The sequence below is a fragment of the Papaver somniferum genome, chromosome 7 (assembly GCF_003573695.1).
Source record: "Papaver somniferum cultivar HN1 chromosome 7, ASM357369v1, whole genome shotgun sequence".
Taxonomy (NCBI): Eukaryota; Viridiplantae; Streptophyta; class Magnoliopsida; order Ranunculales; family Papaveraceae; genus Papaver; species Papaver somniferum.
In genome coordinates, this window is record NC_039364.1 from 225788867 (window position 1) to 225859039 (window position 70173).

General features: G+C 37.5%; 1 protein-coding gene and 2 pseudogenes across 1 annotated transcript; 2 read left to right on the forward strand and 1 right to left on the reverse strand.

Moving 5' to 3' along the window:
* The first annotated feature begins 20406 nt into the window (after positions 1–20406).
* On the forward strand, positions 20407–27970 carry LOC113296047 (annotated as a pseudogene).
* Positions 27971–56908: 28938 nt separating this feature from the next.
* LOC113300802 lies at positions 56909–57007 on the forward strand (annotated as a pseudogene).
* A 5991-nt stretch (positions 57008–62998) lies between these two features.
* Positions 62999–67429, reverse strand: LOC113299698 (uncharacterized protein At2g39795, mitochondrial-like). The gene is made up of 7 exons (XM_026548772.1): positions 67008–67429; positions 64719–65050; positions 64375–64589; positions 64260–64293; positions 64101–64169; positions 63966–64022; positions 62999–63396 (listed from the first exon to the last, which is right to left on the reverse strand). Exons 1-7 carry the CDS (start codon positions 67275–67277, stop codon positions 63063–63065), a joined length of 1311 nt encoding a protein of 436 aa, XP_026404557.1. The 5' UTR covers positions 67278–67429; the 3' UTR covers positions 62999–63062.
* Between the last annotated feature and the right edge of the window lie 2744 nt (positions 67430–70173).

Consider the following 70173-nt stretch of genomic DNA (forward strand, 5'->3'; position numbering starts at 1 on the left):
AAATAATCATAAAAATTATTTGGATTTGAACTAGAAATAATATAATCACTATACAGCTCAATTGGATTACTAGACTCCTGATCACTATGCCTACATATTTCAGATTCTTCATTACTGCTATCCTCATCATCATAGTACGAAGATGATTGATCTAAATAAGTAGTGTCTTTTATTCTAACCTTGTCCTCTAAATTAGGCAAATATTCACTATTTACATCAAGGGTAAAATTGGAAACACTATTTTGGAGTGTAAGATTATTTCGAGCAAGTATTTCGTTCGTCTCAGCCATCAGCTTGAGGGATTCCTCTATAGAAATTTCACTCATTATTGTAGTTCTTTCGTCTAGAGTTACACTATTCATCTCAGCTAACTTCCGCGTCGACTCAGCTAACTCCCTGAGGGACTCTTCTAAAGGAGGAATAGAAACAGAGGGATCATAAAAAGGACTACTTTTCAATAGTTTGATTGTATCCTCTAGAGAATAAGAACTAGTACTACAATCTTCTTGCTCGTAAGACTGATACATGTGTGGATAGTAATTGGTCTCACCAGGGTATGACCCATATCCTTCCAAAGGATGGCGTTCCCAACCACTATTCCCAACATGGTCATAAAAAGGATGATGTCCATATTCAAATTCAGGTCGATAATCATTGTATTGGCTTCTATCATACCATTTCGACATTCTTAATTGCAAGGGAATTCTACACAATCACAAACAAGGATGACTCGACCAAATCAAACCTATAAAATCTAGCAAAAAACAAGCATGATGGCTCCACTTATATTTTTTCTAGACTTGCTTCTATCTCTCGAAGGGGAATTCGTTACAATTTAATCAAAACCCCTCTGGAATCAATCCGAGTCAAAGTAAGTTGAATTGAGGCGAGGGAAGCTCAGTGGAGCTTTGATACCCAAGGCCTCACCGTTATCACAAGGCGGCGCAATCACGCATTCAACTCACAGAAACCATTATGAACTTCAAGGTGTGCTTAAGAAAGTAACCAATATCCTTCGAAAATTTTTCCTAATAAGCGCGTTACCCTATCGGTCTCGTTCTAGTCAAGTTTTAAGCTTGGGTTCGCGTTATGTTTCGTTTTCCTAAGGCGGGCAAGAAGGGAGCGGTGATGAAATCAAAACCCTTATCTTGTATTGGCCAGGCCTTGCCCTTTACTAGGAATTTAAAAACAGTCTGGTTCGTCCTCAAACAATTATCACCTTAAGGCAGACAGTAACCCGCTTGCAGGAGATTCGCGGGTGTTTCGATTGGACTTACCTCCCGTACCAGACGGGCGATGAACCGTTGTCGTCGACTCGGGCCACGACTCCTATGTCGTGTACGAACCCGAGGGGCCGAGACGATATAGTAATCGTCGTCCTTCCCTGCACACAGTTTATATAATTTTTTTTTTTAATAATACCCTTCCGTAGGGTTAAAAAAAGAATAAAGTCCAATTGTCCAGAATAAAGTCCAAAAATTACAAAAATTATGAAAAATAAAGCCTATTTACAAATTCTAAAAAAAATAAATAAATAAAAGCTATATACAAAAAAAAATAATAATAAAAAAAATTAAATCCTAAAAAAAAATTATGTCTTTTTTTTTCTTCTCTTTTAGCTTTTAGCTTTAAGCTTTTTGTTCCCAAGTCCTTAGTATTCCACTTCGAACCTGTAAATCAAAGACACAAAAAAAAAACGTAAAAAGGAACAAATAATAGTAAAAAATAAATAAACCTAAAAATTCTACCTAAGCACAAATCCGCGTCGGCGGCGCCAAAATGATTAAAGATTTTTGATGGGGTTATAGTAAATATGATTCGTTTCAGACTTGTGAAGGAAATGAAATTTTTAGATTTAATAAAAATATATACAAAAATATTGACAAATTGGTAGAGAGGTACTGGGACTAGGATTCCGCCAAATTCATTTCTTAAGGTTCAAATAATAATTCTTTTATCAATAATAGCTCGAAAAATATATTAAATATATCGACTCTAATTTATTGCCAAGATAGATTCTCAAAATATTAGGTGTAAATGTTAAGCATGGGACATCAAATCATCTAAGCTAAGCATGACCCATCAAATCAAATCACAACTAATTAATTTAAATCATAATTTCAATTAAAATTAATGCAAAAGTCATGAAAAGAATTAATAAAATTACCCATGTATGAAGCTCGGCCTCCTCCGTCGTCCCAGTGTTGGGGTTTAACTCATCATAGTAAAAATGCTCTCAAAATAATTTATTATGGCTCAAAAATGGTTTACAAATGATGAGAATATGAGAAATACAATAAAACCAGAGACCTACGACCCTCAGTGACAAAATAAGACTGCCGCCGCTGTGTCGCAAACGTTGTGGAAAATAAGACTGCCTGATGTACGACCCACAGGTGTGAGTCGTTATTACTGTAGAGAAACGACTGTTGTTGCAGGTCCGTTCTTCGTGTTCTTGGTGTTCTTCATCAGCAGCAGCAACAGAGTTTCATCAACTCTTGATTTCTGCTTCTCTGGACCTCCTCACGACCCCAAACTCTCGACAACCTTCTATGCTAACCCAAGAGTTATATTTATACACCTTTGGACCAAGAATAACTTCTCATTAATCCAAAAATTCTTCCCATTACTCGGCAGTGAATGAAAATATTCCCAATATCTTTTTTCTTTAATTCTCTAATTTGTTACGGATTTTTCCCTGTTTTATCTCTTCTGACGCGTCATCCTTGAGCTGTAGGGATTGTTTCCAGCCAATAGAATCAACCCATGCACGTCTCTTCCATCCAAGAATTCCAAGAATAGAATATTTTTCTTATTTTAGAATATCTTCCCTGATTTGATTACCACCGGTTATCTAACCAATTTTGACCGAATCCAACACCCATACCAGCTCTATCTAGGCCCTAGGAACAAACCCATTTAATTTGGGCCATTGAATCTCACTGGAACACCTTCAAATCCTCAACCCTAGTCACGGCAGTTCAAGAACAATTTTTCCCGCCAATTTTTGGTTTTTGAATTTGGGAAGAAGATGTCATCCCCCTAACCAGAACTGGGGTGCGAATAGCAGCTGCCTTGGGGGTGACCTGGGGGTGCCCCTTAGTAATTAGGTTACCCCTTATCCAAAAGCGAGAATCCGAATAACACTTGTCCTCCGGGGGTGCCAAAATCAACTTTTCGAGCCGAATTTTCCAAAAATGTTTATTTCCTAAAAATACATAAAAACACAATACTAGTACAAAAATAGAGTTCCAACAATACGGACATTGAGGACAAATTAGACACAAAAATGTGTCTATCAGCCTCGTAAAGTGTTGAAGGCGTCTTCTAGACAGAGAGGTGATGATATTCTTGCGCTGCACCCTTGAAGAGTAGATGACCTTGTTGTGAGTACGGCTTTTTGGTCGACTGTGTCTTCTGAGCTTTGACAGTGAAGGGACTCCGTGTATATCCTCAGTCCTCAAGTATGGTTTACGTATTTCCATCTTTGTAGTAATTGTTTTTGTGGTGAAGCTCTGTCTGGTATCAAAGAATGAGCCAGTTCTTGGCAGGAGATATAATCAGAAGAGACTACATTGTCGTGGTAACAAAGTAGGTTGGCTGGAATTGTATGGGCTTCCGTGGAAGTAAAAGGATTGGTTGGCTGTGATCATGATCCTTGACATGGGAAGCGTGGTGGTACGACCCTTTGCAGGAAGAAGTGGCGTTGAAGCAGCTTCGGCTCTTGGATATGATGTTTAAACTTAGGAAGCCAAATGCTAAAGTTTCGGCTTCGGATCCTGGAGTAGATTATAGAGAGAACGCTGAAGCGGAGCGGTTGCTGGAGAGAGCGTTGGAGCGAAGCAGCTGTCGGGGTGAATGTTGAAACGGAGCGGCTGTGTCAATCAGTGTGATGTCAAACTGGACACCCTTAAAGTGAACAATGGTTAGGAATCCCCGGTTCCTTCTATCAATCGTGATTTGGTTTGGGAGCGGCTTCTCTGGTTGGAAACAGCTGCTTCCCTGATGTAGTGCAGTTGAGGGCTGCAGATATGTCTTGACGTTGTGCCTTGGGGAAACATAGAATCTCACATAAATGTTTCATCATGGACCGCACAGTTTTGTGGGCTAAATCCCCAGAAATCATGTGTCTCTTGACCGGAAGAGAGTCTTCGTGAACTAAGGGGGTTTGCTGATTTTCCTTGCTTCGATTTTGGAGAAGTCGTTCCTGATATTTACGTGTGATGAAATCGGATTGTTGATTCCCTACGAGGCGTTCAAGTGCAACGCTAGAAGAATGCAAGATGCCAGCGCTGGAAAGATGCAAACTGCTGTAAAGACGCAAGCTGACTGGAAGGACACAAGCTGTCAGCGCTGGAAGATGCAAGTGTGACGCTAGAAGGGCGCAAGTTTTTAGCGATGGATCTTGTTGGAATGAGCGATGGCTTGGCGTGGATGCTGTCTTGGCGAGGCACTGGCTTGGCGAGGGATCTGGTTCCGGCGTGGGCCTGGTTCCAGCGTGGGCCCTGTCTTGGCAAGGCACTGACTTGGCTTAGATGCTGGTTCTGGCGTGGGCGCTGTCTTGATGTGGCGCGGTAGCAATAAAGTGGGCCAGCATATTCCAGGTATGTACTCCAGCGTTTCTTATGTTGGTACAAACCCTAGCCATAGGTATGCCTCCCATAAATCTGTAGAAATATTATTCTTCTCTTCGAACATTACCGTGGTATCGTCATCTAAACCATGAATAGTGACTGGTAATCGTCATGATGCAAAGTAGGTACACATAGGCATGCAACTGATTCCATGAAGACTGGGCATTAGGGTTCTCTGAGATACAAGGTTGCAGGCCAAAGTAACCGAAGGTCCTTCTGCATACGTGGTCAAAAAACAAGAGGCGGAGGTTGGAAGGATGTATAAAGAGTTGGAGCTGAAACATGCAGTCCTCCAAATGACGAAGGACGCCTTCTTTCGAGAAGAGCAAACCACCGTTGAATGGCTTCTTTTGGATGCGCTTCTGCCTTCTGAAAAAAAAATTCTTTTTTTTTGGAAGGCAAATGAAACACCTGGTTTATGGTTTTGATTTTCTGGATTTCTGGGTTGATAGACAAGTGTTATCTATGAGAGTTTTGGGTTATTATTCGGGATGAACCGTTTTAGGATGATGCCGTTTTTTGGTTATGATTGTAAGTGATACGAACATCCCAAGGAAGATATGCAACCGCAAACATTGTGTGTTGGTAGATGACATGGGATGAAACATAACATGGCTATTGGTTTTATCATTCCCGTGAAAACTTAGAATTATAAACCATATATTCTGTCTAGGAAAGACTTACTCGGTTTCCCAGATCTCTTGATGAAAAGGGATCCTCCATGTGTAAGATCGAGTTTTATGGGAAGCACCGTCGCGATTGTGGAAAGTCCCTAGTCGTTTTAAGTCACTTGATGACTGGATCGTTTGCTTTCGGTTTCTGTGAAGTCCCTAGCCGTCCCTTGCGGTTTGCGACTCGTAACCAGGTTGTCTGGTAGTCGAGTTGTGGATCCCTGAAAATATCGCTCGCTTCTGTCGTCCTGATGTCTGGATCGAAGTACGAGATCGAGGATTAAAAACTGAAATCGTAACCGAAAGATCAATCTCCCACTATGGTCGTCAATTGTTTATGGGTGAAAATCATTTCTGCCGATTTCAGTAATTTCGATAGGTGAGTGAGAAACAAATCAAAACCCTAAAAAATGTACTGCATAGGAGTACTTTAGATTCGAGAGATCAATCTGTACAAATCTAGCCTAAAACAAGAAATGGCCGTTCCAGATTCGCTTCGGTCACAAAGTGGAGGAGAAGGGATGGTTTAGGGAGGGAAGTGAAGAGAGTGTTGAGACCAGAATAGTTCTGGAAGAGTAGTACTTGACTTGTATCAGAAGATGAAATATTGAGAAGCTAGCAAGAGTTGAAAGCTTTGGAAAAGATAATAAAGTTGCCTTTCTAAGTATTGTATTTCTCAGTGACCAAAAACTTGTTGTTTGGTGGAAATAGGTAAGACCTATTTATATAAGTCGAATTGAAACGTACTCCGGGCTCATTAAGGAAGGAAATAAAGGGTGAATAAATGGGAGGAGGTGGTAACTGTTAACGCATCGAATTGATGTTTCGTAAAAGAAAAGTGTTTCACCATTATTTCCCTATTTACTTAATCGCTTCATCCTTACTACACTTTCTTATTGAGGGCGTAGTGTACGCCGCACGCTGTAAATCGCCAAACCAAAACCCTAAAGAGCATCCCCCAATTTGTGACATGTGTTGATGTCTTGAGTGTTTTCATGGAAAACGTGTAGTATGTCGCTGGTTACACATCGGATGCAAGCGGCAATGCCAGGTTGCAAGTGTTGCGCGGCATGTGCGGCATGCCTTGGTCGCAGGTCGCACATCGGGTGCAAGTGGAAATGCCAGGCTGCAAGTGTTGTGTGGCATGTGCGGCATTTCCTGGTCACAGGTTGCACATCGGGTGAAAGTGGCAATGTCAGGATGCAAGTGTTGCGTGTCATGTGCCGAAGGCATGTACGGCATGCCTTGGTCGCAGGTTGCAAGCGGCACTTGGCATGTGCCAATGGAACGTGTGGCGGCTTGGCCCTAGGTTTGCATGGCATGGCATGCTAGGTTTTCAAGCGCCACTTTGGCATGTGCCAATGACATGTGTGGAGGCTTGGCCCTAGGTTTGCACGACATGGCATGGTAGGTTTGCAAGCGCCACTTTGGCATGTGTGGCGGCTTGGACCTAGGTTTGCATGGCATGGCATGCTAGGTTTGCAAGCGCCAATTTGGCATGTGCCAATGGCATGTGTGGTGGTTTGTACCTAGGTTTGCACGACATGGCATGCTAGGTTTGCAAGCGCCATTTTGGCATGTGCCAATGGCATGTGTGGCGGCTTGGCCCTAGGTTTGCACGGCATGTCATTCTAGGTTTGCAAGCGCCACTTTGGCATGTGCCAATGGCATGTGTGGCCGATTGGCCCTAGGTTTGCACGACATGTCATGCTAGGTTTGCAAGCGCCACTTTGACATGTGTGGCGACTTGGCCCTAGTTTTGCACGGCATGCCATGCTATATTTGCAAGCGCCACTTTGGCATGTGTGACGTCTTGGCCCTAGGTTTGCATGACATGGCATGCTAGGTTTGCAAGCGCCACTTTGGCATGTGCCAATGACATGTGTGGCGGCTTGGCCCTAGGTTTGCACGGCATGGCATGATAGGTTTGCAAGCGTCACTTTGGCATGTGTGGCGGCTTGGCCCTAGGTTTGCACGACATGGCATGCTAGGTTTGCAAGCGCCACTTTGGAATGTGTCAGTGGCTTGTGTGGCGGCTTGGCCCTAGGTTTGCACGGCATGGCATGCTATTTTCAAGCGCCACTTTGGCATGGTTGTCATGGTGCGCAACGGGTGTGCGTCATGGTTGCCATGGTGCGCATCGGTTGTGCGGCTTGGTTTTGGCATGATTGTCGTGGTGTGCAACGGTTGTGCGGCTCGGTTTTGGCATGGTTGCCGTGATGCGCAGCGGTCGTGCGGCTTGGTTTTGGCATAATTTCCGTGATGCGCAACGGTCGTGCGGCTTGGTTTTGGCATAGTTGTCGTGATGCGCAGCGGTCGTGCGACTTGGTTTTGGCATAGTTGTCGTGATGCGCAGCGGTCGTGCGGCTTGGATAGACTTAGGTTTTTGTGTGTAGAATCCCTAATTTAGCATCTGAAAAAAGATACCCTGGTAATTTTTACATAAGTGCATTGAATTCTCTAATAAATGTGTTCGGTGTTACCGGTGACGTCATGTTGTACGTAAGGTTTTATGATTTTATCCTTTGTCTAAAAACCACCATCAACACTCTGACCAAGAATATAAAAAGTAAGAAATGGTAGCGATAAAAATAATAGTACCTTTCGGAAGCAAAGAAACCCTTGCTAGGAACTTCAATCCGCAATAGCTTCTCACTGGTGATGGCACAAAAACAAATTAATTTAGATGACTCTATAAAAATGATAAGGATACCAACAAAAATAATTAATACCTATCTGTAGAAAATTTGATATCAAAGACTTAAGAAAGAACACAAGACCATATATCCAAATAATACTTCTCTCTATTCGACACACCTCAAACTCATGGCCCAGCAGCCTATATATATTATTTAACAGACTTGACGACTAAGAAAACACTTTCCTAATATAACTGAAACTCTAAACATAAAATTCTTCTAGAAACTCAAAACTCTAATGAAATTCCTAAACCAAACAAACTCCTCGATAACAAAGTTTCCTAATAGTGTCACCTTCCATATATTGTCCAGTTTCCTAGCACCTTCCATATATCACACACACTGTGTCAGCTGTAGCATACTCTCTTGGTTTAACCTTCAACATCCTCCCTTAAACTAAGATTACCTTTACTAATCATTCCAAGCTTTCCACGCAAGTAAATGAAAGTATCGGACTTCAAAGAATTGGTGAAAATATCTGCGACTTGTTCTTCACTTTCTCAAAACTCCACAACTATCTCCTTGTTAGTAAAAAGCTATTTAATGTAATGAAACTTGATATTAATATGCTTACTCCTTCCATGAAGCACTGGATTCTTAGTCAGTGAAATTGTAGACCTATTATCACAGACTATTGTTGTAAGTGTCTTCTGTTATTGAAACAATGATTTCAGCATCAATATTCTTAACCATACAACTTGTGTAGCACAATTTCTAGCAGTTGTATATTCAGCTTTTGTTGTAGATAGTGCAATAATTCGTTGCTTCTTTGATGACCAAAGAGAAAAAACCATCCTAACTGAAATCCATAACCGGATGTGCTCTTTCTTCCTTCTGTATTACCAGCCCAATCACTATCAGGAAACAAACAATAAACTGGTAGATAGTGCAGTACAAGACCCAAAACTGATTCCTGAAATGGGTACTTCAGAAATCTAATGAAAAGAAGCAAAAAAAAAAAACAGTCACGTAATATGTAATATGCGTAGAGTAGTAGTACTAAGAAGTGTAATAAGATGAGAAGTAAGTAATGGAAATAACCACATCAAGAGCATTGCTATCTAGCATGCTTTTAATTTTCTTGTAAGGACAGAAAAAACCTTCAAGTGATCTCGACTTTTTCTTCCCTCCACTGGGAAAATGATGAACCCTAGTATCTGTAGTAATAACACATGTAGGTACTGATGTTTGATCTACTGGTATCCTGGCCTAGCTAGGAACCTTGATGATTGAATTTCCATCTACCTGAACAGTATTAGCTAGGTAATCTGCCGCAAAATTTTCCTAAAGATTACTTCAATTCTCTCCAACATCGAAAGAACAATGAAAGCAAGCGAATGCGAATATTCATGGCACAACATCCATGGAATAACGCTGAAACTCATCTCTAGCTATTATTTATTATAATCTATGTTCATGTGTTATAGATTTTCACTAGACCAAATATAGGATTTGGTGATGGTTCAAAATTAAATGCTATGAAAGTTTTTACGAAAAGCGTAGATCGCCGGTAACGTATAGGAGATCGATTCAATTTGTTCGCCATAACTCTCTAACATTCCAAATGAATGATATCCCCTCTAACAAACAATTTGTTAAATGAAGTTTCAATTGTAAGCGCACTCATGTAATTTATCATATTTTGCCGGATTTCGGCTAGCAATGACTTGTTTTGATTTATTGAGTAGTAGAGGTGGGTTTCTTGTTATTTGGAAGGTATGTTGTGCTTCTTTTATTTTGTGTTTCTAATATGTATCGATAGGGCCTTACGGCCCCGCCTCAACCTCCCGTGATAGTCTTCTGTTTACATATACTAAAACAGACTACATCTTAGTTAATATATTCAAATACTTTTAAAAGATAAGTAAGCAATTTAGTTACTTAGAACCCCATGATGTTCACATGTATTTTATAAAATTATCATAATACTGTCTTATCAGACAGCTAAAATATATCTACATCAAAGTAATAAAAAGTATTTTATGAAAAAATGTCGATAAGACAAAAATAATGTAATATTGTTCTCGCTTATCGAAAAATTTGGATTAAATGTCATTACAATAGGATTGCGTATGAAAAAAGTTTAACTCTTATAAAAGAGTAAATTAGTTATCTCAAACAAAGAAAGAATTAATAGTTATACATAGATACATACATATTCATACCCATTGTAGTCTGCATAATTACATATATCATGTCCAACCAAAATAGAAAACACAGTAATATATGTTGATAAAAAAACTACATGGACACTACCATAAAGGTTGACATAAAACGTAGCATGACATTACATTTGAATCCAATTTGATAGCTTCTAGTCATTTAATCCTAAACCACGTCGTTGAATTGCGCTCGACTTCCCATATTCTTTCTTCATATTTATACACCGTAATCTTCCTTGCATTTTCATTCTTTCTCGATCCCAAATTTTATCCATATTAACATTATATTTTTTGCATATTTTCTTTGAATGTTAACATCCTATGTTATTTTCATTTTTCTTTTTTACTTTTCGTTCATTTTTCTTTGATGTTTTTACTTTTCGTCCATGTTCATCTTTTTACTTTTATTTTTCTTTTATTTGCGCTTCAGCTCCATGGTTAGGAAAAAACTCATATCATTACGCTCTTTATATTTTTATTTTGTCACGTGTTCTTCCAGGAACGAAATAGCTTTTTTGTTTCTTTCTTTTAGTATTTCTTCTTTAAAATGATATATGGAAAACATAAATACCTTTTTTTTAATGCTATATAGATTTCTCTATAGTTCTTTTGCATTTGACCCTTTGTTAGACTCTGAATCTTCTCTAAAAAGTCTCTTGTACATAATCCTGAAGCATTTACTATCACGCAATAATAAATAAGTTGTGAATTTGGTTTTCCGACATTATTGATTCTTCAGTATCATCCAATTCTAAAAGTTAGTTGAATGTGATGTCGTTCCAGTCTTTTTGTAGAGAAATCTTTTCCATTCAATTTTAAAAGTAATGAAATCTTCTAAGAAACCTTTTTATTAAAAGAAATATCTATAGCTAAACCAATTCATCATTTCTTCAGATTAGTTTTCAAAAATCATTGGTTGCCTACTCTTCATCATATGAGTCTACACCAAGTCATTTTGGATGATGAGTTTTGGCTGCTTTGCTTCCTTGTCGTTACTTAATGCATGTTTCCTACCCCTCTTAGATTTCTCCTTGTCCTTATCCTTGGTAGTATGTGTAACATTCCTTTCGCAACCTATACCCTATAGAGAAAGAGAGTTTTACATGGAACATTTTTGCTTTAGTACCAATCGCTTGTAAAGAAACCTAGTATTTTGTACTAGCATATGAATCATCTAATTCTCCTTCTGGTTTGAATATTTTTGGTCCGTAAAATTTTCAGATATTGGTTATTTATATTGTACTCCTGGATTACAAATTTGAAAACAAAAATGAGGTCCTTGATTCAGTTGAACCACCAATGCTTTATCTCCCTTGTTAATTTAGAAATAAATGATATGGTGAGCATCTGTTTACGGTACATCTATCAAGTTCATTGTCCAAACTAAAATATCGTTACCTCATTGCACAAGACTAGGTAATTTACATGTTCTTTTGCATTCTATTTCATCAACTTTTCTGTTGTCTACCGTCAATAGTGCGGTATCGTTGTCATATTTTACAGCCAAACTCAATTTGTACCTATGTATATTCAAACTTGTTAGTAAGTCCAAAGGTATTGTCCTTCCATTTATATATTAAAAAAAACGTTATTTGTTTTCACCCTGGTTTTTTCAAATTTGTTTTCACACTTGTTATATCAGGGTTCCTCATCTTCGTTGTACTCAAGATGCACACATTTAGATATGTTAAATTATAGTGCGTAAAAAAAATCAACCAAATATGAAAAAGCGAGGGTTCCCAAATATACCTCAATCTAAAAAATTTCCTACCTATATTTATGTTGAGGGTACACAACAAGATTTTGTTAACGAGGAAACCGCAAATGCAGAAAAACCCCAAGACCTAGTCCAGAATTGAATACTCTCAGGATTAAGCCGCTACACAAAATTACACTTAACTTCGTATAGTTGAGACCAAGTAACTAAACCTATAGTTCACCTAGTTCCGTCTGTATTCCCACGCCTCCGACTTATGAATAAGTCACGTACTTGGAACAATCCATTTGTTTCGTATTTCAAACAATAAAAGAACAACAAATTTGTTTGGTATCAACTCTATTCAACCAAGTGATATGAGTCAGACAAAGGCTCTTCTGTTTATCTTAACATAAACTCCTTCGTCAGGTTCTTAGATCTGTATTATATTCAATTACCCGAAGTAATCGTTTAAGATTAATCCAACAACACCTTTAATCCAAAGAATCGTGTTGATGCCGATCTACTCAATCAATTAATCTAATTGTGCACACCAAGGATTATAAAATCCACGTCAGATCTTCAATATCTTCTTTGTCTTCAAATCTTCTTAAATATTCAATAAAAACCTGCACACAATCACTTGAATATCTTGTGATCAATCACGCACAAAACGGAGACAAGATCGTCTTTAGAACTCACAACATTCTAAAGGTCCATGTACTCTGAACTAGTTTGAGTGAACCTTATATTATAAAATAAGATTCTCAAGAATAAAAAAACTAGATGCAATCATATTTCAACCACCGTTAGTCAATCAAATTAATTAAAAACAAAAGATAAACCACAATTATCTAGTTTCCCACCAACGCTAGAGCTTCTCAATCCCAAAGAAGACTTTAAAACTAGCAGCTGTAAGAAATTTCGCCTAATTAGGTTACTCTCCTTTCCGAATAGGAGGCTTCACCAATAACAACAACAAAACGGGAAGTATGTTGTTACAAAGGATTAGTTTTCTTGAAAAGACAAACTTCGACATTATATTTGTTTATATAATTGAAATATCACAGGTTGTGCGTTAGGTTCAATCAATTAGAATACCCGTCCTTTTAGGTTGTTGATTTAAATTGATTGAAACTTTGATATTGGTCTTTGGTACCGTCCAAGTTATCTCTCTCTGATAAAGAATCTCAGATTTCTATTTGCTTGCGTAAAGATCAAATCGAGAGATTGAGATATAAACTCTTTGATATACTTTTTATGTAGATTTAGTCTGTCTGTCTAGCTAATTATCTAGAAAGTATATTGGAGTTTTTCCATACATATTGCTAATCGAATTGTTGGGTGTGGTTGTTAGACCCCCGCTTTTCAAGATTGATACATTACAAAATGAACTAGGATTATGGTTGACTGGTGGGGGTAGATATTGCGGCCAACCTTAGATTACATTTCTCTTCCATGAGAAGAAACAATAATCCTCCTAATTCGTTTGATTATCATGCTTTTATCCCCCCTTGTATATCTGATGTTGATAGTGCCATGCTTGTCATAATTCCTACAATTGAGGTAATCAAAGGTATTGTTTTGATATGAAATCTTGGATCACACCTGGCCCAGATGGATTCCCTCCCAGATTATATTAAAATGGTCCAGGCTTTCTTTCACATTAAACACATCCTTAAGCAGATGAAACAAAATTTTGTTTCTTTAATCCCTGAAACTACATGTGCTAAGAATGCTGCAGACTTTAGACCAATAAGCCTCTGTAACACTTCTTATGAAGTAATTTCTAAACTTATGGCTTCTAGAATTAAACTAGTCCTTGATAAAAATATTACCTCTTATCAGACTGCTTTTTTTTTCTGGGAGGAGCATCACAAATAACTTTTAGTAGCTCATGAACTAGTTGATTCTATGAAGAAAAAAAAAAATGGTTGGATGACAGTTAAATTAGACATGTCCAAGTCGTTATTTGACAGAATATAATGGAAATTTATGCTTAGTACCTTAAAATATCTAGGAATTTGTGATGATTTTTGTAACATGATTAGCCAATGCATAAGTATCGTGACCACTTCTATCCTTTTGAATGCCTCTTCTAGAGAGATTTTCACCCCTAAAGAGGTTTCAGACAGGGAGACCCTTTTTCTCCCTATCTCTTTGTTATGTGTATGGAATTATTGTCTAGAGATTTACTGAAAGTGGAACAACATGATCTTATTCATGGTATCAAAATAAAAAAAACATTATCCTGTTGTTTCTCACTTTGTATTTGCTGATGATTGCTTGATATTTTGCAAGGCCAACACTACAAAGGCTAAACATCTTGCCAAAATAATTAAGGAATTTATCAAGTTCTCAGGTCAGTCTGTTAACTTACAAAAATCTAGAATAGCTTTTAGCAAAGGTGTCGGTAACAGTGTAAAAAAATATTTCTAACATCATAAACATTAAAAAATTATCTCTTAATGACAAGTACATAAGGGTGCCTCTTCTCCTGGAGAGAAGTAAAGTCAAATCCTTTAGTCCCCTCATAGATAAGTATGGTGAAATACTTGCTAATTGGAAGTATTTATTCTTGAACAATCATGATAAAACAATTCTGGCTCAATTTTTGTCCTTGGAAGTTTGACAACTCATCATATGTCCGTTTTTCCAAATTCCTAAAGAAGTAACTGATAAAATTTGTTCCATACATGAGAATCTGGTGGAATAAGAGAAAAGGTATTAAAGGTGTTTTCTTGAACAAATGGGAGAGAGTAGCCCAGCCGAGATTGTTAGGTGGCATGAAATGTTAAGAAAACTGAAATAATGAACAAGGATTTACTTGCCAAACTTGCTTGGAGTATGATACAATCTCTTAATGATTTGTGGGTGAAAATTCATAAAGGTAAGTATGTTAACAATTTTGATCCTCTGTCTGTCTCGGTAAGCAATAATGTCAGCTGGATTTGGAAATGCATCTGCGAAGGTATTGAAATTTTAAAACAAATCTATTTGAGAAGCAGGGAATGGTGCGAAAATTTATATTTGGAAGGATAGATGGGTTCCATCTATCCCCACTACTCTTAATACCCAAAATTGGTCTTCTAATATGTTCCATGTCTCTCAATTGATTGATCATAATTCTAGAAGTTGGAATTTGCAGGTTTTACGATGTTTGTTTGACAATGCCATTGTTAACAAAATCTTAGAGATCAGAATCCCCTTTACTGAGCAAGATCACATAAGATGTCTCCCTAGTTCTAATGGTTTATTTTCTGTGAAGTCGGCGTATAAATCTATTTTGATTGCAGAAATGCTGAGATATGCATAAGCAATCAAATCCAAGTCTCTTTGAGAAAATTCTGGAAAAATGTTCTTTCACCCAACATTCTCTATTTCTATGGAAATGTATCCAACAATGCCTTCCTATTGGTGATAAATTTGCCAGATATTGCACCAACACTGATACTCATTGTCCCTTTTGTAACAATGACATTGAATATTTCTAGATTGCTCATTCGCTAGGAATGTCTGGAGACTGATATTGATTTAGCTGTTGATGTTGCTAACATTAATTTGTATGATATGATTTTTTCACTTTTTCTGGATAATAATGCAGGTGCTATTAACACCAAACTATTTGAATGGTTTGGGTTTATAATGTGGGAATCGTGGAAACGTAGAAGTCTCAAAGTCTTTGAAAATATTACCCCACAGATAAACCAATGGTGTTTATGATAAAATCATATTATATTGAGCGGAACAAAGCCTAAGCTACAAGAATTCAAGACATTAACTCTACTGTGAACAAAATAATTGAACCATGGATCGGGACTGTAAATCCTTATATCAAAATAAACTTTGATGCATCATTTAAATTAACTAATAAAGATATTGGTTCGGGTCTAATTGCTCGTTCCTCTACATGTGAAAGAAATGGAGCTTGATGTTGCCACTTAAAAGCATTAGATCCAGAGAAAGCAGAAGGTAACGCGCTATTGGAGGCTGTTTTGTGGGCTAAAAGAAAAGGAATTCGAAATCTTCACTTGGAAGGGGCTTGTTTAAATGTGATATGAGCGGTCAATGGTAGATTCGACTCGATAAAATGGAGTACCAGGAGTCTAAGTATCTTATCTAGTTCTGATAGTTGGATTTGCACTTTTGTTCTTAGAGAAGCAAACCATGTTGCCGACTCTCTTTCCAAATATGCATCGACATTGTTAGTGAGTAGGAATGGCAAAAAAAAAGTAGTTTGCGGCAAGAAAACCTAAAGCTGAAGTTAGAAACAAGCTCTAGCTATTCAATAATGTGATAAGGTCGGGGAGTTTGATTTATTTTATATTTGTAATTTTTATTTTGTTTAAGGCTAGGTTTTGAGTCCACTTGAAGTTTGTTTTGTCAGAGCATGCACAGAATGCGTCTCAGGTCACGTAGATTCTTGTAAATGACTCTCAAGTTGATCGGCAGCTTGGAGCTAAGGCACTGTGATATATACAAAGTGATTGAAAAAACGTTATTGAGATTATGACCGATGATCCAGGAGATGCTAACAACTTGACTTTTAAGGCATGTATAAATGGGATATTTGGACTTTCTGTCTCACTTTATGACCAGTGAGTTTAGGTCTCGGAAAGTTCAATATTACTGGGGCTAGTCGAATGAGATTTTCAAAGAGTTCTCAAATTCACTGTTAGTCCATAGAGACTTAATTTGGTGAGTCTCTGAATATCTTTTGTTATTGGTTAGAGAATTTTTTTAAGTCATTTAAATTCTCTGAAACTCCATGTTACTGGATTAAGGTTTCTAACATTCCTGTTATTCAGATGAGAATTATAAGTCATTGATTTATTGTACTCAGAGATTTGGTAGAAATCTAGAGACTTGGAAACTTGGAGAATATTTGTTTTTGAGAGCACAATCATTTTTTTTTAAAATTTATTTGAGTTGGTGACCAAGTAACTGATCATTTGCTGAGTAAACCAGTAACGAGATTGCAGAGAAAATAAAATGAATGTGGGATGAGTGAAATAAAATGAATGAAAACATAGGCATACACCAACAACGAGATTTATTTCGACAATGAACACGTATTTTATCAGGTATTCATGGTACTTTTATTTGTATTATATCGTGCTTAGTAAAATAACCGGGATAAGTTTTGATTTTTTTTATTAGATATTACACATTTTTTGTCTCAACAAATCACAGAGACTGTTTACGAATATTAATTTTTTATCTTTACAAATCTTAAAGACTTTCTAATATACTCTCAGAGAATCATTAAAAATCTCTGTATTCTTAGAGAATCTCCAGGAACTTAAATAAAAAATATATGAAAGTTTATATGAATCTCAATTTTTTGTCTTTACAAGAACAATTTTCTTGGGTCTATTCTTGACCCATATTACCATCATGTTTAGGGGAATTCTCAAATTGACAATTACAAACCATAATTGATTGATTGAAATTCAATAGACATCAATAAGATGAATTAGCATGAACCCGTAACCTCGAGTGGAGAAGATCTATGGCAATTTCAAAATTCTGCTTAGGCTTCTAATCAAATCCCTAATTTCTTCAAACCTTAATACAAATCTATAAACTCAACTGGTTAGTATTTAGAAGAAGGTAATATTAAAAACAATTAGATGATTAGCAGGAGAACTACAATCACACTTCCAAGCCGATGACGATGAAGAAGAAGGTACTATTAGAAACCACGAAAGGAATTTTTTGTTCCCGTTACAGTGGTGACACTTTATATATTTTGAAAAAACCAGTGACACTTTCTTATACTAGAAATTGAAAGTGTGGCATTTCTTTAGGTTTTATCTATTTCTTATCCCCATTTCTCCTAATTCCTATCCCAACTACATAGAATATATTTTATATAACTCTGGGTAAATAAAACTCACTTCCTTTCCATTTTAAAAGAACAGGCTGGAACATCATTATCAAATCATCATTTTCATCATATTTGAAAATGAATTACAAAACTTATTTTTATTCCCGTAATAATATGATAGCATGTTGACAAAATTGGTGATGATCGATTACATTGCAAACCTAATTAAATACTGATAATCCAATTATATGATTCCATCTTAATTTCACTTTTATACACCCATTCGCATTTCGCATCTCGCACCAATACAAAAGATCAATAAAGAAAGCAAAAGTGAATTGCTGATTTTATGGTTGATTACAGGCATCATTCTTTTCAATTTTAGTATAAAACCATCATTAGATGGATCATTAAAAGAACACAGTTGTTGCATAATCTACGGATGTCAGTAGTGGTTCCGAGGAAGAAAATAAAGATGTTAGCAGATAGTAGTGGTATTGATCTGGGATTAGATTCTAGAGAAAGGGGATGAAGGAAGACGGTGATGAAAAATCTACCGTTTTTTTCCTTTTTTTGTTATGTATATATGTCGATGATCTGTTTCTTTCCACTTATTCCTAAACAGCGAATAGTATAGGATGGCAACGTGATGATCGAGTAAATGAGTCCAGAGCCCTATTTGTAACAGTAATTTTTAATGGCTATAATTAAACCAGTAAAAATACGAATAGTAATCAAAGTTCTAATCCCTCCTTCAAGTTCGAATCTTCTCTTTTTATGAAGCATTCGTTGATGATCTAACGTGTATGTAAAAAGTATTTTCTCAACAACTCAGAAATTGAATTAAAACATTCATGACAAAAGCAATGGCAAGCTTTTATAGTTAAAATGGTAAATCAAGGACCATTCATATTTATTAATGAAAACGATGGGAAGAAGATGAATATTCAACCTAACAAATATAATAGAATTACAGTTAATTATTTTCGGAAACTTGCTTAATTATTCATGATTTCATTCATTATACTTCCCATGTTTAGGACGAATATTCTTCGTATTCCCTACATTTACGTTTGACTTCTCAAAGATTGAGCCAAACACAAACTAACACTAAATTAAGTCTCACATCATCTATAAGGAGGGCCGTTAGATACATGGGATCACACGGTTAAAAAGTTTTGTTTTGTTTGTCAAGGCATCCCGACCCTTTTAAAATTCCGAACGTTTGCGGAAACAAAGGAACGATTGCAGCCGGGCGATCTAAACTTGAGCCAAGACCTCACCCATACAGCCAAGGTCAGCACTCAGCAGCGCACTACTGAGGAGCGGTTTCAAATGCTGCCTTCTAAAGGGTAACTAAGTAATTTCCGCTCATCTCCCATCGTTTAGATCTACGCCTACTTTCTTCTCTCTTTACTATTCTTATTTCTTATCCTCTTCTCTTCCTTCTCCATCAGAATTTTTTCCACCGCCGCCGCCACCACCACCACCACTCCCGTCTGAAATGGGATACATACTCCAAATCAATACCCACCCAGAAGGATTCTCGATCTCAACCTAACCTATCTAGTCACAAAAACCAGCTGCAAGAGAAATATGCTTGTAAATCAATGATAGCCAAATGAAATGAAAATTGATCAGTAAATAAAATTGAAGAAGATCTAAGAGCACAGGCACAGATCGTTTGACTGGGCATGGGAAGAATTTAAATCTGTATTTAAAAACAAGATCGTGCGTTGATTTTTGGTTTGTCAGTTTTCTTCAAACCAGGTATTGATTTGTGGTGATGTTTGATTTTTTTGATGTGAATTTTGATTTTGGATTGTGAGATGCTTCTGGTAGAATTTTTTAATGCAATTTGAACTACTGAAAAAACAACGATTAGTTTGAGATTTAACATTTTTAAGTAAATGAGATCTAACATTTCACACATCACATTAGGCATTGATTTTAAAATATCTCCATGATTGTTACTCTAAGTGTCTGAAATTTTAAATCTCAGTTACTTAAAAATGTTAAAATCTCCATAGAGTAGATGAAATGGTAAAGTATATGAATAAGACATTAGCTCAAACTACAAACATTTATCCTAGGATCTCCTCAGAATTGTGTTTTAAGGCCAATAGCTCCTAAAGGTTGGGGATGTTTCATAAAAAATCCCCTTGATTTGCCCCCACTCAGTGAGTTGCATGTATTGTTGTTAAAGGAGTTGCTTGTAAGAAAAATATTTCCAACCTTTCTTAAATTGAGAAGCCCCGTTTTCTTATCCTTGGCAGAGCTCATAAGTATCGACGGGTGTTTAATCATTTATCAAGTTTGATTTTCTATTGCAGCAGGTTGTTACCATTTACATTTTGCTATCATTCATCAGTTTCAGTTTAACTTATACTGGATGATAGAAAGATCTTTAATGCACCTTCTAAAGTGATCTTTTATTATTAGATATCTTTTTCTTTCAGTTCGTTTTTATTTTTTTTGTTCTTAATATGCTCCAGAGCATGTAGATAAAATTAAAATCAAACAAAACAATCTATGGATTAGTCAAATGGGAGTGTATTCAGTATCTGCAGAAATCGTGTCTAACACTTCATACCTGTGTTGGAATTTGGATAACAAGACACATGTTTAGATCCATATTTCATAGTTATGGACTGGGTTTGTTTCCATGAATTTTTGTTCTTCGTTTCTCACTCTTTTTTTATTTTATTTAGGAAATGGATCATTTGAAGATGGCAGTAGCGAAGATAGTTTCTTATCATCGCAATGTCTTATTGGTAGAGCATATCTCTTGTCGTCAATATCAAGAGTCCTCTGTTAGAGCATATAGCACGCTGCACAAATGGTTCCTTGCGTTGATCATCTTTCGTCTCAAAAGCCGGGTTATTGTGATTTGTGAAGCATTCCATGTGGAGAAGTCTCTTGAAGCACATGGGAGTGCTGGGCAGAGAGGAGAGAATTTGGCGAAGATGCTTATGTTCTTTGAAAAGTGCCCCGAGCCATTGGGTTATACTGTAAGTTCTGTAACTTATTACAGTTCAATTTTCTTAATTTATCGGAATATTGTCTGGGTCTTGTAAACTTCAGTTAAATTTATAACACATCCAAAATGCCTATACCTTTGATCAGGATTAGTGTTAGATTTTGAGGAGAACTTCTATTTGCTGAAATACTTACTGCGCCCCGGCAGATTGCAATAAAAGTGGCAAAATCAAGACGTCACATTGGAGATCGCGGAGAGTTGCTTCAGAAGGAGAAGGTTGAATTTGAGGTATGATAGTTTTCTAATTATTCAGGTCATGTAGGTGTTTGATTTCTGGCTGAAGTAAAAGTGATATATTGCTAATCATGGAAGAAATGTGACCTTTATCTCATTTCCCACTGTATTTTTTCTGGCCTGATCTGACATAGAATTAGTTAGACCGTGAATCTTCTGTTTCTTATACTTTCTTTTCATTCACTGAACATTCTGTTTTGACCATGACACAGGAATCTCTCCAGAAATTCTAAATTGGGGGAAAAGGAAAGGCGAGATAACGACCGATATACATTAATGATTGGGAGTGCAGTTTGCTCTTCCATTCATTTGTGTGGGGACACCGACTGCTACGTGCAATAAAATCATAGCAGCAGCCTCCAGGAAGCGGTCAACAGCTCTATACAAAAATGTACGGAGGAGTCTGTAAGTACTACAGAGAAGCTTGTATCCAAAATCTCAGCTTCCAAGCAAGGTGGTAAAGACTCCCAGTTTTGACCCCACACTTTCAGATGCAAGATAATCTGGAAGGAAGTGGTGAGCAGGTGGATTTATTCGAGCTTAAGTTTAAATGCCCCAGCTGATCCTTTAGAAACTACATGTGTGGAGGGAAATATCGGAGGGTCAGTTTTGATTGTAGTGAACCTCGATGCAGCATGGACTGGTGAAAACGTGCCAGGGAGTACGATACTGGAAGTAAAGGGTTCTGCACATACAGAAGTGCCAGCTGATTCATTGCTCAAAGGAGAAACAGAAACGGAGAGGTTAAAGTTGGAAAAGCGTTTAGAAGACCAGGTTATGGCTGAGACGACTACACAGGATGGATTGGGATGAATCCCTTCCTGAACCTCTACCGCTCTTACAACAAGAGTTCTTCAGAGAACAACACTTCAAAGCTTGAGCGCCTCAATAATTATAATCCTGTTTTTGTCTCATTATTTAATGAATTGGAACGCGAGGGCAGGTCTAGATTTTTTCTTCCTATTGGTGCAAGTGAAACTATTGTTATGACGACAAGGCAACAAGTATCGCTGGAAGCTCAGATGTCTGATGAGTGGTAGAGGCCCAAGGATGGTACATAATCTTTAGTTCTTTTGCCCCTTTATGATTCAGTTAATTCATGCTTAGGTGAAGCGGCCTCTGAATCATTTATAAGTCTTGGGTCTATGGATCGGAGCATTTTATTCATGTCTGGTGCTCGGAGCACTATGATTTCAGATCCACTCGTGTATACAAAGGCGTCGCATGTTAGAGTGGCATTCAGTGACGATGGTCCACTTGGGAAGGTGAAGTATGCTGTGACCTGTTATGCAAAGGGGTTTGAAGCCTTAAGGAGGACATATTGCCCATCTGAGCTCGACTCGTAATGTCCCTTAGTCGGTTCAGTGATTGGAATGCTCAGGGTGGTAAATCACTGGAAAGGGCTAACCATGACAGAATTAGAGTCATTTATCAAGTTTGCACCAGAGTATTTTAAGTATCTATCTGAATTAATCGGCACAAGAAGCCCAACTTTCCCTGCGAAGATTCTGGGGGTCTATTAGGTACGTTCGCTGTTTTTTCAAATTCAACATCCTTTACTGCGACCTTAAAAGTTTTTTTTTTTCTTTTTGTGACTCCAAGCTGAGAAAAACTTAAATGCTACATTATGTTGATGATTTTCAAATCATGCTTCAGAATTACTGTACATCATCTCAACCATTTGGACACTCTTAGGTCAAACTAATCAATCAAGTGATCTCAACCATCCTGTACGGCTGTACGCATCCTATTCTCTGGTCATGGGTGTTAACTATCCAAACTACTTTTGTAAGTGTGGTGGTACAATGTAGCCAAGACCTGGTTGAAATTGCAAAACTTTTGAGCTAATAGCAAATGCTGAACTTTATCTTTTGTCTGCGTTTAAATATCAATGTCCTTCCGAACTGGTAATATTGATGTTGAATCTTGATTGCTACTTCTTTTATGTTCAATGATATTAATGATGACGATACGTCAACATGTTTTATGTGATTAAAATTGAACTGACAGCATTTTATTCAACTAGGTAACTTCTATATGAATGTTGGCTGCAGAATCTGCTTTAGGGGCGTTACAGGAAGGCTCAAATATGGAAACATATTGGGGTGCTTCAAAGAAGTCGTGGTCTGGGTTAGTGTTGATATGTCTCTCTCATCTAGATGTTCCGCTAATATATCACTTTGAATATGTAACTGTATATCCTTCTCATTTACTTTCAGTAAAAACACACAGGTTTTCTCCCCAGAATGTGCAAATGGAAGTGTGATGCAGGTCGACTTGGTCTCTTCAAGTCTTATCTCTAGCATCCCCGAACTTGACAACATGAAGGTGTCCTGTGACATAAACTGTTATACATAAAGCTGCTAAGCGTAAACATTTAACTGGTAGATAAGAAAGTTGAGATTTTTTTTTGTTACTATTGACGAGTTCATCAGCTGTTAAGAGCATACAGTAAAACTGGTAGATAGGACAGTACAGTACAAGACCCTAAACTGATAGTGGAAATGTTATAGTTCAGAAATACAATGAATAGGAAAAAAAAATACATTTGCTAGCAGTAGTCATGTAATGTACCCAGAGTAGCACTAGGATGATGCTATTGTTGGAAGTAAGTAATGTAACGCTCCCTGGTTGCCTTGAAATTTCGTGCGATCACAGACGAGACCTTCGAATCATGAGCTAGCATTGTCATGTAATGTGCGCAGAGTAGCACTAGGATGATGCTATAACTGGGAGTAAGTAATGGACAGACATCAAAAGCAACGCTTATTGGTTGCCTTGAAATTTCGGGCAATCACAGCCAAGATCTTCAAATCACCACGCCTCTTCCTTCCCTTCACTGGTAAATGAACAAACCCTTCATAACGATCTCTGTCCAGTATCTCTAGTAGTAGCAAATGGAGCTTGTGATATTGAATCCACTCAAAGCCTGGCCTAGGAACTGTAATCACTGATTTTCCAGCTACCTGGATGGTATTTGCTAGGTAGTCTGCCCCAAAATTAGCTTCCCTGGGCATAGGAGTGAAACTAATATCCTTCCAGCCCCACTTCCCATTTGAAACAATGAGCTGTGCTTCAATTGTTAACATGATTTTCTGATATATCCATAATAGTTTCTCGCTGCAAAGATTTGTCTTGTAAAGCGACTCCAGATCGTGCCTAAGATCCCACAAAACGTCACTTCTCAAGATATCAATAACAAAGGCATTATCTGTAGAAATTTCAAGGGGGAACCATGTACTCCCCCCAATCGTTTTCAGAGCAGATGCAATTATCAACATTTCGTATCCCCTTATGTCGTAATCTAAATCTTTTGAGAACATGACCTCTCCGGTACAAACCGCTTTCATCTGTGAATCCCTGATTAAGAATCCTCCACCCGCCCTTATCAGTTTGAGAGTAATCTTTTCTCGTTGTAGACTAGAATCGGTTGTCATTCTATATCATCCTTTTTTAGCCGGTCTACCTCTTATGATAAATTCGACGTTTTCAGAGTTCAACTCGTGAGGTGGTGGTGGTAACCAGAAAGGTGGCATAGTAAGATATGGAATGCGTTTGAATGCGTACCTGGAGCGGTTGTACCTCTTCCCGTACAGCGGGACTGACCCAGTTAAAGCTGTTATTGGATCGGATCGTCGACTCAGAAACAGGTAACTCAGATGTTCGTTAACTTCCACGACACGTGGAAACTCAGTGCTGAAAATCTTAGTGTACTTGTAGGTCGAATATGCATCGTATGGATATGATGTAGAAGTAGATGAAATTACGGCTAAAGAAGATGAAGACGAGGAGGACATCAAAGCAATTTGTAATGAATATCCAGAAAACGGCGAAGAAAGTAACGACAATGAATTTGTTGAGGTAATTAAAGATGACGACGATGGTGATTGAGTAAGATAAATCACTCTCGGGAAAGAAGATGAAGAAAAAGTACAAGAAATAACCTTTCTTTGCACAGAGATTGATGATGATGACGATGAAGAAAGTAACGACAATGAATTTGTTGAGGTAATTAAAGATGACGACGATGGTGATTCAGTAAGATAAATCACTCTCGGCAAAGAAGATGAAGAAGAAGTAGAAGAAATCACTTTTCTTTGCACAGAGATTGATGATGATGACGATAAAGAACATGTTGAAGTTGAAATCATGATTGAAGACGACGACGATGAACCAATTGGGGAAGATAAAGAATCAAGAAACATTAATTTTCTACAAAAAAATCTGAAAAATCCCATTCCGTCGGTAACAGAGATGATGATCGATAACGACTTCCCAAATTTACATTCAGATGATTTTTCTTCGCTAGGGTTTCCGATTTAGTGGAATTCTCAATTTCTAATTTTGTGGTTTTTTGCTTGAAAGCTGTGGTTTCTTTAATCCTTAATCTGCGTTTAAGAGACGCTTTTATAATATCATCAAGCGTCCGGAGTTTAGATTTAAGTCGGTTTTGACTCATAGTTGATAATTTGTGTTTCTTTTTTTCTACTCCTAATTTTGATCGGGGATGTCTTTACTTGGCCACAGTGATTTTCATCAGGCTTAAGCACAGGGGATTTGTGGGCAGGGAGGATAGAAATTGCTACTTGTGTTCATTAAAGGGTGCCCCAAGTTGTAAGTTCTGTTACTTTTAATTTCATTGGAGTAGTGTTAGTGTCATGTAGACTTCATTGCAACCCATAAGTTGAACATCTCATCTAGGGTGATGCTTCCTTAAACTGTTAGCTTCTATTCATTGAAAATTTAGCCCCTCAATGATTATAATGTCTCATTTTTATGAATTGGAACGCTAAGGAGGGTCTAGATTTCTTCTTCCTATTTGGGTGCAATTGTGCCAATTTAAGGCTTGATTTAAGCTGAGGAATTCTTACACTCTACATTGTCAATCGAGTATAGCATCTCAACCATTTGAACATTCTTAGTCTTAGGTCAAATTAATCAACCGAGTCATCTCTACCATCCTGTAAGCATCCTATTTTTTGGTCATGAGCGTTAACTATCCAAAAAACTTTTGTAAGTTTGATGACTCTGTTGAAATGGCAAAACTTTTGAGCTAATAGCAAATGTTAAACCTTTATCTTTCGCGTGCATTGAAATAACAATGTCTTTCGAAACTGACAAATTTTTTTTTCTGGCTATACATAATATATCTCCATCACTTCATATTACTATTTATGGAGTTATTGAACTTCATCTCTTGTTTCTCGGAAGGTTACATCAAAGCATCTTGAAGGAGGGAATGAACAGAAAGTGGATGTTGGTTATGGAGAAGCTTTTGTTCAAACGCAATGTTACAAGGCTATATAACCGGAAAGGATCATCTATATGACCTGAAAGGATCGTCCAGGTTATGGTATAATCCAGATGCAAGTGGGAGCAATAAGGTTCATCCGGATCAGAACCTGATTGAAGTGATGCCAACTTCTCCGATTTTTCTTGGAAACAAAGCAAAGATATCGCGTGGGAGAGCTGTCTGGAATGATACTCCCTTTCTTAAAGTAAGCCTATCAACTAACAGCCAGTTCAGTTAATGAGATTAATGATGACGATGATGATATGAACTCGGACTATCTTACGTTTTTTTTTCTTCGTGGCAGTCGATTGATGTGATGGATTACTCGTTACTGGTGGGTGCGGACGAGGAGAAGAGTGTGTCCATGGCATCATAGATTTGACAAGGCAGTACACTTTGAACAAGCACCTTGAGAAATGGGTCAAGTGCTTCGGTTTTTTTTAGGAGGTTCGAAAAATGAGTCCTCCTCACCGTAGTCTCGCCAAAGCAGTACAAGAAGCGGTTTAGAAAAGCTATGTCGAGGTATTTCCTTATGGTCCCAATTCAGTGGTCCCCTCCAACTACGATTCCCAGTCGGATCTGGATAGCTTGCATGTTGGAGGAACTTCTCATGATTGAAAATACAGTATGAGCCACTGAAGGTGATAACCTGTGCATAATTCGTCAACTCAAGCTTAGAATGGCATATATCCTTGTCTCCGTCTGAGCCCTTGAGAAAATTTGTTTGTTTCCTCCTTTTTTAGAGAATCTGTTGATTTGTTGAAATAACAGTTTTCACATCCCAATAAGCTTATTTTGGGGTTTTCATTAATTTGGTTTACCTTTCAGAAGAAGAAATTCTGCACGGCCTTCTCCCAGATTCGCTCTTGAATTGAATGACTTATGCAATGTCTTGACGGATTTTTTGTGGGTCACAGGTTTGCCATTGTAATTGTGGATTGTGCTCTTTATAGGACAGATTTCTCTGGAAGGGGAGAACTGTCAGCTAGGCAAATGCATCGTGCGAAATTTTTAAGGAGCATGCAGAAGTTGGCTGTTCGCTGTTGAGGTAGAACCCATAACTGCAACTCCTCATAGAAATCTATCCACTGCTCTGTTTAGTATCTGAGAGATCTTCTCTTAGCAGTTATTGTTGGGGGTTGCTGCTCTGTTGTTGTTGTAGGTCGGTAATGCTGTAGTTACTACCAACCAAGCTGTTGTGCAAGTTGATGGTTCTGCTATCTTTGCTGGGACACAAATTAAACATGATGGCTCATGCTTCTACAACAAGGTATGTTCTTTATGATGGGTCTCTATACCTTTCAAGTGCATTTTTTTCCGATTAATAACACTGTACAGACGGTAACAAAAATTATATGTCAGACTACCACTGCGTAAAGGGAGGGCAGAGGAGCGTATCTCTAAAATAATCAGCTTTCCATGTTTAGCAAAAGGTGAAGCATGGTTTCAGATATCCGCAGAAGACGTCAAGGACTGACTGATTGGCAATTGAAAACCATTCACTCTTTCTTACTCCACCAAGTCATGCAATTGCACTTTCTACCTAATCCGAAGAATCCAAGAAGTTGTATATCTGGAATTTAGTTTGTGCAGGGGTGGTTGTTCAATGTATAGTCACTATTGTCTTAACCGATTTATCTTCGACGTTAATCTTTCTTGTTTGTTCGTAATGTCTTTATATGAAAATGAGCTCGAAATTTTTTGCATCCCAGCCATCACGATTCAAACGGCATATGACGGAAATTTGTAGGGTTATCTATTCATCTTCCTTTGCTTTTAATCCCTAAGAGCAACTGCAGTGGTGCGACTAAACCCAAAGATCAAAGACTAAAAAAAAAAGACCAAATTTGAGTTTAGGATGTCGTGTGGCGTAGTGGTAGGCGATTATATTTAGTCGAGCGAACGTATAATGTTCGCTTGATTGTGGGGCGTGGATAAAGATTACGCCCAGCTAAGGCGTTGATAAAGATTACGCCCGACGTGGGGCGTTGGTAAAGATTACGCCGGCAAAAGGGACGTTTGTATATAGGATGTGTTTTGAAAAGCTTGTTGTCTGTACTTTGTACTCCTCGCCCTCCAAACTATGGTTACTTCTACCTTTGCTGTGTGAGGCTTCCAACATTCATTTGGTGTTATATGCGAAATCAAAGACAAAATTAGCTATGACATGCTGCACTTGACCTAGAAACCAAAATGAAAACATTTAGTTTCGTGGAAGCATAAGATGCAAAATATTTGCTCTTCCCCAGTATTTTCACACTTCAAATTTGAATTCTGTACAAGTTCAATCATTCATGGGGCGTACACTTTATCAATGCCCCATTAAGGCGTTAACTTTATCACCGTCTGGAGTCAGGCGTTAACTTCACAAACGCCCTATCAGGCGTACATTTAATCAACGTCCCATACATGCGAAGTTTATATGCCCGCCTGTTCGTTGGACGAATTCTTTACGAACGCGCGTTGAGAAGCGGAGATTATATCAACGCCCGTTGTGAAGCGGAGATTATATCAACGCTCGACTATATTTGGGTTTGGTCTTGGTCGGCGACCAAATTTAGTCTGGGCTTTAGTCGTTGATAAAAATTTGATCGATAGTACGTCCCACTACGTCTGTCCAAAATATAAAATATTTGGGTTTAGTCGTCCATTGTGGACGCTCTAAGAGCATCCACAGTGGACGACCAAACCCAAATTTTTGGTCCAAAACCGTGACGCAGTGGAACAGACTAAAGATCAAATTCCAGACTAAACCCAAATTCTGGACTATATTTGATCTGGGACCAAAACCAAATTTGGTCGAGCGGAGTTATAATGTCCGTCTGGAGTGGGGCGGAGCTATAATGTTCGCCTGGAGTGGGGCGGAGCTATAATAGCTGCCTGAATTAAAGAAAAAAATAAAAAAAAAAGATTAATATGTTCGCCCCATGAATAACGTGAATAAGAGAAAAAGAAAACTGGGGCGAACATTTCGGCAACGCTCGATCAAATATAGTCGAGCACCGTAGCGTGACAGCACCATTGCAATTGCTCTATTAGAACTCTTGAGCAGTTTCCTAGTATCAAATTTTGTAAAGTGCTAAAACAGCCTAGCTAGTTCACTTTTGAGTCGAGCTGGTCTTTCCAAATTTTATACGTTCGGGAAAAAAATTCCAGATTTTATATGTTTGGGAAAAGTTATTTCTCGGCTACTTTCCTGACTGACAGACAACTAATTTGCAAAAAAAATCCCAATTATAAAACTAGAAAAATTCGGACTAGTGCTATAACCCGTAGGTACGTATCTCGAGATTCTCGACAGAACTCCTAAAAAAGAAAAATTATAAATGAAGTCGTTGAAACTGCGGACTGATATGGATTTCACAAAATTGGTTAAAAAGACCAAAATCAACAATTCATGGGTGAAATGGACAGTTAGATTTTGATACTGTTTAAATGGACAAAAATGTAAAAATAGGTAGGATGTAACCAGTTTCATCGTGCCCATTTTCAAATATTTTTTCTAATTTTTAATTTACACATGATGTATCCAGTTTCATCCTTGTTATTTTTTAAATTTAAGCTAGGTTGAAACCAGTTTCATCCTTACTATTCTTTTTTGGCCATTTTATCCAAACTATTTTTTACTCGTCCATTTGAACCGTGATTTAAAAATATTTGGACAAATGACCCATTTTCCGTATGGATTTTTGGCATAGGGAGAGTAAGTAAATTTTTTTTGAAATTGGAAAATATATTGATAAAATTGGTTAAAAATTGCAGAAGGAGAATCATTTTTCCAAGAACTACCTTATTTTCCCAAGTCAAGCAAATATCGTAGTTGACACGCTGATTCAAACCATCTCCTTATATTTTTCCATTCTAGACTAAATTAACCTTGTTAAATACATCCGCTATCTTATAAAATTCACCCTTACCATCCAGAAAAACCTCCACTAAGACTATGTTTGTTTACTCCTGACTCATCTGAGTCGTCTGGATCTGAGCCATCTGGATCTGAGTGAAATCACCTGACTCATCTGGATCTGACTCAATATGTTTGTTTTGAGTCAGATTTGACTCATCCGACTCAAAAAAAACGTGAGTCAGTGGTTTGGTCCCGTGAGTCAGGGGTATTTTGTTACCTGACTCAAATGGGTCCGAGTCAGGGGTTATGTCTGAGTCATAGGTCGAGTCAGATAATGCAAAACAAACGGTCTGACTGCTGACTCGGCCCGAATCAGAGATTGACTAAGATCCAGACGCCGAGTCAGCTGCAAACAAACAAGATGTAAATGTTTTAATACCCAGACGGGACATCAAACCGTAAAACTACTGGGTCAAGGTTCATGGATGAACCAGTAGTATAACAATGGGTCATTAATGATTAGTCATCAACAATAGCACAAATGTTGTCTAATGTACTGACCTTGAGACGTGGTGGTAATGGAGCAGTAACCACTGGGTGAATAAAGATTAGCATCTTAAAACTCTCTTTCTCCTTTAAACACAGAGAAAAAAACCCAAGCCGTCGGGGGTGGATTTGAGCAAAACAACTGTGACCCTTCTTCACTCTATACTTATATTTTCTTATTACAGTTGTTTTTTTAAGTTTATTTAGAGTTTTGGTTTTGCATCTGACTTGTTTAGATCAAACCCTAACTTGTTTTTTCTCTACTTTGATTTAGGTTTTCATCTGTCTTTATCTCGTTTTAGTTTTTACTTTTGACTTGGAGATTCGATAGGTTCACTTCAACTGATCTTGCAATCAGTTTGATGAAGAAGATCAAGTTTCCAGCAGCAACAGCGAAGAGATTTAGAAGACCAGCAGCAAGATTTTTACCAAAGACACGAGAAGATACTATGTTACCAAAGACCCAGCAACAAAAAGTTCTAGACCGAGTTTGATGAAGATCTTGACCGATTCCGGCCGATTCACCACTGTGATAACTGATCTAGGTTATGTTTGCTATTTGTATTACCTATGTTACTGTTATCTTGAAAAATCATGGACAGAAGGTTGGATCTATGGATCCTTTTATGCCGCTGTCATTTATTTTATTATGCTTCTGAAGACAAACCTTGAGAAATGGTTGGATCTATGGCTCCTAGCAAATCTGTTGTTTGTAGTTGTGCTATGTGAGTTGGATGGGTTACTTTTGATCTAAACCAAGCCATTTAAATTGTTACTGTCACTCGTGAGTCGGTTGGGTATGGTGTGATTTTCTTTTGATTTCATGTCGTGTAACTTCTTTGTAGAGAGGGTTGAAGGTCTTTGTAATATTTGTTGGCTATTTATATTCTCAGAGTCTGCTGAAAACTCGATTGTCTGTCCTGTAACCTTTACCGATCCGGGATCGGAAAATTACCAATACATCTGAGTCTTGCCTCCTTTTCGAAAAAAAAAAAAAGAATACCTATGAATGAAGCACGGAATAATTATTAATACACCCAAAATCTAATCACCCTCTCTACTTTTCCTCCCCCAACAAGTACTGTAACTCTTTCTTCTCTCTGTTCTCCACCCACTACTCTCGGTTCTCTTTGTTAGCCAACAAAGGGAAAGATCATTCGTAGAATCCTTTTTTTTCATGAGAAGATTTGTTTCAATTTCCATTAATGGATCTGATGTTGGGAGGGCTATAGATCTAATTTTCAAAAGCAAAACTCATCTTCTAATTATTACAAATAAAAACATCTTGAATGTCAATTTTGTATAAATTCCGTGGAAAATCTATTTTCGATGGATCCAGGGACGGGCCTAGCAAGGGGCTAAAGGAGGCTTTAGCCCATCCCTCAATTTGGTAGGAAATTTTTGCACTATACATTTAGAACGATTTTTTGGGCACCATGGTTTTATTTTGAGTAAGACATTAGAAATAAACCTAGATCACCCCTTATCTAAATATTTTTCTTAATACCAAACTTATCATTCTTAATTAAATATTTTATTTAATGATTAATTAGTTATTAGTTAATGATCAATATGATTAGTAATGATTAGTGATTAGTCATAATTAGTTACTCTATTACAAAAAAATTAGTTAATGATTAGTAATGATTAGTATGGTTAGTAATGATTAGTTGCCAATAAGAAGTAAAAATTCAAAATTTAAAAATTTAAGACTTTTACGATCAAATCAAACTTAAAGTTCGTTTCTCAAATTTATTACCAAGAACCGAACTTAATGATTAGAAATGATTAGTATGATTAGTAATGATTAGTTACCAGTAAGAAGTTCGGTTACAAAAAAATTGAAAATTTTCTTTGCGATCAAACCGAACTATATAGTTCGGTTACAAAAGGAATTTAAGACTTTTTACGATCAAACCGAACTTAAAGTTCGGTTTCCCAAATTTATTACCAAGAACCGAACTTAATGATTAGTAATGATTAGTTACCAGTAAGAAGTTCCGTTACAAAAAATTGAAAATTTTCATCCGATCAAACCGAACTATGTTACAATTTTTTTTAAGACTTTTTACCATCAAACCGAACTTAAAATTCGGTTTCCCAAATTTATTACCAAGAACCGAACTTAATGATTAGTAACGATTAGTCAAGAACTGAACTTAATGATTAGTCATTCGTATGATTAGTTACCAAAAATTGAAATTTTTCTCTCGGTGGTAGTTGGTGGTGGTGGTGGTGGGCGACGGTGGGAGGAGGTGGTGATTATATATATAGGTGGTTATTAGGTTAGTTTTGAATTAAATTAGGTTAAGTGTAGGTTAGTTATTTCCACATTTTAGAACACCCCTTATAACTATAAGGAAGGCGGCCTAATAAGACCATGCCCCCTCCCCCCCCCAAAGAAACCATGGTGCCAAAAAAATCATTCTAGATTTACTAGGTTGATTGTCAGTCTTAGCCCAAAAGCTAGATAACTTAGCCCAGTAGCAAGCCCAATTTTTAATGTTGTTTTTATTTTTCTCGTGATGCTCCGCCTGTGTGTGCAAAGCGGCACCACGGAAATAAGGGAAAACACGGAAGAACAGATCTAATAGAGATGCAAAATAATGCAATAATTTCTGGTTTTGCAAGTTCATATCCAGACTATGTAATAATGCAGCTCATAGCATATCTACAGTGGCGGAACTGCATATAGACTTAAGCCATCCCAAAGTCCAAAAATACTCACCATTTTACCATGGTTTTGAGTTTGGAAAAGAAAAATCAAGCCTAAACTTAGGCTTAAGCCACCCCCACTAAATCCAATTAGTTTTCAAGCCACCCCTACTCGTATTTTCGAGTTCCGACACTGCATATCTAAGCAAGCTAGAAAACAATCTGCTTATTTGCATTTAACAGGAAATTTTCCAAGTTATATCTCTACTGTTGTAGAGGAAGACAAATGTAAAATTTTCATCTAAGAAGTAAATGTCTTTTAGTATCAAAAAAAACAAAAAAATAGAGATGCAAAATAAGCCGTCATACTGGACAAGACTGCTATAAAAGATCAGTCTCAACTATAAAGGGAGAATACTAAGAGGGATTCGAGGAGATATCCGGGAGACTCAATATCCACTAAATAGTTTACCCGAGAAAAGGATGTCTGTTGTTGTAATAAGAGAAAGAAAGAAGAAGACATAAAGTAAAGGGAGAAAGAACAGAGATTTCTTATTCATTATGTGTGTAGAATTCAAGAGATTAGGCATCTATTTATATAGATAGAAGACTTGGTGTCCAAGATATGTGAACCCTAAACTTAGAAACGAAGGGCATCTTAGTAAATAAATAATAGTTTATAACACTCCCTCTGATGGTCACTGTGGCTAAGTCATTACAAGCATACCAGGAAAACTCAAAAGAGAAAAACCTGAAATTGCATATGCATGTAAAAACTCAAAACAATGTTGGACACGAAGAAGTTGCCTCATTAAAACCTTGACAAGGAAAAACCCAGTGGGACAAAATCTTGACTAAGGAAAAAGAGTACAACGCGATAAAGTCCGGTGAATGCACCTTAATTTGATGATGGCGCTCCCCCTGATAAATACTTCGGTCAAATCTTGGCGTGCAAATCTTTGAGTCGAGACTTTCCAATTTGAAGAAATGAAATTCTTGAACGCAGAAGACTATTGTGTTTTCATGAAGATGTCGGATAGTTGATGAAGTCTTCTTTTGTGTTGCACAAGCAGTATTGTCTTTGATAAATTCTTTGCGAAGTCTATATTCTTCTTCAACACATTGAGAACTTGTGTCATGGATTGCTAGCTTCTCGAGATGATTTGCAGAAGTTGTTGATGTAGTTTATTCAACATAGATCCACGATGTAGATAAGTTACCATAAGTGAAGAAAACTGAATTTGTTGTCATACCTTATGAGGATCGGAATGATATCCAAATTAATAGGAGATGGTTATGTTGATGCGGTATAACAAAATGACCTAGTTAATGGTGAGAATCCAAAAAATAACCAAAATTCATAAAACTCCCCCTTGGATGACCACCATGTTGAATTAAATTGCCTCATTAAAACCTTTCCAATAAAAACCTAATGGGAAAAAATATGGACGAAGGAAAAAGAGCACAAATATCAACATTAAAAGAAAATCAAACGTCAAATATGTTGCCTCGTTAAAACCTTGTCAGGAAAACCACATGGGATAAAACATGAAATAAAGGAAAAAGAGTACAATGTTTGACGATTTATGGATGCTAACTCAAATGTATGAGTATTACAAAAAAAAAGCATCAAAATCATAACTCTAGTCTATCTCAAAGACGACTTTAAGCTAGCATAATTCTAACTGTAGATTTAAGAAAGAAAGAAAATAGAATTTATGCTGCTAAAGCGTGGATTTTGGTGTTTTTAAGAACTCCTCAAGAGACTTATTAAGATGATAACATCAACTAATTAATCCGGATTTTTGGTTTTGTACCAAATTTCTAAAAACACTTAAAATGATTGTTAAACCTGATAATTGATCAGGTGGCTGCCAGAATATAATTTAAATCCTACAAGGATTACAAATACGAATATGTTCTCTGGATACATACGAGTCATTCGACTACCACGCCAAATGCATCATATAAAGAGAACAATTATTAAACCAATCCTGGGGTTTGAGAAAGAAAAAATAAATAAAACCCTCAAATCGTCTTTACAACGAGACTATATCTCATATGAAGACGCAATATCACTACAACAACCAATAATTAATAGGCTTGGCATTTTTAAGGTGCTATGTTTGGATCCAAAATTGCATCAATCGAGAAATTAATCCAACCTAATCGGATTGTATTTCAACCAATCACATTTGTCAATATTCCACCATCATTTAATATTTCAATAGCTACCATAAGTGAATTTTTGACAATAATTGGCTTACTACGAGCCTACATAATTCTCAAATTTATGCATATTTTGAAAAAAATAAAAAATTAATTAATTACTGGTACCAGCGCCCGCGGGCAATATAATCTCCTTCTCTTCAAATGAGGAGATAATAATTTTGATAATGTGAATCGTGTTTTTGGTACACTCAATTGGAGCACTACCTGTAGCCTTTTATAGAACGCTACTTATTTACTAATTGTGATTGGATTTCCTGTTAAGAGGAAAAATCTTAATATAAAAGCAAAATGACAAATTTCACGCCAATCATACATGACAGCCTTGATCGATTTGATTGTGTTGGGAGAGAAATTATTATAACTTTTGAGTTAATGAACACTAGCGTTCGATACTGTATATTCTCCCCCCGATTATGGCGGAAATATTTCATCTGGTATACAAAAAAAAAATTGTAGTGTATTATCCGATTAATTTGAGGACATATACTCATAATGATTTCTGAAAATTAACAACACCAGTTGGCCAGTAGATATTGACTCCAAGTGCCATATAATAAATTGTCCAAAAATTGTAATCTACTTGAGATACAAATTGGACATCAACCATGTATTTAATAAGTTACAGCCTAAATATACAAATAAGACTCCAAAATAATTCCATGACCTCAAGGATCAACGAGATAATGAACTAGAATGAAATTATGGACACTTCTTTATCAAAACAAAATTATATCAAGATCGATATAGTCAAAAAGAGGACTAATGATATAGCTAACAAGCCGGGTGCACCCTTTGATCTAATGTGTCCTTCGGTGTTCCAACAACAAGTTGAATGATCCAAACTTTGGAGATTATTATCACGAGGAAACAATAATTGCTCAATATCCCTAAGGAATGCAGCAATTCCTTATTTTATTGGTATTTGTAATAGTAACGATATTTTATATATCCCTTTAAGATCGATAGGGAAAAACCAAATTCGATTGGCTTATTTGTTTCTTCTTGAGAAAGATAAAGAAATCATTTTCATTAGGGAATTTAGAAAATCCATTATTGGTTGAAAAATTCAATTTTTATTGGCAAAAATTGAGATAATATGTCAATTTAATTTCTCTCATCTTATTAGAATGATGGAGGAAAACCAATACCGATGGGGTCTATATGGTACACCAAAATTGCGTTGACAAAAAGTAAAAGAAAAAAAATGTCGCATGATCATCGCCTATGGAAAATCCATTATGTATTGAGTTTGATTTCTAAATCACATGATCTTCATCAAATGGGCAAAGATATCAAATTAATTGGCCGGAAGTTTTTCAACCATGCAGGTGGTTCTTTACCGTAAAGGTAATCGAATTTTGACAACAATTTACGTTGATTACAGTTTTAATAAGGAATAAAAATCGTAAACCATCTTTCGACAATTTTTATTTTACTTTTCTTTCTCTGTGAAAAAAATAAGAGAAAAAAAAAAGAAATCAAACTTGTTCAAAGTTGACTCTCCAAGTCCCGTAAATATAAACTATGTCTTTTAGGACTAATAAATAGATTTTAATTTCGCCCAAAAAAAATAAATCGAGAATAACCATAATCATACTCTCGTAATTGAGGTTGTATGGTTATGTAAAACTCATCAAGGAGGAGTACACGACGGTGCATGTTGAATAGAGAGAATCGAACATTGTTGTGAGTCGTTAAACAATGTTGTGAGGCGAACATTATTTAATAAATAACTAAAAAAATTTTAAAAAAATAGTAGTAGAAAATAAAATAAAAATTCTTTTTTTCTGTTATTAATTACCATGATGCTGCCTGTAAACACTGCTCCTTTAATGTAGACGGGAGCATTCATCCACTGCGCTAGGTTAGTGGGGTACATGCAAAACATGAACAGAATCCAATGCGAGTACAAAACAAACCATATCAAGTGATGATTTAATATATGGACTATTGATAAAACAACACAGAGACTATATATCAAGCAAAATATTAGATTTAAGGCTTCCTGTTTCATGTCGTGCCATCTTATACGGCTGAAACTCAAAACGCTTTTTCTTTTACTTGAGGTTTAGATACCCAGTCTTAAGGTTTAGATACCCGGTATAGAGCAACTTGCGTAATAGAGAAAGAAAGAAAGAAAAAGACATAAAGTAAAGGGAGAAAAAAGAGAGATTTCTTATTCATTATGTGTGTAGAATACAAGAGATTGGGCATCTATTTATATAGATAGAAGATTTGGTGCCCAAGTTATGTGAACCGTAAACTTAAACACAAAGAGCATCTTAGTAAATAAGTAATGGTTTATAACATCTCTAATATTTCTTGTGGCTCTCCGTGATATTTTATGGATGTTCTTGTCAAGGACCATCACTAACCCATCACAGTCGTTTCAATAATATATGTTGATATTCCAAAGAGACAGCAAGATCGATAGCCAGCAGAAATACCATAGATTCAACAAACAATGGAGTGGCAAACCCAATACACGAGGTGCAGAAACTGAAAGTAACGGGAACCGGGTACTCCCATATATTGGTTTGCAGAATTCCTTGTTGGCTATTATCAGCCGCATAGTTGGCGTGGGTATTCGCCGCTTTGTTTGATTCCCGTTAATTGCGTAGAATTTTGTACTGGGGTTTCTTCCAATCTTTTGGTGACTTCAAGAATCATTTCTCTTAGGTGCCTTGGAGGTCCGCTCGTTGCATAATGAAATGAACTAGTGTCCGCGAATCTAATTCAAAGTAGATTTTAGTTCATTAGTAAAGTATGGTCATTCTTAGTGCCATGAGTAGTGCCCATGTCTCCGCTAATAGTTTTGTTGTGATTCCCAAAGGTTGAGCCATTGAGACGATAATTGTAGTTCTCGAGTCTCTGCAAATAAAAGCTTCACCCGCTGGTCCAGGGTGCCCTTTGGCGGGTACATCCGTGATTTTAATCCAATGTGGGTATGGAGGTTTCCATCCAACACACTTGAATTATTTTAGTCCTCCGGAGTTGTGAAGTCTCTGTTGTGTTGTTGTGATTCCCAAAGGTTGAGCTATCGCGAAGATAACTGTAGTTCTCGAGTCTCTGCAAATAAAAGCTCCACCCGCTGGTCCAGGGTGCCCTCTGGTAGGTACATCTGTATTGATTTTAATCCAATGTGGGTCTGGAGGTTTGATGGTTTTTCAAATGGTTGTAATAATAGTGGTAAAAATGGGTTCTTTTCAGACTTGTGAAGGAAATGGATTTTTTAGATTCAAATAAATAAAGTTGTTTCAAAAACAATAAGGAAATACCGAGACTTTGGATTCCACCATTGACCAATTAAGTGATAAATTCTAATCAATATTCATGCAATTCTTTCTTTTAAAGCGATTCTAATATTTTGCCTCTAATAGATTTTTGAAGTAATGGTTGTAATCACAAAGCATGAAACATCAAAAGTTTTAAAACCCAGCATGCTCCATAAAAATAATTCACAACTACTCAATAAAAATCAATTTCTATAATAGTTCTATGCAAATAATCATGTAAAATAATTGCAAGAAATAATTAAAATAGAATTATACCACTTTTCAAGGAACAATGGCTTCCTCCGTTGCCTCGGCTAAGAAATTTAGCTCATCATTGTGTAAACTTTCTCAAAATTGGTATTCATTTCTCACAAGTGTTTTACAAATGATGAAAAGGAAAATAATTGAGTAAAACAGCTAATTGCGACCCACAGAAAGAGTGTAAAACAACGATAGAACTGAAGTGTTGTTGTCGTTGTTCCGCTGTCGCTGAAGAACTACCACAAATGAAAGTGAACTACGACAGTTGATAAACGACGGTCTCTGTTGGTCTGTTCTTCGTGTTCTTCAGTTGTACAGCAGCAGAACTGTGGTGTCTGCAACTCGTGATTTCTTCGTTCTCTTCTCTCTGCTAACTCCCCAAACTCTCGACAGGCATATATGTGATCCTAGGAACCTATTTATACACCTACAGCTCGTTGAATCTCCCTAAATTACTCCCAAAAATCTTCATTTACTCGGCAGTGAAAGAAAATATTCTGGGAATATTTTCTTTCCTGTTTCATCTTCTCACGCGTTTTCAAGCCTCCAAATTACCATATTTAACTCCTTCACGCTCCAACAGGCTGTGAGGGTTTTCCATGCACGTACATAACACGTTCAATCTTCTCCAAATCCCATGAATATCATTTCCTGCCCGTGTTTCCCTGTTTTCAACTTGTGAATTATCTAGCCAATTCTGATCGAACCAAAAGCCCACAACGTGTTTGCTAGGACATATCACAACTTCCTACCAAAAATCAGCCATTGAATCGCCCTAGAACACGTTCAAAACTTCGATCAAAAATCTGCCAGGGAATAACAATATTTTCCCGCCAAAAATCATTTTCAAATGTTGAAGATGACCTCTCCCTTATCCAGAGTAGGGGTGCAAATAGCAGGTGGTCTTGGGGGTGTCCTGAAGGTGTCCCTTAGTAATTAGGCTACCCCTTATCCAAACTTAGGGTCTGTATAGTAATTTTCTCCCACGAGCATAAAAACCACTTTTCGCGCCAATTTCGCCGCAAAAGCTTATTTTCCCAAAAGTACCTACAAAGACACAAAAAGCCATAATAAATAAAAAATCGAGCACTAACAATATATACGATTGAGATTATATCAGACACAAAAATGTGTCTATCAAATACCCCCGAACTTATTATTTGCTAGTCCTCGAGCAAATCTAATCTAGAAAGTAAAAAGACTACACTTAGCACGTGCAGCGAGCCCTTAAACCACTAGGTGGCCCTAGTGGTGGAGTGTTGTCTCCTGAGGATTTACCATAGGTGTACCCACAAAACCTTTACTCCAGACCCTAGCTATCTGCAACGAACCTCGGAAGGAACTAAAAAATCTCATTGGTTGGCATAAAACCATTGACTATAGGAGGAAGTACCCTGATGCGAAATTCCAATTGTTGTACACGAGTTTGCACTCAAGCATACAAAAATTCATATAAAGTGACAGAGCTCTACTCAGATAGTTTCTGGACATCATAAAACGGATTCAACCAATCACATGGATAGATTAAGAAGATGGATGTAGAGAAAAACGTAGATGATGTTAACTAAGGTGAGCCTATTGATTTAAAAGATTTTTCGTGGTTGTAGTAATAAAGGTTCGAACTCTAAGACTTGTGAAGGTAAAGGATTTTTCTAGACTTATAAAAATATATATACAAAATATTAACAATTTTGGGCGAGAGGTAACCAAGACACTAGATTCCACTACTACGCAAGATTGAATGATAAATATTTCAAAACTCTATTCAATTCTTAAGTCCTCTTTTATCTTTAATTCACTATCAATCATACAAATTCTCAAACATTATTTGTAAACCTTAAGCATAGATTATCAAGAGATTAAACCAAGCATAACCTATCAAACTGAATAACATATAATTAAGACAATCATTCAAACAATTTAAAACTCTGCAAAAGCAGCGATTAGGTGAATTATATAATTAAATGAAATAGTTACCCATTTATGTTGCGTGAATAGCTTCCTCCATTGCCTTGGTTACGAGGGAATTAACTCATCATGTTGGAAAACCTCTCAAAATATTTTATTAAGCTCAGTTGATGTTTACAATAAAGAGAAAGATAAGTAAATGTTCTAAAACAGGATTCTGCGACCCACAGAAGGCGTCCAAAATGAACGACAAAGCTGAGGTGCTGTTGTCGCTGAAATGCTACGACCCACAACTACGACCAACGAGTGTGAGTCATTTTCACTGTTGATAAACGACTGCTGCTGCGAGTCCGTTCTTCGTGTTCTTGGTGTTCTTCATCAGCAGCAGCAGCAGCAGAGTTTGATCAACTCTTGATTTCTGCGTCTGTGGCTCTCCTATCTTCTCCCAACTCTCGACAGCCCTTCCCTGTGATAGTAGAAACCTATTTATACACCTAAGCCTCATTGAATCTCGCCATAACTCCTCAAAAATCTTCACAATGAAGAAAAATATTTTTGAGAATAATTTCTTATTTCTTCCTCTGTGTACGTTAATTGTCTTGGAAATCTTCATAAACTGATTGATACGCATCCTAGGAGAATATCTGGGCTTAACTACACAAACATGCAACATCTTTTACGTGATTTTCTTTCCAAAAATGAGACGATATTCTTTTCTCTGTTTTGATTGGGAATTGATTTTCTGGACAAATTTGATCGATCCCAACCACCATAATATCCATATACTCATATCACATATACCCATTAAGTCTCAGATCTTTAATCTCGTTAAAACACCTTCAAATGTCGAATTGAAAATCTGCCAGTAAAGGAAAGAATTTTCCCGCCAAAACAAATTTTGAATTTTGAAAGAAGGTCGCCCCTTATCCAGTGGTCGCCCCTTATCCAAAAGCGAGAGTCCGAATAACACTTGTCCTCCGGGTGCCAAAATCAACTTTTCGAGCCGAATTTTCTTAAAATATTTATTTCCAGAAAATACCTACAAATACATAAAATAACAAAATTAGTACAAAATCGAGTGCCAACAATACGGACATTGAGGACAAATTAGACACAAAAAATGTGTCTATCAAATACCCCCAAACTTATTATTTGCTAGTCCTCGAGCAAAATTTATTCTTGAAAAGAGACCGAGTTAATCTCGGGTGGGTTTATCAGAGGTGTACCCACAAAAACCAATACTCCAGACCCTAGCTATCTACGCAAAACCTTGGAAAGCACTAAAGAACCTCCTTGGTTGGCATACAATTATTGACTCTAAGAGGAAGAACCCTGATGCGAAATTCCAATTGCTGTACACGAGTTTGCACTCAAGCATACTAAAATTCATATAAGTGACAGAGCTCTACTAAGATAGTTTCACGATGGACATCATACTCAGAGTCAGACTAATCACATGAAAAGATTAAGAAGATGGAAAGAAAAATGTAGATGGTTGAAAAGCGAACGGTGTTTCCCATATCTGTCTGAAGGCCTCTGCCAAGATGAACCTAACCTAAATGACTGAGATACCGGTCTGACTAATATTAACACACTGGCATATACAAGGGAACCAGTGGTCAATAACTTAAATCTAGATCAACAAACTGGCAAATACAAGGGAACCAGCAGTTGACTACACATAACAATAATCATTTTTTTTTTTTTTAACTTAACGGCATGAATAGATCTTTTGGATCCAAGCGCATGCTTCTTGTCAGCAGATTACACGATAGTTCCCACGGGTCCTGCATTCCACGCTTGCTTAGGCGACGGAAACAGGGAGAACACACGCATATTGCTATCCAAGTGTTAATACTTATTCCGATTGGTCTAACTGGTCCGGTCTATTTATTTATTTATTTATTTTTTTTATTTAATTTTTTTTATTTTTTTTTGAAAAGGTAACTCAGTCACTCTATTTCACCCTAGCAAAGGTAACAACTTGAATCGTGTGCCCCACCAAATCACTTGAAATAAAAGAAAAATAAAAATAGAAAGTGAAAAGGACTCGACAAGATATGGCGAAACTATCATGTTATTTCTAACACCTGAGCTCTGTGCTTTTATGAATAGACTCTATAGATGTTTCCATCTAGTCAGATTGGTTCCTCAACTCCTAAAAAAAATGTTTCCATCCACTTAGATTGGTTAGTGCTATCCTAAATACGCATAAATTTCTAGGCTCTGGAGTTTATTTATTACGCAACTAAAAAGTTTCTCCCAATACCCCCAAACTTAAATCTAACATTGTCCTCAATGTTCTAAAGATAAAATTAAAAACATGAACAAGGAGAAACGGTTACTATTTGAAGTAAAAGAGTTAAGGAAGGATATTACCGTGTTGCGTGAGATTGGGTTACCTCCCAAGAAGTGCTAAGTTTAAAGTCTTCAGCCAGACTTAGGAAAGGATTAGTCAACTCGAACCATAAAGTAACAGTCGAAATAACTGTGGGTCTTCAAAACTAAATAGAGCTGACCAAAGGAAACTACAATAACCCAAGAAAGTGAACATGTACTGCATACCCTTATCTAGTTTCCTGATGAAGATACCTATGTCCCATTGTGGTTCAGGTTCAGGTTCTATGAAAGGATCTTGATAGAATATTTTCATTGGCTGCGTTTCTTCATAGATGGGATCCGAATCACTAGGTCTTAGAGTCTGTAAAAACTCAAATACGAACTTAGAATCACGAAGTAATAACCTAAATAATTGCGGATCCTCTAAGTCAATCAGATATGACTTACATAGTTGACCACAGTGAGAGTAGTGGTCATTCTTAGGAAAATGTGTCGATTCCATTAACCTAAAGTACTTAGGCTTAGTCTCAGAACTTAATAAGTGACACATTTTAAATCTATACGTTCCCACAATTGGAAGAAAACTATTTGGTGGGAAAACAAAATCAATCTTGGTATTATTGCATGGGTTAACCACATCAACCAGAGGATGGGTTTCTAACATTTGAGACTCTTGTTGGATATCATTAGGTTCTGGAAAACGATTATGAAGATAATCTTGTAAGATGGTTGAGGCATTGATGTCAAGTCCCAAGTGAGGGACCTTACTAAGAGTTAAAGCACATGGAGAATGATACTCACCCCCAAACTTAGAGTTTTCGGCGTCTCTAGATAGACTAGTCATAACCTCCCTAATTTCTAGGTCGGCAATTGATTTTTCTAAGTCAGGTTCATCCTCGCTAATCTCTACGAGTTCATCTAAGACTATTGTTTCTAAATCGTTTGACTCGATCTCAAGATAAACTGGTTCCTCTAAACCATCATCGGTTTCGTAAACATGACATACTACATCGTCTGAAACGGGGGTATCTCTAGTCAAATCCTCGTCCTTTTGAATAGGTGAATAATTTTTAAAATTATTAGGATCTGAATCAGAAATAATATAATCATTATAAGGCTCAACTGGGGTAACAAATTCCTGATCACTATTCCCACATATTTCAGATTCTTCATCATCACTATCCTCATCATCATGATACAATTTTTGAAATTCAAGAATTCTCAATCTTTGTTCCAAACTACATGGTCTATGTTTATAATATTTCTCATAGATCGTTAGAGGCGATTCCTCAATAAAAGTTGGAGTATCCATATATCGCTGCCCACGCATATATTCACCAAGAGTCATTTCCGAAGACGTCTCTTGATAACGAGAATTTCTAGACATATATTCTCGCAACGTCATCGCAGGTGGCGTCTCCTCAAAAGGATTCATCACCGAAGAAATATAAACTACAGAGGGATTCTATACAATCACAAACAAGGCCGACTCGACTCCACCAAAGCAAACCTAAAGATTTCTAGCAAACAAAAAGCATGATGGCTCCACTTAGATTGTTTCTAGACCAGCTTCTATCTTTCGAAAGGGAATTCGTTGCAATTTGAGCAAACCCCTCTGGAATCAATCCGAGTCAAAGTAAGTTGAATTGAGGCGAGGGAAGCTCAGTGGAGCTTTGATACCCAAGGCCTCACCGCTATCACAAGGCAGCGCAGTCACGCATTCAACTCACAGAAACCGTCATGAACTTTGGAGTGTGCTTAAAGAGCAACCAATATTTTTCGAACGAGTTTCCTATTAAGCTCGTTACCCTATCGGTCTCGTTCTATTCCAAATTTTAAAGCTTAGGTTCGCGTTCGGTTTCGTTTTCCTAAGGCGGGCAAGAAGGGAACGGTGATGAAATCCGAACCCTTATCTTGTTTAGGCCAGGACAATAAAGAAAAAGATAAGTAAATGTTCTAAAACAGAATTCTGCGACCCACAGAAGGCGTCCAAAATTAACGACAAAGCTGAGGTGCTGTTGTCGCTGAAATGCTACGACCCACACCTACGACCCACTGACGTGAGTCATTTCCACTGTTGATAAACTACTGCTACTGCGAGTCCGTTCTTCGTGTTCTTGGTGTTCTTCATCAGCAGCAGCAGCAGCAGCAGAGTTTGATCAACTCTTGATTTCTGCGTCTGTGGCTCTCCTCTCTTCTCCCAACTCTCGACAGCCTCTCTAGTACTCCCAGGGAACATATTTATACACATACAGCTCGTTGAATCTCCCTCAATTACTCCATATAATTCTCTTTAACTCGGCAGTAAAGAAAAATATTCTTGGGAATATTTTCTTTCCATTCTTGCTCTGGTACGCATAGATTTCCATCCTGGTCACTCTATAAGTGCTTAAACACGACCCAAAACGTTTCTAGAGCCCTCATGCATGAGAAGAACACGCTCAAATCTTCTCCAATCCCGTGTCCAACCCGTGTTTCCCTGTTTTGCTTCCGTGAATTGTACAGCTAATTATGGCCAAATTTGATCGAACCAAAAGCCCAAAACGTGTTCCTTATCCTATATCACATCTTCTTACCAAGTTTGAGCCATTGAATCGCACCACAACACCTTCATTTTGTCGATTGAAATTCTGCCAGTTGATGAACCAATTTTCCCGCCAAAAAGTTTATTTGAATTTGAGAAGAAGGTGCCCCTTATCCAGAGTGCTGGGGTGCGAATAGTAATTTGGGTGGAAATAGTAATTTTGGGGTGGAAATGATAATTTTTCTCGGATCCTCCGGTACATTTCTGGGACGTTTCCGGTGCATTTCTGGGGTGCCTTTCAGTGCATTTCTCCGGGGTGTAAAACATTACTTATTGAGCAACTCTTTCTACACAAGGGGTATTTCTCCAAAAACACCTAAACAAACATAAAAACACCACAATAAGCAAAAATGGGTACTAACAAAATACACAAAAGAGATGAAAATAGACACATAAATGCGTCTATCAAATACCCCCAAACTTATTATTTGCTAGTCCTCGAGCAAAATTTATTCTTGAAAAGTGACCGAGTTAATCTCGGGTGGGTTTATCAGAGGTGTACCCACAAAAACCAATACTCCAGACCCTAGCTATCTATGCAGAACCTTGGAAAGCACTAAAGAACCTCCTTGGTTGGCATACAATTATTGACTCTAAGAGGAAGAACCCTGATGCGAAATTCCAATTGCTGTACACGAGTTTGCACTCAAGCATACTAAAATTCATATAAGTGACAGAGCTCTACTAAGATAGTTTCACGATGGACATCACACTCGGAGTCAGACTAATCACATGAAAAGATTAAGAAGATGGAAAAAGAAAAATGTAGATGGTTGAAAAGCGAACGGTGTTTCCCATATCTGTCTGAAGGCCTCTGCCAAGATGAACCTAACCTAAATGACTGAGATACCGGTCTGACTAATATTAACACACTGGCATATACAAGGGAACCAGTGGTCAATAACTTAAATCTAGATCAACAAACTGGCAAATACAAGGGAACCAGCAGTTGACTACACATAACAATAATCATTTTTTTTTTTTTTAACTTAACGGCATGAATATATCTTTTGGATCCAAGCGCATGCTTCTTGTCAGCAGATTACACGATAGTTCCCACGGGTCCTGCATTCCACGCTTGCTTAGGCGACGGAAACAGGGAGAACACACGCATATTGCTATCCAAGTGTTAATACTTATTCCGATTGGTCTAACTGGTCCGGTCTAATAATAATTTTTTTTTTTTTTTTTTGAAAAGGTAACTCAGTCACTCTATTTCACCCTAGCAAAGGTAACAACTTGAATCGTGTGCCCCACCAAATCACTTGAAATAAAAGAAAACTAAAAATAGAAAGTGAAAAGGACTCGACAAGATATGGCGAAACTATCATGTTATTTCTAACACCTGAGCTCTGTGCTTTTATGAATAGACTCTATAGATGTTTCCATCTAGTCAGATTGGTTCCTCAACTCCTAAAACAAAAATGTTTCCATCCACTTAGATTGGTTAGTGCTATCCTAAATACGCATAAATTTCTAGGCTTTGGAGTTTATTTATTGCGCAACTAAAAAGTTTCTCCCAATACCCCCAAACTTAAATCTAACATTGTCCTAAATGTTCTAAAGATAAAATTAAAAACATGAACAAGGAGAAACGGTTACTATTTGAAGTAAAAGAGTTAAGGAAGGATATTACCGTGTTGCGTGAGATTGGGTTACCTCCCAAGAAGTGCTAAGTTTAAAGTCTTCAGCCAGACTTAGGAAAGGATTAGTCAACTCGAACCATAAAGTAACAGTCGAAATAACTGTGGGTCTTCAAAACTAAATAGAGCTGACCAAAGGAAACTACAATAACCCAAGAAAGTGAACATGTACTGCATACCCTTATCTAGTTTCCTGATGAAGATACCTATGTCCCATTGTGGTTCAGGTTCAGGTTCTATGAAAGGATCTTGATAGAATATTTTCATTGGCTGCGTTTCTTCATAGATGGGATCCGAATCACTAGGTCTTAGAGTCTGTAAAAACTCAAATACGAACTTAAAATCACGAAGTAATAACCTAAATAATTGCGGATCCTCTAAGTCAATCAGATATGACTTACATAGTTGACCACAGTGAGAGTAGTGGTCATTCTTAGGAAAATGTGTCGATTCCATTAACCTAAAGTACTTAGGCTTAGTCTCAGAACTTAATAAGTGACACATTTGAAATCTATACGTTCCCACAATTGGAAGAAAACTATTTGGTGGGAAAACAAAATCAATCTTGGTATTATTGCATGGGTTAACCACATCAATCAGAGGATGGGTTTCTAACATTTGAGACTCTTGTTGGATATCATTAGGTTCTGGAAAACGATTATGAAGATAATCTTGTAAGATGGTTGAGGCATTGATGTCAAGTCCCAAGTGAGGGACCTTACTAAGAGTTAAAGCACATGGAGAATGATACTCACCCCCAAACTTAGAGTTTTCGGCGTCTCTAGATAGACTAGTCATAACCTCCCTAATTTCTAGGTCGGCAATTGATTTTTCTAAGTCAGGTTCATCCTCGCTAATCTCTACGAGTTCATCTAAGACTATTTTTTCTAAATCGTTTGACTCGATATCAAGATAAACTGGTTCCTCTAAACCATCATCGGTTTCGTAAACAGGACATACTACATCGTCTGAAACGGGGGTATCTCTAGTCAAATCCTCGTCCTTTTGAATAGGTGAATAATTTTTAAAATTATTAGGATCTGAACCAGAAATAATATAATCATTATAAGGCTCAACTGGGGTAACAAATTCCCGATCACTATTCCCACATATTTCAGATTCTTCATCATCACTATCCTCATCATCATGATACAATTTTTGAAATTCAAGAATTCTCAATCTTTGTTCCAAACTACATGGTCTATGTTTATAATATTTCTCATAGATCGTTAGAGGTGATTCCTCAATAAAAGTTGGAGTATCCATATAACGCTGCCCACGCATATATTCACCAAGAGTCATTTCCGAAGACGTCTCTTGATAACGAGAATTTCTAGACATATATTCTCGCAACGTCATCGCAGGTGGCGTCTCCTCAAAAGGATTCATCACCGAAGAAATATAAACTACAGAGGGATTCTATACAATCACAAACAAGGCCGACTCGACTCCACCAAAGCAAACCTAAAGATTTCTAGCAAACAAAAAGCATGATGGCTCCACTTAGATTGTTTCTAGACCAGCTTCTATCTTTCGAAAGGGAATTCGTTGCAATTTGAGCAAACCCCTCTGGAATCAATCCGAGTCAAAGTAAGTTGAATTGAGGCGAGGGAAGCTCAGTGGAGCTTTGATACCCAAGGCCTCACCGCTATCACAAGGCGGCGCAGTCACGCATTCAACTCACAGAAACCATCATGAACTTTGGAGTCTGCTTAAAGAGCACCAATATTTTTCGAACGAGTTTCCTATTAAGCTCGTTACCCTATCGGTCTCGTTCTATTCCAAATTTTAAAGCTTAGGTTCGCGTTCGGTTTCGTTTTCCTAAGGCGGGCAAGAAGAGAACGGTGATGAAATCCGAACCCTTATCTTGTTTAGGCCAGGCCTTGCCCTTTACTAGGAAAATAAAGACAGTCCGGTTCGTCCTCAAACAATTATCACCTTAAGGCAGACAGTAACCCGCTTGCAGGAGATTCGCGGGTGTTTCGATTGGACTTACCTCCCGTACCAGACGGGCGATGAACCGTTGTCGTCGACTCGGGCCACGACTCCTATGCCGTGTACGAACCCGAGGGGCCGAGACGATATAGTAATCGTCGTCCTTCCCTGCACACAGTTTATATAATAAATTTTTTTTTTTTTTTTAATAATAATACCCTTCCGTAGGGTTAAAAAAAAATAAAGTCCAATTGTTTAAAGTCCAAAATAAAAAAAATAAAAAAATTACAGTTTTCCTCACACACTCAAAAAAATTAAAAATTAAAAATTAAAAATTAAATCCTAAAATTGTCCTTTTTTTTCTTCTCTTTTCGCTTTTCGCTTTAAACTTTTTCCTCTCCAAGTCCTTAGTTTTCACTTTGAACCTGCAAAATAAAGACAAAAAGAAACGTAAAAAGGAACAAACAATTCTAAAAAAAAATAATAATAAACCTAAAAAAAATTCTACCTAAGAACAAATCCGCGTCGGCGGCGCCAAAATGATTAAAAAGATTTTTCGTGGTTGTAGTAATAAAGGTTCGAACTCTAAGACTTGTGAAGGTAAAGGATTTTTCTAGACTTATAAAAATATATATACAAAATATTAACAATTTTGGGCGAGAGGTAACCAAGACACTAGATTCCACTACTACGCAAGATTGAATGATAAATATTTCAAAACTCTATTCAATTCTTAAGTCCTCTTTTATCTTTAATTCACTATCAATCATACAAATTCTCAAACATTATTTGTAAACCTTAAGCATAGATTATCAAGAGATTAAACCAAGCATAACCTATCAAACTGAATAACATATAATTAAGACAATCATTCAAACAATTTAAAACTCTGCAAAAGCAGCGATTAGGTGAATTATATAATTAAATGAAATAGTTACCCATTTATGTTGCGTGAATAGCTTCCTCCATTGCCTTGGTTACGAGGGAATTAACTCATCATGTTGGAAAACCTCTCAAAATATTTTATTAAGCTCAGTTGATGTTTACAATAAAGAGAAAGATAAGTAAATGTTCTAAAACAGGATTCTGCGACCCACAGAAGGCGTCCAAAATGAACGACAAAGCTGAGGTGCTGTTGTCGCTGAAATGCTACGACCCACAACTACGACCAACGAGTGTGAGTCATTTTCACTGTTGATAAACGACTGCTGCTGCGAGTCCGTTCTTCGTGTTCTTGGTGTTCTTCATCAGCAGCAGCAGCAGCAGCAGAGTTTGATCAACTCTTGATTTCTGCGTCTGTGGCTCTCCTCTCTTCTCCCAACTCTCGACAGACCTTCCCTGTGATAGTAGAAACCTATTTATACACCTAAGCCTCATTGAATCTCGCCATAACTCCTCAAAAATCTTCACAATGAAGAAAAATATTTTTGAGAATAATTTCTTATTTCTTCCTCTGTGTACGTTAATTGTCTTGGAAATCTTCATAAACTGATTGATACGCATCCTAGGAGAATATCTGGGCTTAACTACACAAACATGCAACATCTTTTACGTGATTTTCTTTCCAAAAATGAGACGATATTCTTTTCTCTGTTTTGATTGGGAATTGATTTTCTGGACAAATTTGATCGATCCCAACCACCATAATATCTTCATATACTCATATCACATATACCCATTAAGTCTCAGATCTTTAATCTCGTTAAAACACCTTCAAATGTCGAATTGAAAATCTGCCAGTAAAGGAAAGAATTTTCCCGCCAAAACAAATTTTGAATTTTGAAAGAAGGTCGCCCCTTATCCAGTGGTCGCCCCTTATCCAAAAGCGAGAGTCCGAATAACACTTGTCCTCCGGGGTGCCAAAATCAACTTTTCGAGCCGAATTTTCTTAAAATATTTATTTCCAGAAAATACCTACAAATACATAAAATAACAAAATTAGTACAAAATCGAGTGCCAACAATACGGACATTGAGGACAAATTAGACACAAAAAATGTGTCTATCACCTATCAACACACTGGCATATACAAGGGAACCAGTGGTCGATAATCCTAGCTCTAGGTCAACCAAATGGCATATACAAGGGTTCCCGTGGTTGACTTTATTGAATTTATTCCGGTTGGTCTAATGGTCTGGTCTCAATTTTTTTTAAATTTTTTTTTGTGTGTCTCAGTCACTCTACTTCACCCTAGTAATGGTAAAAAGGTAAAACGAAAAAGAAGTGATCAGGATTCTTTCGATGTTTCCATCACGAGATATGGCGAAACTATCATGTTTTTTTTAATTCTAACACCTGAGCTCTGTGCTTTTATGAATAAACTCTTTAGATGTTTCCATCTAATCAGATTGGTTCCTCAACTCCTACAACCAAGACGTTCCCATCCACTTATATTGGTTAGTGCCAACCTTAATAGGCATAAATTTCTAGGCTCTGGAGTTTATTTATTGCAACTAAAAGCTAACAAAAAATTTCTTCCCCACCCCCAAACTTGAATCTAACATTGTCCTCAATGTTTCTTATTAAAGAGCAGTACCAAAAATAACACGAGGAGAAGTTGGAAAGATAGTACCTGGGTGAAGAAAATCAAAAACTAATATACAACATACAACTGCCTCGATGGTCAATCAAGGGTAAACAGGGTCCTCCATAGGGACCTCCTCAACATCACCTGTAGGAAAGGGCTCTAAAAAGGGTTTGAATCTCTGACCGTTAACCTTCGAAGAACTACTACTATCCGGTGTCTCGATCTCAACATCTCCATGAGGAAAAATAGTGCGAATAATAAAAAAGGACCCGTCCACCGAGAACGTAACTTCTCAGGGAAAAGATGCAAGCGGGTATCATAGAGAAGAACTTTTTGACCTGGAGAAAATGACTTCCATAAAATGTTTCTATCATGCACAAGTTTCATTTTGTTCTTATACTCCTTCGCACTATCATAAGCATCTACGCGAATCTCGTCCAACTCATTGAGCTGGAGTTTCCTATGGGCTCCTGCCTCGTCAAGTGAAATTTTTAGCTTCTTAACAGCCCAATAAGCTCTATGTTCTAACTCAACAGGTAAGTGACATGCCTCGCCATAAACAAGCCGATAAGGCGACATTCCAATGGGGGTCTTAAACGCAGTACGGTAAGCCCATAAGGCATCAGTAAGCCTAGACGACCAGTCTTTCTGATTAGGATTACCTGTTTTCTCTAATGTACGTTTTATCTCCCTATTGGAAACCTCTACCTGACCACTAGTCTGTGGATGATACGGGGTAGCTACCTTATGTGTAATACCATATTTCTTCATCAGAATCCTAAAAGGCCCATTACAAAAGTGCGAACCTCCATCACTAATTATAGCTCGCGGTGTACCAAAACGTGTAAGTATATTATTTTTCAAGAACTCAATCACAACCCTATGGTCATTGGTTTTACACGCAACCGCCTCAGTCCACTTAGAGACATAGTCTACGGCGACAAGGATGTACAGGTTACCAAAAGAATTAGGAAACAGACCCAGAAAGTCAATACCCCACACATCAAAGAATTCAAAAATTAAAATAGGGTTCAAGGGCATCATGTTCCTACGGGAAATGGTTCCTAATTTCTGGCATCGTTCACAAGTAACGCAGTAACTGTGGGAGTCTTTAAAAAACGAAGGCCAATAGAATCCACACTGCAATATCTTAACAGAAATTTTCTTAGCACTACAGTGACCCCCACAAGCATGATCATGACAAAAGGAAATAATACTGGACTGGTCACTCTCAGGTATACATCTCCTAATAATCTGGTCTGGACAATACTTAAACAAATAAGGATCATCCCAAAAGAAATGCTTAACCTCAGCTAAAAATCTAGAACGATCTTGTTTACCCCAATGTTGGGGCATTCGACCAGTAACAAGATAGTTCACTATATTCGCATACCAAGGTAATTGGTAACAAAGAACAATTGTTCATCAGGAAAGTTATCCTTTATAGGAAGGGAATCATCTGGGGAACTAACAACTAGCCTAGACAAGTGATCTGCTACAACATTTTCGGCACCCTTTTTGTCTCTAATGTCTGGAGAAAACTCTTTCAACAACAGAATCCACCTAATCAATCTAGATTTCGTATCCTTCTTAGACAAAAGATATTTTAAAGCAGCATGATCAGTATATATGATGATCTTAGAACCTAAGAGATATGGTCTAAACTTGTCTAAGGAAAACAAAATGGCTAACAGTTCCTTCTCGGTAGTGGTATAGCTCAACTGGGCATCATTCAGAGTTTTGCTAGCATAGTAAATCACATGAAGTAATTTATTTTCTCGCTGACCTAGCACAACAGCAATAGCATAATCTGAAGCATCACACATGATATCAAAGGGTAGGTTCCAGTTGGGTGCCTGGGCTATGGGGGCGGTAGTGAGTAATGACTTAAGCTTCTCAAAAGCCTCTAAACAAGCATCATCAAAGACAAACTTAACATCTTTTGCAAGCAAATTGCAAAGAGGTCTAGAAATCAAGCTAAACTCCTTAATGAATCGACGATAAAAACCAGCATGCCCTAAGAATGACCTAATATCTCTTACGGTTTTTGGGATCGGTAAAGTTTTAATAAGGTCAACTTTGGCTCTATCTACCTCTATACCCTTTGAAGATACGATATGCCCCAGAACAATTCCTGAACGAACCATAAAGTGACATTTCTCCCAATTAAGCACTAAATTCTTTTCCTTACACCTAGTCAAAACTAATGACAAATGATGAAAGCACTCATCGAAACACGAACCAAACACTGAAAAATCATCCATAAAGACCTCTAAGAACCGTTCTACCATGTCAGAAAATATGCTCATCATGCAACACTGAAAAGTTGCAGGGGCATTACATAGCCCGAAAAGCATGCGTCTATACGCAAAGGTACCAAAGGGACAGGTAAAAGTGGTTTTCTCCTGGTCTTTTGGGCAATAACGATCTGATTATATCCAGAGTAGCCATCTAAAAAGCAGTAGTGACTATGTCCAGCTAATCTCTCTAGCATCTGGTCGATGAAGGGAAGGGGAAAGTGGTCCTTCCTAGTGACCTTGTTCAATTTCCTATAGTCAATACAAACACGCCAACCCGTGGTTACTCGGGTCGGGATTAACTCATTGTTATCATTCTGGACTACAGTAATACCATATTTCTTGGGAACAACCTGAACGGGGCTGACCCACTTACTGTCTGAAATAGGGTAGATAATGCCTGCATCTAACAGCTTAAGAACCTCAGTTCGAACTACTTCTTTCATATTGGGGTTTAGTCGACGTTGCATCTCCTTAGAAGGTTTGGTGTCTTCCTCTAAATAGATCTGATGCGTACAAACAATAGGACTTATACCTTTAATGTCTGTTATGGTCCACCCTAAAGCTTCCTTGTTGTTTTGAAGGACGGTTACTAGCCTACTTTCCTGATATTTATCCAAGTCGGAAGAAACAATCACAGGTAAAGTCTCAGACGGGCCTAAAAACACATACTTCAGGGTATCTGGAAATGGTTTTAGGTCCAACTTAGGAGACTCTTCTAAAGAAGGAATTAGGGTAGACTTAGAAACTGGTAGTGGTTCGAACTTAGGTTTCCATCCATTACTAGTATCTAACAAAGGGGTTGAATCTAACAAAGAATTCACCTCATTAATCACATTATCATCATAAAAATCAATCCCAAAGTGATCCAGGCATTTCTCTAATGGATCTTCTAACAAAGTGTTTGGTAATGACTCCTCGACTAATGCTCTTATCATGTTCACCTCTTCTATGCTAGAGTCGTCTAGTTCAGAGGGTAGCTTACTAATATTAAGTTCAGCTCAATAGTCATATTACCAAAAGACAAATTCATAATACAATTTCGACATTTAATGATCGCATTGGATGTAGCTAAAAACGGGAGACCTAAAATGACTGGTATTTGGTTCTCTGGGTCAGGGACAGGTTGGGTATCTAGGATAATAAAATCCACTGGATAAATAAACTTGTCAACCTCTATGAGAATATCCTCGATCACACCACGAGGAATTTTAACGGACCTATCAGCTAACTGAAGTGTTATCTGGGTAGGTTTCATCTCACCAAGTCCTAGCTTAAGGTACACATGGTATGGAAGTAAGTTCACACTGGCTCCTAAGTCAAGCAACGTTTTCTCAACACGATACTTACCTATTGTACAAGCAATGGTAGGGGACCCTGGGTCTTTATACTTAGAGTAGTGGTATTCTGAATAATAGAACTCACATGACTAGCTATGAAGGCTTTCTTCTGGACACTGAGCTTACGCTTTCGCGTACAAAAGTCCTTAAGGAACTTGGCATAAGAGGGAATCTTCCTAATTGCATCTAGTAGTGGAAGGTTGATAGTTACCTGCTTAAAAACCTCCAATATATCATTAAAGTTGGACTCCCTCTTAGTCGGAACTAGCAGCTGGAGGAACGGGGCTCTGGGAACAAAGACGGGCTCATCAGGACCCTCATTGGTCTCTTTGGAGACTCTATCAGTCTCCTCATTTTCTGGTTCAGAAGGGTGAACTACAGCATGTTCACTATCAGGCATGGAAACCTTGTTGTCTATCACTCTACCACTCCTAAGGGTTTTAATAGCATTCATATGATCAGATGGTCTTTCACCTATTTCATTAATTCCTCTAGGGTTGGGTTGAGTCTGACTAGGAAACTTACCTCTTTCTTTTAAAGACTCATTTATCTGACTAACCTGGGTTTTCAACTCGGAGATAGCCTGAGAGTTAGCCTGCCCTATTCTCTTATTCTCTTCTAAACCTTGAGCAACAAATTGTTAAAGCTGCACAGTGTTACGAGTTAACAAAGCAAGAGACTCTTCTAAACTCATAATCTTCTTATCTGAAGGGTTCTGAAACTGTGCCGGAGCTGAAGAATTCTTAGTATATCCAAAACCTGGGGGAACCTGGGCGTTACTAGACTGACCTTGATTCTGTCCCTTTGACCAAGAAAGGTTTGGATGGTTTCTCCACCCAGGGTTATAGGTTTCTGAATATGGGTCAAACTTCTGTCGGTTATCAAACCTATTATTGTTATAAAGAGCATTGGCTTGCTCTTCAACAATATGGCCTTCCCAAAAAGGCTCAATTCTTCCACTACTACCACTAGAATGACCCAATTCTAAGGCTTCTAACCTTTTGGCTATGGAAGCTATTTTAGCATCTGACTCATAAGATCCTTCTACCCTATTGACATTTCCTCTACTTAGAAGAATTGTTTTCTGGGGTTCCCTACTATGTTCCCATTGTTGGGTTTTATCAGAGATTTCATTCAAAAATGTCATCGCTTCATCAACAGTTTTATTCTCAAACCCGCCTGTGCATAAGGACTCAACCATGGTTGTTGTTGAATAATCTAAACCCTCGTAGAGGATCTGAAATAACCTAACCTTCTCTAAACCATGATGAGGACATTGAGATATTAAGTCATTGAACCTTTCTAAATACTTATCAAAGATTCTCCCTCTTGTTGAGCAAAAGTACATATTTGTGTCCTAATAGACGATGTTTTATGCCTTGGGAAAAACTTATGTATAAAGGCAGAAGTAAGTTGGTCATAGGTTTCAATTGACTCAGAGACCAAACTATATAGCCAAGATTTGGCTTTATCTTTTAGGGAAAAGGGGAATAACCTAAGTTTCAACGCATCATCACTTAGGTTTTTAATTTTCAGAGTACTACAGACTTCCTCAAATTCCCTAACATGAAAATAGGGGTTCTCATTCTCTTTCCCTAAAAACATTGGGAGCATCTGTAAAGTCCCAGGTTTTAGTTCATAATTTGCCTCGGTTTCAGCTAACTTGATACAAGACGGACGAGAGGTCCTAGTTGGGTTTAACAAATCTTTCAAAGTTGCCATTTCTGGCACTATCAAAGGACTAGGAGTACTGGGGGTACTTTCCTCACGAAGAGAAAGATTCTCAAAACTGAAGTTTCCAAAAACGGGGGTCTCAAAAGAAGAGTCTGCGATCTCCCCTCTTCCACAAGAAGATCTTTTAGGCTCGTTACTAATCAAACAGCCAAAATTATCTCTTTTCCAAGCACGCTCTGTAAAGGACTCGGGCGCTTTTGGGATACACAAACAAAAGTCCTAAGGAAGGGAGGTTCTAAGCAAACACACAGCAGGCTGACTCCACCAAATCAAACCTAAAAATTTCTAGCAAACAAAAAGCATGATGGCTCCACTTAGATTGTTTCTAGACCAGCTTCTAATCCTTCGAAAGGGAATTCGTTACAATTTAAGCAAACCCCTCTGGAATCAATCCGAGTTAAAGTAAGTTGAATCGAGGCGAGGGAAGCTCAGTGGAGCTTTGATACCCAAAGCCTCACCGGTACAAGGCGGCGCAATCACGCATTCAACTCACAGAAACCATCAAGAACTTTGGAGTATGCTTAAAAGAGTAACCAATATTTTTCGAATGACTTTCTTGTTAAGCTCGTTACCCTATAGGTCTCTTTCTAGTCAAAATTTTAGGCTTAGATTCGCGTTTGGTTTCGTTTTCCTAAGGCGGGCAAGAAGGGAACGGTGATGAAATCTGAACTCTTATCTTATATGGCCAGTTCTTTCCCTTTACTAGGAAATAAGAACAACCGGTTCAGTCCTCAACATATATTCACCTTAAGGAATACAGTAAACCCGCTTGCAGGAGATTCGCGGGTTTCGAAAGACTTACCTCACGTACCAGACGGGCGATGAAACGCTGAAGTCGACTCGGGCCACTGACTCCGGTGTCAGTGTGCGAACCCGAGGGGCCGAGACGATATCGTAATCGTCATCCTTCCCTGCACACAGTTTGTATTTAAGGGTACCCTTCCGTAGGGTAAAAATAAATTAAAAAGAAAATGTCCAAAGTTCACAGTTCAAGTCCAAAGTAAAGTGAAAAACTAAAATTACAAATAATTCCTAATACAATTCTAAAAAAAATATCTAAAAAAAAATTAAAAATTAAAAATTTAAAAAAATAATAAAACTAAATCCTAAAAAAAAATATTATTTTTCTTCTTTTTTCTTTTCTTTTAGCTTTAAGCTTTGTTCCAAGTCCTTAGTATCCAACTTCAAACCTGCAAATCAAAGACACCCAAAGAAACTTAAAGAGGAACAAATGAAAATAAAAATATCCAAAAAAAAAAATCTAAAAATGCTACCTAAACACAAATCTGCGTCGGCGGCGCCAAAATTTGATGGTTTTTCAAATGGTTGTAATAATAGTGGTAAAAATGGGTTCTTTTCAGACTTGTGAAGGAAATGGATTTTTTAGATTCAAATAAATAAAGTTTTTTAAAAAACAATAAGGAAATACCGAGACTTTGGATTCCACCATTGACCAATTAAGTGATAAATTCTAATCAATATTCATGCAATTCTTTCTTTTAAAGCGATTCTAATATTTTGCCTCTAATAGATTTTTGAAGTAATGGTTGTAATCACAAAGCATGAAACATCAAAAGTTTTAAAACCCAGCATGCTCCATCAAAATAATTCACAACTACTCAATAAAAATCAATTTTCTATAATAGTTCTATGCAAATAATCATGTAAACTAATTGCAAGAAATAATTAAAATAGAATTATACCACTTTTCATGGAACAATGGCTTCCTCCGTTGCCTTGACTAAGGGATTTATCTCATCATTGTGTAAACTTGCTCAAAATTGGTTTTCATTGCTCACAAGTGTTTTACAAATGATGAAAAGGAAAATAATTGAGTAAAACAGCTAATTGCGACCCACAGAAAGAGTCTCAAAACAACGATAGAACTGAAGTATTGTTGCCGATGTTCCGCTGTCGTTGAAGAACTGCCGCAAATGAAAGTGAACTACGACAGTTGATAAACGAAGGTCTCTGCTGGTCTGTTCTTCGTGTTCTTCAGCTGTGCAGCAGCAGAACTGTGGTGTCTGCAACTCGTGATTTCTTCGTTCTCTTCTCTTTGCTAACTCCCCAAACTCTCGACAAGCATATATGTGATCCTAGGAACCTATTTATACACCTACAACTTGTTGAATATCCCTCAATTACTCCCAAAAATCTTCATTTACTCGGCAGTGAAAGAAAATATTATGGGAATATTTTCTTTCCTGTTTCATCTTCACACCCGTTTTCAAGCCTCCAAATTACCATATTTAACTCCTTCACGCTCCAACAGGCAGTGAGGATCTTCCATGCACGTAACACGTTCAATCTTCTCCAAATCCCGTGAATATCATTTCCTTCCCGTGTTTCCCTTTTTTCAACTTGTGAATTATCTAGCCAATTATATCCAATTCTGGTCGAACCAAAATCCCACAACGTGTTTGCTAGGACATATCACAACTTCCTACCAAAAATCAGCCATTGAATCTCCCTTGAACACGTTCAAAACTTCGATCAAAAATCTGCCAGGGAATAACAATATTTTCCCGCAAAAAATCATTTTCAAATGTTGAAGATGACCTCCCCCTTATCCAGAGTGGGGGTGCGAATATCATGTGGTCTTGGGGGTGTCCTGAAGGTTCCCCTTAGTAATTAGGCTACCCCTTATCCAAACTTAGGGTCCGTATAGTAATTTTCTTCCACGAGCACAAAAACCACTTTTCGCGCCAATTTCGCCGCAAAAGCTTATTTTCCCAAAAATACCTACAAAGACACAAACGGCGATAATAAATACAAAATCGAGCACTAACAATATATACAATTGAGATTATATCAGACACAAAAATGTGTCTATCAAGGTTCCCATCCAACGCACTTGAATTATTTTAGTCTTCCGAAGTTGTGAAGTGTCAATTGTCGTAACATCCATGCCAAGTAGCGGCGGAGGTAACACTGCATTTGCCCAATTGTAGTCTTGATGCATGTCGTTTGCTAATTTGATTATGTCTGAAGGAGGTTTGTATTTTCTTCTATAGACCATATCATTCCTCAATACAGAGTTATTACTTACGTACAAAAATAAAAATTAACATATGTAATCTTTTTTTAACACGGTCTCTAGGGAAACTATGCACAATTTTTTTGTGTGGAGATATATGAGGAACCAAAGCTTGATTCCTTTTTTCTTATCGACCGACTGACTATGTTCCTCATGAGATTCGCTGGTAGGCTTGCACGGAAACATGTTAACTTAATGTAATTATACGAATCCATATTGGATGTTAGCTTGTTAACTAATAGTTTAGATAAGATTTAAATTTTCACATTTTCGATAGGTCTAAATTAACCTTTATCCGTAATTTATTATTAGCAATCATTTTCTAATAGGATTCCACTAATGATCAATCACTAGTCATCCGTATTTTCTGCGGGCGTTATTTCAGGGTGGAAATTTTTACTAGAGTATTTGCCGTAAATAAATGGCCAATTTTTACGGTCGACACATACGCCCAGTAAGAGCAGTTCCTATGGACTCAACAAATTTGAAGTTTGTTTTTGTTCCCACTATGAACTCAACAAACATGAAAAACTGATTGGTAAACCAACAAAATTGAGGATTTGTTGATTGCGGCAGTATACCAAACGCGCGCTTGATGAAAAACTGTGCGGCTCCACCAAACACACTGGCATGCATGTGATCTAAAACCGTTGGCGTGTGACCCAAAATCGCCAGTTTAATCCACCAACATGTGATCCAACTCCGGCAACGCTACTTACCAATCTCTCCATCCAACGACTGTCATTCCTTTCATTTCCGTATAAATTCACCCCATCTTTAAACTTAAAACCCACACCTTCTTCATCTCTATCTCAAAATTTCACAGTTTCATATCATCTCAATACTCACTTTTCCCTCATTTCAAACAAAACTACTCGTATCAACTCAATCTCTATCAGAAAAAATCTCTATAAATTCCATAACTAGCAAATATGGCATCCTCATCGCAACGATCACAACAACAAGCACAATAATAAACACAACAATCACAACCAAGTAACGTTAGAATTCGTGGTTCCAAGTATACGATGGATGAAGAGGAATCAAATCAAATCAAATCAATGGTATTTACATTAAATCAAATCAATGGTATTTGTAGGAATTATAATATTGTTTACATTAAATCAAATCAATGGTATTTATGAAAAAAAATACTTTTTATGGAAAGATTTTATAAAACTTCTGTGAAGAAACTAGTAACATCAATAATCGTGATGCCGAAGGGTTGCCTGATCGTTTTCGCACAATTTCAGTGGTTGTTAGTGAATACGTAACTTTGATCATGCATATGTGGCACAACAAGAAAAAGTGGTGAAGGTGAACTGAATGTGGAATGAAGATGTCGGGAGGAGTGATAAAGATCCCACAAAACGAGTTTCCAACATGAAACTTGCTTTATCATTCTGAGGGTGCTTAACAAGTTTAATCCATACTTGCTGGAAGTAAATCAAGTGCCTGCAAGATCACCACATGCTCCAATCTCGCATGATTTTCATGATGGTGAACCTGCTTCCTCACCTGAAGAACTGGATTTCCATAGACCATGTCTCTAGTTTAATGACCCCAAGAATTAGAATGAATGTCAGAAATTCAGGGGTTGAAGGTGCTGGTACTCTAAGAATTACCTAGAAAGTACTATGTTTTGTATAATTTTTTCCACCTGCCTATCAGTTTGTCCAATTTTACAGCCTATCTTGGTATAATGTTTTTCTATTTGTACAAGGGTTCATTATTTAACCATGGTCATATAATATAACTCAAAAGTCGACCATGACCGTTCCTGAGAAACTTTTACCCGGAAGCAAAATTTTATTTTTATTGCCACAATATATAGTAGTTTCTTTGTATTGCACAAGATAGTAAAGGACTCAAACTTCGGGAAAAGTAGAATTTGGTCGAGCTGAATGGAACGACACAACCATCTCAGTCGTCGGATCAAATTGTTCTATCTTTTGATCCGACGGTTGAGATGTTTGCAATGTTCCCTTCAGCTCGACGTGTGGTTCCATTCAGCCCAACCTAATACTACTTTTTGTTGTTTCATGTGTCTACTTTTCACTTTTACACTCACCGCATCTGGATGCTAGATTAGAACTGGCATAGGACCAAAAAGATTGTCCTAGCTACCATTCTAGATGTTAGATTAGAATGCCATAGGACTTAATCTTAACCTAAAAAATCGCCATGCATACCTTTATGGTGTCGCAGTAAAATTATGAAGTATGTCGAAATTTATTCTTAAGTAGAAAGCTTTTTTGTGTTTAGTAGATAAAGTAGCCAAAGAAGCTAGAGCTAATATAGCCAAAGAAGCTAGAGCTAATAGGGAACGAGCGCATCCCACTCCAGCAAGTACGTTGGTCCCTTTTTTTTTTAATAATCTTCCAGGTTGGATCCGGTGGTGTGTACCGAGTGAGAGTATGCTCTCTTGGTCCGATGGTTTAAAATAAATCCCACCCTTCTCTCTCACTCGAGAAACCCCGTGATATAAATCATTTTCGTAACTGAACACCCGAGTAAACCTCAATGTGTTCACTCTGAAATTGCATGTTAGATCTATGTTTTTGAGGGGATAGGTTGATTATTTGGGAATACAACACTTTTCAAGTGAGTATGACCATGAGTCGGTAACAATTATCTCAAATTTACATATGCCATACTTGATAATGTTCAAGTTCTAAATCACTCATTTCAACGACAGGAGGACGTCCATTAGGATACATTATCTTATGCATCTCATCATGGTGTGCTTTTAGGGCAACTCTCGAATATTCCAAAGCCTTTCCATAATCAGGCACATCTTCCATATGTTTCAGATCAGGATACAATATCTTATCCATCTCTTCTGAGAAAACAGGGGGATCCCAAGCATCTTTGGGAGGTAAACATCTATAAGGATTGTTATCTTCACCATCAAGGAACAATAAATCTTCCTCGCGTCCAACACGAAGGTCATTTTCAACATCTTCTTGAAGTTCACTGCCACGATTAAAGAACAAACTAGTTAATTTGTATTCTTTGGGGCTGTTCTGTAACTATTATTTTAACGGATTGTCAGCTCATAATCCATTATACAGAGTATAATGGATTCTATACTTCTTTGGTACCTATTATAATAATTGTTTATTTTAATCATAACTGAAAAACTCCACTATCCATAAACAAAAAAAAGTTGTTTTCAAAATTTATTATAATCGATTATTTTTTCTAAAAAACTCAAATTGAACTTTTTCTTTTTATTTTCTCTACACTATCAAGAGAGAGATAAAAAAAACAACTACAAACTAAAAAAATTCTAAATCATTGTTCTTTCGTCTCCTTTTTGAGATCTGCATTCTAAGATAATCAATTATTTGAAAAAAAAAAGTGTTTGGAAAAAATTATCTTAAAAATGATTATATCTAAATCATTTATCAATTTATGGTTATGTAATCATATATTTTACCAAACAAGGCCTAGTAAACTAACCACCATACTATCACTAATAATATTCATCTGGCCGACTAGGATAGAAAACATAGTAAATGCGAGTGAAAACAATAGTATACCTTTGGGAAGCAAAGAAACCTTCGCTAGGAACTTCAATCCACAATAGCTTCTCACTACTGTTGGCACAAGAACTAAATAATTTAGTTGACTCAATAACAATGATCGTGATACCAATAAAAATAATTAATACCTACCGAGTATGTGGATAAGGAATCCAGATGAAGTCTTTGGGATTCTTTCTACTGTTGCGGATATCGTCAGCACTGCCATTTATAAAAACCAAGAAAACACCAATTCATAACAAGAGCAGCATTTAAGTGTTTAGATTCTATGAGTTCATAAATAGTATGTACCTGACAAGTGGATGTCCTCTTTGTCTATAAACTTCTACATAAACCATAATAAATTCAGTAAGATTCAAAACATATATATACTCGTTCCACAAATCGGAACATTAAATAGTATTACCAACTACATAGTGGACTGGAATCCCTTCATCATTAATAATTGTTGTTTCAGTGGATTCAGGAGTAGATTGATCAGTAGGAGGCGAATTGGCTGAATCTGACGAGCACATGTCCCTGTTAGCCATGTACCCATGTAAGAATCTGGTGGTGCTGGGTATAATCCCTAAGATCTTCAAACGTCTGTGGAATTCTTTCTGCAAGTTCTTATCCAGTTTCCTTGAAGAAATACAAAAGATGCACAATAAGAAACCAATAATGCTAGAAGATATAGGGAATGCAACAACTGATAAAAATCTGAGTACATATATAATATCAAACCTAGCAATCAATAATTCTAGTACTTACGCATAGGCAGGTCCTCTGTAATAGATATTTTCTTCATCTGGAGCGTTTTCGTACTTGATACAGAAACTGTCTATCGAAAAGTCATCTGGATAAGCAATGACACCGTACTCCAAAGTAGTCCCGAGAAGATTCGTACGAGATACAACTAGGCAAATGCTGGATTGTGGATCACTTACACTATCCTTGTATTCATCACCGCCTTCAACAGTAGAGGAACGACCCGCAGGCATGTGAACTATGACTTTGATATCATCACCCCGGTATTCTCTAGTCAATGTTACCGTTTGCTTTCCTGGTTTATCTTCAATTTTGAAGGGAAAATCACTTGGTGTCTGCACAACACCTAACAAACGCATAAGACATCGCATTTGATCATCTCCGTGCTGTATACAGATCTTGATTATAGCTTAATAACTATTGCAAAGCAGTTCTGGTGTCCAACACTCACTTTAACTCTATATGAGGAGATATAAGTGGAGTTTCACATCTACTGGTGTAGGCTACACACACTGGCTGATACTCACCTTAACTAGTGAACTAGGCCCAAAATGTATACTCAATAATGATTGTTGGGCATAAGCACATGCAGATGCAAAATATACGTTGCATGCAAGTACTGAGAGAAAAGGAATCTAAAATGGTAGGTTTGTTATTTGTATCTCAAATTCTACCTTCATATTTATACCTATGTTATGACTCTACACGCCAGAAAAAAGTAAATGTTTTAACGAATCCTATTTTTTGTGTTAACTAGTAACGTATTCGCATTGTCCACTGTAAAGCAGATAGAAAGACATGATAATTTCTCAAAAAACTAGGATGCAGACACGTTATAAAATCAATAATATTTCCCACTAAAACCTGTATTATACAAAGAAGATGCATTAATCTACACAAGGACTAAGGACAGCCAACATCACTTGAAAAACACAAAAGACTATCATGATTGATTTAATCTATGTCAAGACAAGGGATGGCCATGATTAACCTAAGGGTGGAAGACAAGGGACAGCCATGATCGATCATATTGAGAGGAAGACAAAGGATGGTCAGAATCAACCGAATTGTGTAGTTTCTTAACTTCAACAGATTTCTAACTGTAGGGGTTATGGCCCCGAGTAACCTATGGAAAACTTTATGAATGGAATTTCTCAAGAAATAAATTGTTGATAATAAACTATTTCGTCAATAAATAAGTATAAAAGTATACATACTAATGTAATAAACGTTGGCGGATCCACTGACATAGTTATTCAGACACCATCCCACACTCTGGGCACAATCTTTTATTTTAATTAAAGTTAAACGATAACGTGTTTAAAGCTAATATTTTGGGGATATATTTTTCTTACAAAGTTCTACGTTCCTACAAAAATGAGTGAATTCCGAGAAGTACAACACCACCATCTACTACATCGAAAATTATCCGCTAGAAATCAGCCAATTTTCAACAGATGTAATTAAGAATAATAGACAATGAGATTTGGTATTTCAGAATGCACTCAATTAAAAACAGTGGTGCCCAAAGTGTGAGATAACGTGAGAATAACAATGTGAGTGGATCTGTCCTCTATCGTACATACCAAAAATTTGGGTATACTAGAATTGTTTGTGGCTCACGCATGTGTTCTGGCGTGCACATCCAAACATCTGACGCGGACACTGCCCCAAAATCGAAGTGTCCGTGCTACACGAATAGTCACCAGAATTGCTTGACACCCCCAAATTCTCCCCCCCCCCCCCCCCAAGAAAAAAAAAATTTCTTGCCCCAGTAGGTGGCATCATCCACACCTTAGGTTTTGCTTTGTGTTCCCACCCCTCGAGAAAATAGAGGGCAGTTGTGTGAGTCTCAGGGAAAGTTGGGGGAAAATTCTGGGGTGGGAAGCATTTTTGGTTTGATCTAAGATTTCCATATTATGTAGAAAAACATTATGCCAACTACATAGAGAGTGTCTTTGATTTCATCTAAGATTTTTATTCTTGCGTCTTTCAGCGGGTCGAAATTATGGAAAAAAAAAAGCCTTGTGAACGACAACAATCAATTCTGTTCCACTTACTCACAAACTCTTTCACAGGACAGCTTAACACTAGGACATCACAAGAGTATCTCTGATAAATCAAACTAGATACATCTAAGGCTGCTTGATTTGGGCACAGTAAGGATGGAAAAATAAATTGCAGACAGTAGGTGGCAAAATTGGAATGAGTAGATGTTCAAATTATGTGTGTTTGTTGGACCCTAAACATCAATCGATAGAATCGAGCAGAAATAATAAGGAAAGAACATACCTTGTGAAGAAGATCTTCAGATTTCTCCTGAGCACGTATGATTTGATCGGAACTGGATGGTCCCTTATTATTCTCAGCGAGAGAAGAGAACAACCTAAGATTTAGAGGCCGATCTTGTTTATAAATTAGACTACGGCTTATGTTGTTCTTCAATTGCGGGTTGCTGAAGATGGATGAAGAACTGCTGTAATTTCTAAGAGGCGTCTTCCTCGTATATGCCAGTAAAACTGGGGTTAAAGATGAAGCAGCTTTCATGATGATTCTCGCCATTCTAATACTTAATTTGCAGCAACAGAAGAAATCTCCGTCCACGGGTTACGGGGGGAGTTGATTTTGAGAAGAGAATTTAGGGATTTGGTTTTTCAAAATCCTATTTTGACGAGAATTTCTACTTGCTCAACGTATGGATCTGGATCTCCTTTGTTGAGTTCGTCAGGCCTAATGAAATTTCATTTAATGGATACGGTTATTAGGATCACTTTATATTTGGGCCGAACTTAACAAGACCTCATCTTTTTATGGATACGGTGTGGCAAGGGCATCTATGTAACTCTGAGAATGTGAAAGGATTTGAACATTGAAGTTTTATTTCCAGAACATGTCGTATCCCTTAGTATATAGCCCCGTTTGGGATTGTTTTTTTTTCAACCAAAAGCACTTTGTAACAAATTTTTATCAAAAATTGTGTTTGGTAAAAAAAATTTCAAAGTGCTTTTGGAGAGAAGCACTTTCATTTTAGGCCTGCTTTTAAAAGCTACTCAGCACTAGCTTTAAAAGTTTGAGAAGCAGAAGTTGTGGATCCACATAATTTGATTTAATTGATTCTCTATTTTAACCTTGTTAATTTATTATAAAGACAAGTTTTACCCTCAAATATTGTACATTTTTGTGGAGTAATAATTAGGTAAACCAAAAGAAAAGAGAAAAGGGAACTTTTTATTGACAAAAGAGGCAGAAGACATAATACATAGTATAATATTCTTTATATACATAATAGGAGAAAACCCTAATTATCTAATGGACCGCACATTGGTGGGCCCGGGAAAGCGTATAAAATTGAAACGAAATGAAAACGGGCCTACAGTAATACCGCAAGTGCACGGTCGTCAGATGTAGCTCGTGCAAGTACGGGTCGATCCACAGAGACTGGGGGTGTTTTGTAGTGTTTAGCTATTTTGGGTTCTAGTTGGCTATTGGGCTTTAGGTATCAAAGAGTTGTGGTACCAATGGGTTATGAATACCCTTTGGAACTGTTGGGCTTTGAATACCCTTTGAGTAAATTGGGCTTAATGGGTTTGTTGTAATGATGAAGTGCTTTAGGCCTTGGGCCTTTGAATGATTTTGGAATGAACTGTGAACTAGGCTTTGGCCTTAAACTTAGGCTTGGGCTCAGTGTAGTGAACTGAGCTTGGGATTAAACCTGGGCTTTTGGTATGATTTGGGCCTTAGCTGGAGCTAGGCTTTTTAGCTATGAACCTGGGCTTTTAGCCTTTGGTTTCAATGAACTGAACTTGGGCTCAGTGTTGAAGTGAGCTTTGGGCTCAGTTGGCTTGTATGAGGATCTGGGCTTGACAGTGACAGGCCTTAGCTTGGAAAGTGAACTGTGAGCTGGGCTTGATAGAGCTATCAGTTTGGTTTTTGAATGAGTCCACAGTGAACTGGACTGGGCTCTTAATGATCAATGCACTTAGGCCACAGTGAGCTTCAATGGACTAATGGGGAGCAAAACAGAGAAACTAGAAGAGCAAAAGATATCAAAAGAAAGAGAATAAAAGAGAACACAGATAGAGATGAGGAACAGGGAAGAATAGGGAACAATAACTAAGGGATTAACAATAGCAGTGAAACAAACTAACAATGATCATGGGAAAGAAGCAAAAATCAGTGGCAATGAGGCACAAAGGCAGTTAGCCTAAGGCAAGGGAGCAACAATGAAACAAATGGTAACAGTGGAGGTAAAAGCTAAGGCTTTGAATCCACCCTTGTGACCTAGCCAGATAGTGTAGTTCTAGGTTGAATCCTTAATGGAACTAAGTGACAGTTAAGGCCAACTTAAGATCCTAAGCATACAAAAAGGGAATAGCAAGATAATCAGCTTGCTCAACTGATGTGCTCCTAGTATTGACTGTCTTTTGACAGTACAATCAATCACAAGCACTAGTGAGCACTGATTTCTCCCATTGCTCAATCAATTCAGTGAACTAAGGCTTCTAACCTAACATTCCACTACCTAACAGTCCACTAAAGCTTCATCTGAGCCTCAGCTAGTGAGACTTAGCTCATGACTAACATGCTAACACTAACATACATCATACAAGATAATTGAAACATGAATTCAAAAATTGAACATAAACAGAACATGAACATTACACAGTGAAAACCAAGAATAGAACATATACAGAACAGCAAAGTTCTGGACACTGGCTAGTCCAGCATACCCAAAACATTACACCCTCACTTCCTATTTATAATCAGAACACCCAATTAGGGTTTATAGGAATTTGGGAAAAACTCACCATACCCTCTGAATTTGTTGTCCCCTCTGCAAATTGACGCCAACCCATGCTCCCAACTTGACTATGCTACGAACCCATCAATTTCTTGCGTCTCTGAAAGCCGTCTGCCATTTGTACTCAAACCCTAGTTCTCTTAGATGTATCTCATAGGTGATGAATGAGATAGAGGTGAGAGAGATAGAGTCTAGAGTGATGTTTACGGGGGAGGTTGTGTGGTTGGAGAGACTCGAGATGGTGAAGAGGTACAGGAGCTCGAGAAGGAGAAATTGCAGAGCTCTGCAATGGTCGGGGAGAACGATAGTTTTGGGGAAAGGAAGTGTTTGGCTGAAGGTGAAGATATTTGATGTTTAGGTGTTGGTCAGGTGCAGCGGAGTTTGATGAACAACGAGTGGAAGGCGTTGGATCATCAACTTCAGATTGAATCTAACGGCAAGATAGAAGAAGGCTCTGATCGACCGTTGGATTAAGTGATACAACGAAGCTGACGGCTCCAGATGGAGTTAGGTGCTGTAGTGTTAGACAGGAGTTTCAGACTTTGATGTACGGCGATGCTGCGACCGTAGGATGCTGAGATGATCCAATCTGACGGCTAGAAAGGGAAACGGGTATGGATATAGGAAATGGATTTGGGTGAGGGTTTTGGGCCTTGG

What these genes read in the sequence shown, in the direction of transcription:
- LOC113299698 (XM_026548772.1), bottom strand. Translation starts at nt 67,277, where the DNA reads ATGGCGAGAATCATCATGAAAGCTGCTTCATCTTTAACCCCAGTTTTA. An exon ending in TACAGAGGACCTGCCTATGC is followed by an intron (nt 64,590 to 64,718) that starts GTAAGTACTAGA and finishes TATTTCTTCAAG; the next exon opens with GAAACTGGATAAGAACTTGC. An exon ending in GGTTTCTTTGCTTCCCAAAG is followed by an intron (nt 63,397 to 63,965) that starts GTATACTATTGT and finishes TAATCGTGGCAG; the next exon opens with TGAACTTCAAGAAGATGTTG.